Source organism: Diadema antillarum, unplaced genomic scaffold, assembly GCF_040938485.1.
Source record: "Diadema antillarum isolate AM-2024a unplaced genomic scaffold, OU_Dant_1.0 seq00000290_RagTag, whole genome shotgun sequence".
NCBI lineage: Eukaryota > Metazoa > Echinodermata > Echinoidea > Diadematoida > Diadematidae > Diadema > Diadema antillarum.
The window spans coordinates 468527-540615 of record NW_027271316.1 but is presented as its reverse complement, the minus strand read 5'-3'; the positions used below and the strand labels follow the sequence as shown (position 1 = coordinate 540615).

Sequence of the window (72089 nt, the reverse complement as noted above, 5' to 3'; positions counted from 1 at the left end):
CTGCATTGTTAGTTCCCATCTGAAACACGAATCTATACAAAGACCTTGTACATACCAACTTTTCCAGGTCATGTACGGTACATGGCATATGATACCATTTGCTGAACTATTTTACACTGTACATACATAATAATTATGCTAATTATCTCATCATGCTGATTATGATATTTAAGAACTTCCGTCGTTTGAAAGTACAAACCGTTGTTTTAAATGGATTCCTGCTCATAGAAAACCCTTGAACAGTCGTAGTATACCTTTGTTTTAGGGCTTTCTGCAGTGAAATTAACAGCATATTACATATCGCGCTAATTAGCTGAACATGCTAATGAGATAATAAAAATGATTGCTTAAGTTTGCCAAGGTATATTAACCAAGCTCAATTTACTTCAATACCGCTCTAAAACATGGATTAACCACAATAACAACACCTTGTGCTTAAGAACATTTTCAGGCCATATACATGGTACATATTGCCATCTACTTCAATATTTTACATATGCAAATTAGCTCATTATGCTAATTATGATATTTGAGACACTTGCATCATTTTAAATTGGAAATTGATGTTTTGAATGGATTCCTCGTTACAGAAGAAATGACGATTGCGCTGTACTGTGGGGGGGGGGGGGGGGGGGGGGGGGGGGGTCTCTGTATTCCCAGACAAAATGGCAGCCCGCTAAAGACCGAATATACGTGTTTTAACAGACAATGATTGCAATCTAAAAGTGGAATAACTTTGTTATCTGGGACTCAACAGACTTGCCAGATGAATTAAATTGTTGGTGATAATGTTCTTTATTCAGATAAAATGGTATGCAGCCACAAGTCACTAGCACCACATCCGAGAAAAATAAAATTTTATCTGAGGTACCGATAAAAAACAAAACAAAACAAAATGGAAATTTTGTTTTTTTGGCTGATTTTAAACTACAGGGTTTTACCTACCATTAGTTCGCATTTTAAGATGTTACGTTTACCAGAAAAGTGTGAAATATTAGATTATTTCTAGGCACTTTTTTGGCTTGTTTATTTTTGTCGCACAGCTTGACTGTTCGAAGCTGATTGGCCGATGACGTATTTCACTGAACTCCATTGCCCATTGATCCATTGCCCAAGTACAAGGTACAAAGCATGATCGATCGTAAACTCGGAGTCATAAATACTGCGTCAAGTTTCAAGTTTCAAGTTTATTTTCCAGATGTCATAAAAAAGAATGTGATTTCATGTAAGCATAACAAAATAAAGAGTTTGTTTGCAAAAACTGATAAGTCCATATTTGTCAAATGGAGATATTTGCCATTAAAGGTGAAGAAAAATAAAGAGAATAAAAAGAAAAGAATTGCTTCTTTTGACCTTTACTTTAAAAATGTACCTTTATATGTAGTGACCAATACATCATTTATAAGGTATTATTTTGTACTTTATGACAGAGACCGTACTTTAGTATCTTCAAAAATGGACTTATCGGTTTTTGCAAACTCTTCAAATATACATACGGAAAAAAACAATCATTAACAAAATAATGAACATAAAAATCAAAATTTGTGACTCAGGATAAGTGACGAGTGTGAAGGGGAACAGCAATAGGCCATTGACCTTTCGAGGCTGAACCCAAGGCTGTCTATTGAAGAGAGCACAAATAATAGTTAGCATGCATGCGCCCTACCCGCTCACCTGACGTAATCCCGGTACAATGCCGGGAACGTGTAGCTGAAGCTGGACAATACGTCTTTTCGCGAGTAGCTAAACGATCCTTTAAATAGTCTGCAAAGTTATAGGCATTGTGCCATTACTACTCTGGCGCACATTACTTGTTAATAACAACTAGACGTTCCTCCTTTCTTTACTTTGAATACGCGACAGTTCAAAGCACGAAAAATTGAGCACAAAACACCTTTGCTACAGACCCTAGAAAGTTGTAAGTGATGTCTTCATTTACACATAGTTTCTTTTGTGACGTTTAGATTGTTATACAGGGAATACAAGTTGCTATAAAGACCAAAAATACAAGTGTTTTGAAATACGGGGAGGTAAAAGAATCGTAACTGTCCCATCAGCGCACTCCCCGATTAAGATAGGGCATTCGATGAATTACTACTTCTTCGCAATGCTAAATCCCGCGTGTTTCCTTGTGACAATCGTGCTCATGTTTATCACGATTTAAGAATAAAAGGTGATAGAAAATAAAGAATTGTTTAAAGACGTAGCAGCAGAGGACAATTAGGCCTATGTAGGGTCGATAATATGCGATTAAGTTTTCACGAGCGCCAAAGGGGCCCTCTACGACAGTCACCTGCAGTGGCGGAGACTTCGTGTGATGAGAATGGGAGGGGGGGGGGGGGGTTGGGGAAACGTAAACACCGAAGACGAATTGCACCTTCGCGCGGGAAAAAAGCTCCCGAAGGTCTACATATAGGTACAGCCATGGCATTATATATATGTTTATATATATATATATATATATATATATATATATATATATATATGAGTATCTGAATATGAGAACGACCAAAGTCCATAGAAGACTATTTCGAGTAAACTTAAAAAAAAAAACTTCATATCTTTTTTGTTTGTCCAATAATATTCTATTTAACTGTGATGGGAAGGCAACATTGTATGTACAAATTAGAACATAATGTGGATTATGTTATTATGACAATTTGTGGGGAGGCCATTTTGTGTGGTGGACTTGGGTCGTTCTTTTATATACATGATATTCTGCTATAGAGATGAGAGGACGAGAGAGGGCGCTATAATATGAATGTAAGAATGACCCACGTCCTTCATTCTTACATTCATATAAGATTTAACTCATTTATTTTAGGCACTTCCGGGGGTAATTAGGATTTATCATTTATACACAATATGAGTCCATGCATAAGCTACAATTTCCCATGTCAAACTGAATTTGGCCAAAAATTGGACTTGGGTCGTTCTTATATTCAGGTCTTCATATATATCATTATTATTATTATTATTATTATTATATATATATATATATATATATATATATATATATTTTTTTTTTTTTTTTTGGGGGGGGGGGGAGGTACACAAGCGAGGGAGCGCAGCGATCGAGCGAAGAGAGAGGGTATACCCTCTCCTCGCTCGGGATATTCCCCTCCCACTCGAGGGAGTTGTGAAATTCTACATATTCAATCAACGATTATGTGCACACTATTTCTAAAGGATTCAATCAAAAAGTAAGACAGATTAGTATTCAGGGACAATGTGAATAGCTAACTCGTGGCATTTGTAACCTCTTGATTCGGGTGTGTGTCTTCATTAAGTACTACAAACATTTGAGTCTAACAGAAGAGGTGCACTGAGAAATTAAAATCAGCAAGTTTCCTAAAGGTCCTCTGACATCCATTACATGTAGACATCAGCCTAACTTCGTCACGAAATGGTGTGGATGTGTGTGTGTGTGTGTGTGTGTGTGTGTGTGTGTGTGTGTGTGCGTGTGCGCGTGTGAAACTTGTCTTGCTGTCAAGAGGTACCTAGTGCACCTGGTCATGGGAAAGTTTATACCATTGGATTTTCTTACGTTTCTATCAGCTGACTTTACTGTTTAAAACATGTTGCAAGGTCAGAAAAGAATATTGATGTTTGAGCTTATGCACAGTCATTCTCCGGTTACGTCTGTATTTTAGAAGCATACACTGGTTTTATATGACTTTAGGGTATCATTATGGTCGAACGCCTGTGGTAGACATGTTATGATCGGTGAATGTTATGCCGAAATCATTCCTGACCAATGGTGTCTGTTTATTTGTTTGATTGTTTCAAACCATTTTGCTCGAAAGATTGCGCTTTATCTTTATCCATTGCTCAACTATCGACAATTTTACTTCTTCCGTTTTTTTTTTTAACATGATCTCTGAAAAAAAAAAATCTAGAGCGTACTATTGAATTATACTCTACGTTTTACACTTTCAAAGCAACTATGGAACGCAATGTATTAGGCCTATCATCTCACAAATTATAGCTTAATTTGAGCAAAATATTCACATTTCTGTATTACAAGGTTCTTGCGTTGACACGAACACCGAGACGGACGCACCTATGTCAGTAGGTTTCAGTACTTTTCGAATTAGGTAGGGAATTGGAATGAGTATCTTCGGAACCTGGTGAACATCGGGACGGGTAGTAGGGGTCTGACTGTGAGTCTGAGCGCAAAATGCCAACCCCCAGTGATGGATGACAATATTTCGTATAATTTTTTTTTCAATGAGAAACAAAAACAAAAAACAAAAACAAAAACAAAAACGTGAAACGGATTAACCTACTCAATCTTTATTGTTCCTTTAACATTTTCGGAAAGAGGATTTTTTCTTCAACATGTTTCTGAATTTTGGGATCATAGAAAAATCGGAAGTTTTTTTTTTTTATTTTTGATGCAGTTTTCCTGGATCATGGTTTTTTTGTTTTGTTTTGTTTTTGTTTTTGTTTTTGTTTTAGTTTTTGTTTTTGTTTGTTTTGTTTTGTTTTGTTTTGTTTTTTTTTTTTTTGGGGGGGGGGGTAAAGTAGTGTGATTACATATGTCTTAGAAGTCCCCTTTCATTTCATAAAAAGACTCTGCGCGCTCTTCCCTTTCAACCCATATATTTAAAAGCCTTTGATATAAACATTCTCTCTGTAACATTTTTCCACTAAGTAAATGCTGTCATCCAAGACCAATTATTTTTTTTTGAAACCGCTTTGAAAGAGTATCTTTTTCAATTCAATTTCAATTTTCAATTCAATTCATTTATTTTCATACTTCTCATTTATGAACATTACAACAGAAACCAGACAAGTTCTTTTACCTTGTGAACAATGTGCAGAAAACAAACAATATACATGGTGATAACACAGTAATTACATGTAATGATAACTGGTCAAAATCGAAATCGAAATGGGGTTGATCAAAGAGAAGTATGACGGGACCTACATGAAAGCTAGCTTGTTTGGCTGTAAGCCCCGAGTAATCAGTGTTTGTGAAAAAGAAACGGAGAACGGATAGAAGATAAGACCAGAATGATGATGTAAGGTTGCCAAATTTTATGTAATAAAAAAGAAGAAGAAAAAGAAGAAGAAGAAAAACAAACAACTATACATTAATATGAACTTACTGTGACACATCATTATTATACAGCCTACTTTGGTATATATACTATGAACTATTGTTGCATTAAAACTTTCACCAGGATATGATCAGTAAGACACAAAAAGTAACATGTACAACTATTAAGCCATTTGGTGCCTGCCGTCAAGCTCTGCATAGAAGGTTAGAGAGGGGTAGAGGGAAAGAGGAAGAGAGGGAAACGAAGTAGAATGTGGAATTGCTAATGATGAATTCAGAGAGCCCGATGGCAAGACCCTAAATGGAATCTGCAACGTGTTGACAAAATGTTTGATTGGACAATAACATACCACAGTATTACATAAGACATTACGACTGTTCAGTGTCTGCAAAATATGCACTCAATAAAAACTCTTTTAATTTACGTTTAAAGGAATATAAGGACGAGCAGCTTGTTATTTCGGGGGAGAGGTCATTCCAGTATCTAGGTCCCGTATACATTATCGTTTTTTTAGCGAAAATTGTTCGAGTACGTGGAAGGTGAAATGCGTCACTTTGGCGGGTAGGATAATTATGAATCAAATAGTTTTTTCTGAACATGCTAGTAAAAACACTCGGTAACTCGTTGGCAGAAAATTTGTACATAAATATGCCGACGTTGTAACTGAAAAGATCTGATATTTTCAGTATTTTATTTTTCAAAAATAAATCATTCGTGTGGGACAAATATCCGACATGGTTGATATTTCTGATGGCACGTTTTTGAATACCGAACAGTATATCAAGAAGATTTCTAGTTGCATTCCCCCACACAAGAATACCATAATTAAGGTACGGAGTAATCAAAGTAGAATAAAGATTAAGCAGAATTTGACTTGGAAAAACACTCTTAAGTTTATTAAGAACACCCGTATTTTTAGAAAGAATATTACTTAAATAACTAACGTGGGATTTCCAAGATAAATCACTATCAATAAAAAGCCCTAAAAATTTTATACTACTGACTTGATTTAATTCAGTTTCATTAAACTTAATATGAAAAGGAAGGGTTTTAAGACTATTGCTAAAAAGCATACAATGAGTTTTATCAATATTAAGTGACAATTTGTTGGCGTATATCCAAGATTGCACAGATTTAAGTTCTTTATTCACTGTGTTAACAAGAGTATAAGGATCTCTGTGTGTAAAAAAACAGATTGGAGTCGTCAGCAAAACATATAAAGGAAAGAATTGGCGAGGAACTAGGAAGATCGTTAATATACAAAATGAACAATAGTGGGCCTAGTAAGGAACCCTGTGGAACACCACATGAAATTAACTTTAACTGAGAATCACGGCCATTTATACTCACAAATTGTTTTCTGTTTGATAAATAATCTCGAAACCAGTCCAAAGCCTTCCCACGTATACCATAATGTCGTAGCTTGTAAATCAAAATATCGTGGTCAATTGTGTCGAAGGCCTTCGAAAAATCAAGAAAAACTCCAATAGTGTGGGAGACATCATCTATAGCATGAGCAACTTTATGGATAAAAGTGAGTAAGTCATGGGTCGTACTGTGGTTTTTCCTAAAACCAAACTGGGAGTTACAGAAAACTTCACACTTTTCGAGAAATTTGTGTGTGCGCGTATATACCAACCTTTCAAGAAGTTTTGAAATGGATGTTAACAAAGATATAGGGCGATAATTTGTCACAGATTCTTTTTGTCCTTTTTTTAAAAATTGGTACTACTTTAGCTATTTTCATTTTTTGTGGAACTATGCCAGTAGATAACTATAGATTAAAAATGTGTGTTAATGGTATAACTATTTCATTAATGATGTTTTTAAGGAGAAAATTGGTGATTCCATCACATCCAGAGCTTTTCTTAGTGTTCAAGTTTTGCACGATATCTTTGATTTCTTCTTCAATGACAGGTTCAAAAAAAAGAGACTGCTGATTCTGGTCTTTTAGAAAGTAATAAAAATCAGTATTTGAATGCGGAATACTGCTGGCAAGATTAGGTCCTATGCTTACAAAGTATTCATTGAATACTTCTGCCACATCAGCTTCATCTTCAATGTACTTATCATTATTAATAATATGCCTAGGTGGTTCGATGTTATTTTTAGTGTTCAGCGCTTCATTTATCACCTTCCACGTACTCTTGATGTCATTTTTATGCTTGATAAATTGCTTTGAAAAATACGTTCGTTTGGCTAAACGTATGGATGATGTTAGAACGTTGCGATAATGCACATACCGAGACCGAGTTCGACTGTTTTTAATCTATTGTTGGACTACCGACAATTTACTGCTTGTTATTTTCTTTCTCCTGACCTCTGAAACAATATAGAGCTTACTGCTGCAGTATGTTGTATGTTTTCACTGTCAAAGCTGCTATGAAAAGCATTGTGTAAGTCCTATCAGCTCACATATCATAGCCAATTTAAGGAAACTATTTACATTTGTAACACCAGCTTCTTGTGTTTTTAATAGAGTAATAATGACACTGCAAGCGGATACATGTTTATGTGAGGATACTTTTTATTTCAGATCAAAACATGCACCGCACTCATGCAATCTCGTATACATTAATATTTTAAAGGGCATGCACCCTTTACCTGGCTGAAGACGCCTGGGCATACTTTATAACATACATCAGCAGATTTTAAGATAGTCAGTTGTTGACAGTCTTTACATAATAACATTAAAACCCTACAGAGGTCTGGACAGCAGTTCCTACATCCCCAGAAAGAGAAAAAATCAATCTCTTTATAAACAAACATTGCTAATTGTTCGTTGACGTTGACCGATTATAATGTACATGTCATAATTGATTCACTGAGTATAGGTACCTATAGTAATGAAGTCAGCGTTATTCATATCTGGATTATTAATACAGTAGTATAATACATTCTACTGACGAGAACAGCAATCTGATCAATGTTTGAGACGGACGCACCTATGTCAGTAGGAAGGTTTTGATGGTCCGAATCGGTTTCAGTACTTTTCGAATTAGGAAGAGTATTGGAATGAGTATCTTCGGAACCTGGTGAACATCGGGACGGGTACTAGGGGTCTTACTCCGAGTTTGAGCTCGAAAGGTTAAATCCAGTGATGGATGGAATATTTATAATAATAATAATAATAATTATAATTATAAATTATAATTTTACATGACCGTACATCACAAATCCAACAAAAAGTCGCAAGTCCTACTTTTCCACGAGAACTCAAAATAAGTGAAACGGGCTAACCTATTCAACCTTTATATTTTCTATAATATTTTCTGAAAGAGCAATTCTTCCTCTACATGTTTCTAAATTTTGGGATAGTAGAAAAATCGGAAATTGTGTTTTTATTTTTGGTGCAGTCTTCCTGGAACACTTTTTTTTGTGTGTGGAAAAGTGTGATTAGGTGTGTCTCAGAGGCCCCTTTTCACCTCATAAAAACAATTTGCACACTCTTCACGTTCAACCCTTATGCTTATAATTAAAAGAGTTCGCTATTAACGTTCTCTCTGTAACATCTTTTCTACTAAGTAACTGATATAATTCAAGACTATTGTTTTTCAAGACCGCTTAGTTTGAAAGAATACATTTTATTATTATCCATTGTTGGTCTATCGACAATTTACAACTTGATATTTTCTAATACCTTACCTCTGGAAAAAATAGAGAGCTTACTACAGAATTATGTTGTACTTTTTACACTGTCAAAGTTGCTAATGAAAAGCAATTTATAAGTCCCGTCAGCTCACATATCATAGCCAATTTACGCAAACTATTTTCATTTGTAACACCAGCTCCTTGTGTCTAGAGTAATAATGACACTGCAAGCGGATACACGTTCGTGTAAGGGTACTTTTTATTTCAGATCAAAGCATGCACTGCACCCATGCAATCTCGTATACATTCATATTTAAAGGGCATACACCCTTTACCTGACTGAGGACGCCAGGGCACTACTTATTACATACATAAGCAGATTTTAAGCCAGTTGTTGACAGTCTCCGCATAATGGCATCGAAACTCTACATGGTTTTGGACATCATAAGTTCCTATATCCCCAGCAAAAAAAAAAAAAATCAGTATCCTTATAACCAAGTACTGCTAATTGTTCGTTGACGTTGATCGATTATAGTGTACATATTATAATTGATTCACTGAGTATAGGTAGTTATAGTTATAAAATGAGCGTTATTCATGTCTGTGTATGAACAATAGTATAATACATTATACTGACGAGAACAGCGACCTGATCAATGTTTGAGAAAGACGCACCTATTAACAATGTCAGTAGGAAAGTTCTGATGGTCCGATTCGGTTTCATTACTTTTCGAATTAGGTAGGGCATTGGAACGAGTATCGTCGGAACCAGGTAAACATCGGGACGGGTAGTAAGGGTGTGACTCCGAGTCTGAGCGTAACTGGTCAACTCCAGTGATGGATGGCAATATCATTCGTATAAGTGACCGTGCATCACAAAACCAGCAAAAAGTGTTGGATGAAAAGTGTGATTTCCATTTCATAAAAAGTACTCTGCACACTCTTCACTTTCATCCCTAATAATTAAAAGCTGTTCATACAAACATTTTCTGTGTAACAGTTTTTTACAAAGAAAGTGATATCATCCAAGACCAATTATTTTTTTTTCTCAAAGCCGTTTTGTTTGAAAGAGTGCATTTTATCCTTATCCATTGTTGAACTGTCGATGATTTACTTCTTTCTAATTTTCTTTGCATGACATTTTTTTTTCAAGAATGATGCCTCTTTTTCTGAAAGTTAGAATTTGTAATGAATTGAAAGTTCTTATTGAGTAGTAAAATGTAAGTTTCATTTGATAACCCCTTCTTTGTGGTCGGTATGGAGCTTTAAATTATGGTTCTTTCCCCATCCATTGCACAAAGCAGCGCAGGTCGGTGAGATTAGGCTCAAGAATAAACATAAACTTTGAAGGCTATTTTCTCAGTAAACACTTATGTAGTGTGTACTTTCTTTTTTTTTTATCTATAGATGCAGGCCAGGAGCATCAATTCAACACTAAGACTCTGTCCTTTTAAAATCTGCCCTTAAATAAAAATCCATGTCTGGCGAACCTTTTGGTGGTTTTGTGATGCAGAGTCACACACGTTTGTAATGATCGGTGATACGACAGTGACGACTGCCGTTGAGTGTCGCATGTCCGGGGACTTATCTGAATGGCGCAGCGCCCTCTGTACTTGGTGTGGCGCTTCCCTTCTCGGCCGGGTTGGGCGTTGCGCGGATGACCTGATATGTATGGGTGTTCTGTTGGACGTCAATTAGTATTGTGATCCACTGTTGAGTATCGCCTCTGTTAAGCCCGATTTCTCCTCTCTTTCAGCCATTCATACCTTATTACCACAGCAGCAGTACGACGATTGAGATTACCACAGCAAAACTCAGTGTGGTGACTAGTGGGTTGTTAGCATTTGCAGCGATGCCATTGCTGGGGTTCTCTGTTTTCGCATAAGATGCTTGCACGTCTATGCTGTCGTTGATATTTTCGGTATGACTAAATGTGATTTCATTCGATGGATCTGTTAAAGGAAAGATCATGATCGTTGGATAAAGATAGAGTTGGTTGGTCGGTTGAGGCATATTTAACACTTCCATAAAATGAGATAACAAGAAGAAGATAGCATCACAAAAAAGATACATTTATGAAAGCATGAAAATTTCCACATTCATGAGAAATACAAGAAAACAAAATACAGTATAATTGGAAAGTATATGATCGCATAATATTAGACACGAAATAGTACTTCATGTCATTCTATTCCTTAATGTTACAATAATGGCTGTATTGCTACAAACTGTGTAGTTACATTAACTTTGCATGAAGTTTTAGGATGAGTGACTTGTTCTGCTGTTAACTGGAAGGTTTACACTAACAAAATGAACTGAAAATAGTGTTAAACTTTTGATCTTAATCCAAAATATTTACCTCCGAAACCCAGCTATCAACGCTACAGCCGTCGTCAGCGGAATAACCCGCTTTGGCCATGATTCAATTCAATTCAATTCATTTATTTTCATTCTTCTTTTTTTTTTCTTTCAACAAAAACATAACACAAGATAAATCAGGTATTATACATCATGAACAAAAAACATTTGCCTTTGCAATAAATAAATGATATCGATAAACATAAGAGGGCACACTGCCCCCCCCCCCAAAAAAAAAATAATAATACAAAGTCATGCTTCAGTTGAAAAAAAAAAGGAAAAAAGAATAGAGAGGCCCGCTAAAAAGTAAAGCTTGTAGATTGTGAACCACTCATAAAACTTATGAATTACTTATTTACAAACACTTGTGACAAATATGATATACGACAGGACGGAAAAAGCAGGAGAAACACAACAACATGACACAACATGACATGACACAACATGACATGATCACTTGACGGTCGATGAGGGCCGTAGCGTTGACAGCTTAAAGTTTCGGAGGTAAATTATTTTCTATTGAGATCAAACGTTTAACACCATTTTCAGTTGAATTTCCTACACAGATGAGCTTCTACTCTAAACTGACTTATGTCATGAAGTTCCCTTTCCATTGTCATACCACGAAGCACTGCCAACGAAACACGGGACGAAGTTTAAAACCGCTGACTTTAAGAAATATGACCAATAAAACCACATCCATCAGGCCAAGAGTAAATATATATAATAAGACTTTATCGTCATTCGTAAATGATATACATAGCGTATATGAAACAAAGTTACACTTTTAAAAAATGTTTCATGATTACATCTCAAAAAGATTACATCTCAAATTCAGCCAGCAGTCCAAGTAAGTGTTCTTATTGAAACATATTGCTCTTTTGCTCACAATTTTGATTATGTTATTATAGTTTAGGAATTTTCTGGCGATTTTCTGTCACATTTTAATGATTCCATTGTGTTATGGAAGGTTGATTAACAACATCAAGATCTTTTAAGCTCAGTTATCACAAATCATGCACAGACATATCGAACCCGCATGCCAGTCACTCAGTCAAGAAGAAAATTACAAAATTAATGCATCCTCAGATCATTCAATCAATATAATCAATCAAGCTGACAAAAAAAAAAAATCTCAGACTATCATAACATAATCAAAGCTTTAAGCAAAAGAGCAATTTGTTTGAATTGGAGCACTTATGTGGACTGCTGGTTGAATTTTCCATCTTCTTTCAATTTGGCGCAAGTCATTTTTCACACTCTGGACAAAGAGCGTCAGTGTTCAGCCAAGCGTGAACAAAAATTTGTTTTGTTGATTACACTTGATAGATGAGACTATTGGGCATCCATAAATATGGAAAAAAAAACCCTGAATTTTGAAATATAATTTAGACAATTTGTTTCAAAAGTGTAACTTTTTTTTATACACCCTGTATTGATAATTATACGACAGTCTTTTCTTAAAAGACTGTAAGCCAGTGCCAGTTGTACCTGTTCCATCGTCCCCAGTAGTCTCTGTTGTGACGTCATTATCGGTTTCTGCAGAATAAACACAGGAGGAGATTCGAAGCTAGTGTGAGAGTGTAGGCAAAGGATTCTACTACGAGTGACAACAATGAAACAAGCGCAGACGGAAGAGATACTAATATACAGCCAACACCTAAACAAAACAATTCAAAAAGAATATTTTGTCTGTATGAAATAACTTCCTATTTATAATAAGTGTTCTGATTTGGCGTAGGATGTACTTTTCATTACCTGATTACCTGAACGTGACTTGACTTCAAAACTTTAATGACATCGGGAATATCAATGTATTGAATATAAGGACTTAATCATCTTCATTATTTCACTGCGTGAAGTGCACAATGGTGTGGCACATCTTGGAGCAACCACATCCCCTTGTAACGCTTTAAAAATGAAGAAGATTTCTTACCTTAAATTTAGTGTATGTTTGTTTGTGAGGTCAATTTGAAATTTCATGAAATGTCATTCTTTGCGATTCTACGAGTTTTTTATTCATTATTACTTTGTTGTTGTTGGTAGAATGTATTATGTCAATAACATTAGCATTTTATGAGGGTGTTAACGTATGCTATAAGAATAAAGATAAGCTGTAATTAATAACTTTGTTTGTTTGTTTGTTTGTTTGTGTGTGTGTGTGTGTGTGTGTGTGTGTGTGTGTGTGTGTGTGCATGAGTCTGTGTGTACGTCACGACAATGCTCCTCTTGGGTTCCCTTTTCAACTCACGTAATGTGACTGACCGAGACAGGGACAAGGTATTTGGTGTTACATCCATTATCACTATTATGTCCATACATGAATATACAGATCTACAAATACTTAAGGACACACAAATGAGAACAAAAAAAAAACAACAACTGTATTTTCTTAGAAATCAAGTCTTAGAAATTCAAGGTAACTACTACAGACAACCAGAACTAACTACTATGATGATACGTTCATGTGTTAGTTGTTCGGTCATGATTTTGAATTGAATAAGCAAAGATGAGAAACAAAAAAATGACACATTTACCCTCATGCATTATGATAACAATGAAATAATAAGGAATTACAATGAAATAATAGTTACTATAATATAATAATAATATCACTATAGTGATAATATAATAATATTTCATTATTACAATAACTACAGTATTATAATTACAATATTATTGTATTATGATTATTATTTTTATTATATAATAAAAATAATAATGAAACATCAAGGAATCATTCCTCTACAACAATAAAAAAGCCAGAGTTATATCCTGCACCGTCGTAAGATTATGTATAATTTCCCAAGGGTGAAGAACGTATATTGATGCTACTTTACTATTAAGAAGTTTTCCATGCATAGAAGAGTATCTTCCTTACAACTATCGAGCATCAGTAATATACTGAAATCATGAATCGGGTCCCCCTTGTTGATATTTCATTTTCATGTGTACACATTATTCACGGCACCATACGCTTTTCAGACCCGAAGCAACGACAATAATTATTAAAAAAAAAATTCGTGAAAAATTCTGATGGTGTCATTTCCTCTGCCACGTTTGAAGGTAACAGTCATTGTTCAATCGTCAATGATGATACGATTATTTCACGAGGTTTTTCTTAAGAGTCCGAGAGTCAGGGCCACTCTTACCTGGTACGAAATGGGTAGAGTTACTGCTCTGGGTCTCTTCTGTCGTACCATAGTCGATTACTGCAACTTAAACACAGGATTAAGTACAATATGGTGTTAGGAGTGTAGAGCCAAGACTTCAAGGTTCATGATATACCATAATTGTTGGATATGTTGTCATTTCTGTGTCTGATAGTTTTCTTGGTACAACAATGATCCGCTGTGAGTGGTATCTTTTATTCCCGATATTACAAACAAAGTTTACTGCAGGTGCCTACGAATTCGGCACTTATTTCATTGTAACGAAATCTCGCTTCGGGGAATTCACGGAATATCGCTATCAATATGTGACCGTGCACCTCAAAACCAACATAAAGTCACACACACTGATTTTGCGTGAGGACTGAAAATAGGTGAAATGGGTCAACCTAGCCAAACTTGACTTTTTCATATTTTCTGAAAGAGCGGTTCTTCTTTTACATTATGTCAAAATTTGGTATCATAAAACGGGCAGGAAAGTGTGTTTTTTTAGCAGTTTATCTCGAACATTTTTGGTAGAATAGTGAAATTAGGTGTGTCTTTAGAATTCCTTTTTTCATTTCTGAAAAACCTTGTCCACACTCTTCAATTTCAACTCTAATAACTTTTGAAAGGATAGTGCTACTGCTTTCAAGGTTGGCATTCATTATGGACAGAATGTGTTTATGAGGCATGCTTAATTTCAGTTTAATCTGATAATCCCTTCATTGTTGTTACGCTGGTGGTTTACTTCCTGTTTTTTTGTCCCATTCATCGCACAGCCAGCACGGTTTGGTAAAGATTAAGCGCTTGAATAGACACTGGACACTTCAGAGCCTCTTTTCTCGGTTCACACTTTTCCTGAGTTTGTGCTTTCTTTCCAATATTTAGATAGGTTAGGAGAGTCCATTTGATTTGAGTTATACATCATTTTAAAGCTTAAAGGCCCCCTCACACCTGAGCGAATTGCCTGAAATATGACTTGCGATGGCTGGCGAAAGGCATTTTTGGAAAAATCGTTTTCAATGGTAATTGATAGTGAGTCATATTTACCCTTCGTGTTTGGGTTCGTACAGCTTCTGAACTAACAGTTGCGATTATTCAAATTCGCACGGGATTTTTGAACATGTTTAAAATTTCCCGACGAATTGAAAAATCGTCTGTCATTCGCATCTCTTATTTAGTCTGCGGTACTCATTCGTTTATCGTTCGTGTGCCATTGTCACGCATAGTCCCTCATCGCGCTTTTGCCAAGGTATACCGATCTCGAAAGAACTCTAAACGAAGCAACACGATGACTAAATATGACTTGCGCATAGAAACGAAGATACTATGACAAACGTATTTTCGCTTGACATCTTCTATGCGAAGGGAAACTAAGATTGACTTTTACTAAATTTGAAAGGCGATGCATACACGAAGGCAAGTCTAAGAGATACTATGACAAACTATGGATTGCGAAGTGATACGAATACGAGCGAATGACCTGACGAAAAAATTGGCGAATGCTGAGCTGCTCTATGTGACCAGCCACTCACCACGCAACTCATATATTTTTATAAACATTCCACCTGAAAGTTTCAAAGTATCTTCAGAAAAATGGAAGATGCAGCCCGCCTCAGAGTCCAGTATTTACTGGCAATGGCTCAGAATGACATTATACATCAGCAGCTTAACCTACACCAGTTCATCAGAGGCCGCTTCAGATGGAGACGAGGCTTCAGACGACGTCGTATCTGGAGAAGGGCGTGGCTGAACCCTGCCAGAAGAAGGGCTTTTGGAATCTACGACCAGCTGTTGGTTGAGCTCCGAAGAGAAGACCATTCGACTTTCAAGAAATTTCTCTGCATGTCCCCTGAACTCTACGATGAAATCCTGGAGAGGGTCAGAGGAAGAATCAGGAGGCAGTACACCTGGTACAGGGAGCCGCTGGAAGAAGGTCTCAAGTTGGCAGCTACTCTCCGTCATCTTGTGTCTGGCACCAAGTACTCCGACATGCAGTATGGGTGGAGGGTGCCTGAAAACGCCCTATCTGTAGTGGCCAGGGAAGTGTGTCAGGCCATATGTGACGAGTATGCAGATGAAGTCATGACAGCCCCTTCAACCCCTGATGGATGGAAACAACTTGCTGGAGGTGGATTCTACAAGCGGTGGAATTTTCCCCACTGTGTGGCAGCTATTGATGGCAAGCATGTGGCCATCAGAAAGCCTCCTCTGTCCGGCTCGCTATGCTGCAACTACAAGGGCTTTTTAATATAATCCTGTTGGCTATAGTTGACAGTGACTACAAATTGATCTGGTGCGATGTTGGTGGTAGGTATGATACAATAGGGGAAAGGGGGTAGGTCGAGTCAATTTAGGGGTACGTCAGATTTGTTATCACGTCACCTCCATTGTTAGTGTTTCAATATTTATTTTTTTGCTAAAATGATAGCAATTGGGGCAATTCATTTCAGTTTTTGCTTGATAACCTTTTCTTCTTCAAAAACGTGCTTTAAGAATGATTAATAATATTGGATATTTATTTCACACAAATGATCTTTTGTGTAGAAGCAAAAATCTGAAACTGATTGAGTGATTTTATTATTATTATTATTATTATCATTTTATTTGGCAGAAAACATGCAATACATAATCAATTACAAAGCTCAAAACAATCAATCAATACAATAACACAAAAATACCGTAACACTGAATGCACCTGACAGGGCTGCCACGCGTTGTACAAATTAACTAAATAACTGTAGTCCGCGGACCGCCCTAACCTATATCCCTTCCAGATGCATCCAGCGTTACAGATTTATGTGCCACTGATTATCATAAAATATTCATAACTGCACTTTTTAAAATCTCTTGCCAAAAAAAATACAAACTATGTAAAAATTTGTTTCATTATAACGTTGGTATTTTTATGTATAAATTGTCAATTGATGAGCTTCCTGACATTTTTGCACTTATGTTCATAAGAAATAACTCTTTACCTACCCAACTCGTCATCGTGATGACTATCACCTTCCACGTACTCGCACAATTTTTGCGGAAAAAAAAACACATTAATGTTTACAGTGCCAAAAATACTGGAATCTTCCGGCTGATTTTACTGTTTATCTTTGACGTCCTTTAAATGTAAATGTTGCGTAGATGATTTCTCTGGCCGCACTGAAATCTGGACTGACCTGGTCGCTTTTATACTCCCCGAGGAGCGCACACACACGTACGAGAACGCCTGATCTATATTCTTTTGTCTTCGTTTCCAATCGCACGCCATATCAAACCATTGCTCATTGTTCGTTCGTGTTATCGGGTCATATCAACCCTTCGCTCGCCTTCGGCCGCAATTTACTCAAAGAAGTGAACCGAAAAATCGCTATCCTTCGCATGTCATATTTATCCTTCGCTTACCGTTCGTTAATCATATTTGACTTTAGTTTATAATCGGATGATTTGAAGGCAATTTTATTTGAAATCGTTGAATTCGCGCGCATTTCGTGCGTTTTTCCCATTCGTCCCCCTTCGTCCCCCTACATTCGCTCAGGTGTGAGGGGGCTTTAAAGTCTGCTCTTTCAGAATATGGTCTTAACTAAAAATTCATGTTTGGCGACTTTTTGTTTGTTTTGAGGTGCAGGGTTACATATGTTAATTTATGGTGTAATCATAGAAGCTAGTGTGAGGGTGAAGGCAAATGATTCTAGTAAGACTGACAACAGTAAAACAATAGTAGACGGAAAAAAGATACTAATATACAGCCAACTACTAAACAAAGGAATTCAAAGGAAATGTTTTGTCTATATGGAATAATGTCCAATTTATAATGAGTGTTCTGATTTGGAGTAGGATGTAATTTCGATTACCTAATCGGAAAACGTGACTTGACTTCTAAATATTAATGACATCTGGAATATCAATGTATTGGATGTAACGATAAATAATCATTTTCTACATTTTATTTCGTGATATGTAATGATGTGGACCATGGTGTGGCATAGCTTGGAGCAACCATATTCCCTGTAACGCTTTAAAAATGAGGAAGATTTCTTTCCTTAAATCTAGCTTATGTTTGTGAGTTCAATTTGAAATTTCATGAAATGTCATTCTTGGCGACTTCTACGATTTTTTTCATTCATTTATTAATTTGTTGTTGTTGGTGGTAACATGTATTACGTCATTATCAATTAGCATTTTATGAGGGTCTTAACGTATACTATAAGAATGTAGATGAGCCGTAATTAATAATAACTTTGTGTGTATGTGTGTGTGTGTGTGTGTGTGTGTGTGTGTATGTGTGTGTGCATGAGTCTGTGTGTACGTCATGACAATGCTCCTCTCGGGTTCTTTTTTTAACTCACGTAATGTGACTGACCGAGACAGCAGCTGGGACAATGTATTTGTTGTTACATCATTTTTTCACTATTATGTCCATACAAAAATATAAAAACCTACAAACACTAACGGACAAACAAGTGAGAGCAGCTAGGGCAACAAAAGAGTTTTCTTAAAAATCAAGTTTTACAAATTCAAGGTAACTACTACAGACAGCCAGAATTAACTACCATGATGAGACGTTTATGTGTTAGTTGCTCGGTCATGACACTTTGAATCGAGTAAGCAAAGATGAGAAACAAAAAATGACGCATTTAAGTCATGCATTATGATAACAATGAAATAATAGTTATTATAATATAATAATATTATTGTCATATGATTATCACTATTAATATCTTAATTTTATTTTCATTATTATGATAATTACAATATGATAATTTCATTATTATCGTATATTATTATTGTATATTGACAATAAAAAGGAATTATTCCTCTACAACCATAAAGTAGCCAGGAAGTTATATCCTTCACCGTCGTAGGTTATGTGTAACCTCAACCCCTCCGCGATATAAATTCCCAAGGGAAAAGAAGGTATATTGATACCACTTTAGAAGTTCACAATGCATAGATTAGTTACATCTTCCTTACAAGACTATTGAGTCCCCCTCGATAATATTTGAAGAGTTTGTTCGCAAAAAACGATAAGTCCACGTTTGCCAAATTGAGATATCTGCGATTAAATGACAAGAAAAATAAAGAGAATAATAAAAACATTTTTGCTTCTTTTGACCATAACTTCAAAAGTGTACCTTTATAATATGTAGTGACCAATGTATCATTTAAAAGGTTTTTTTTAACTTTATGACAGAGACCCTACTTCAAAATCTTCAAAAACGAACTTTATCGGTTTTTGCGAACAAACTCTTCATTTCATTTTCATGTATGTACATTATTTACGGCACCATGTGCTTTTCAGACCCGAAGCAACAAAAAAAAAGATAATTTCTTGAAAAAATCCCGATGGTGTCATATCTTCTGCCACGTTTGAAGCTAATAGTCATTGTTCTATTGTCAATGATAATACGATGATTTCACGAGGCTTTTCTTTAATAATAGACTGATTGTCAGGGCAATTCTTACCTGTTGCGAAGTGGGTAGAGTTACTGCTCTGGGTCTCTTCTGTCGTGCCATAGCCGATTACTGCAAACACAGGAGAAAAATACAAATATTTAGTGCTAGGAGTGTAGAGCAAAGAGTGCTAATGAGACTTGCGTCATGGGAAGAAGAGTAAAGAGACAATCATGAAAACGTGTTACGAATATCAAGCTTCAAAATATACATTTTGTGGGAAATGTTGTCTGCTAGTTTTCTTGGTTTAACAATGATCGACTGTGAGTGGTATCATTTATTTCCTGATATTACAAAGAAAGTTTCCTGCAGCCGCCTACGAATTCGGCACTTGACACATTGTAACGAAAAATCGCTATCAGTTACCTATAGTGTAAACATAGAAGCTAGTGTGAGAGTGTAGGCATAGGATTCAACTAACACTGACAGCAATGAAACAAGAGCAGATGAAAAAGATACCAATATACAAACAACTTCTAAACAAAACAAATCAAAGGAAATATTTTGTCTTCACGGAATAATTTCCTAATTGTAATAAATGTTCTGATTTGGCGAAGTATGTGCGTTTTATTACCCGAACAGAATACGTTACTTGACTTGACAAAACATTAATGACATCGGGAATGTCAGTGTATCTGAAGTAAGGATATAATCATTTTCTATATTTCAGTGCATAATGCCATGATGTTTACCATGGTGTGGAACGGCTTGGAGCAGCCATATTCCGTGTAGCGCTTTAAAGATCAAGATTTCTTACCATAAACTTAATTTATGTTTCCTTTTGAGTTCAATTTCAAATTTCATGAAATGTCATTCTTGGCTACTTCTCCAATCTATTTATCTATTTTTCTTCTTGTTGTTACAAGCGTCTGAACGTATACTATAAGAATGTAGATGAGCTGCAAAATCACTAATGTGTATGTGTGTGTGTGTGTGCGTGTGTGTCTGTCTTGGGTCTGTGTCTACGTCATGACAAAATGCTCCTCTTGCGTTCGTTTTTTTAACTCACGTAATGTGACTGACCGAGACAGGGACAATGTATTTGGTGTTACATCCATTATCACTTTTATGTCTATACATGAATATATAGTATACAAAATTATATACTAACGGACATACATATGAAAAAAAATCCCATAATTTTCTTGTCAAATCTTATAAATTTAAATTGATTACTACAGACAATAACAGAATGAGCAACCATGATGATATGTTTATTCTTTAGTCGTTCGGCCATGACTTTAAATCGAATAAGCAAAGGTGAGAAACAAAAAATGACAAATTTACAGATATGCATTATTCCTCTACAACAATAAAGAAGCCGCTAAATTATATCCTACAGTGTAGTAAGAGTATGTGTAAGCCCAACCCTAAGCTGTCAATACATAGAAGAGTATCTTTCTTGCAGTTATTGAGCATTATTGATATACTGAAATCATGAATTGGGTCCCCCTTGTTAATATTTCATTTCCATGTGTAAAGGGTACATTATTCCTCCGTGTGCTTTTTAGACCCGAAACAACGACAAAAAACAAACAAACAAACAAATAATCTTTTGAAAAACGCAGATGTTGTAATTTTCTCTGACACTGAACAGTCAGTGTTCCATCGTCAATGATTGTGAATTATTTCACGAATCATTTCAAACACAACGCAACGCAAGCTATTAGTGTGATGAATGGAATCACGACTGAAAATTCCATTGTACCGTTCCATTTGGTTATTTATCGACCGGTTTTGACGGGTTTGTACGTTTGAGCAAAATATGCGAATTTGGCACGCCGTCGACTGCGAACATGGCACATGAGTTAAGAGCCTAATAGTCAGGGCCATTCTTACCTGGTGCGAAATGGGTAAAGCTCCGGGTCACTTCTGTCGTGCCATAGCCGCTTACTGCAGATTAAACACGGGATAAAAAAAAAAAAAGAATAGTGTCAGGAGTGTAGAGAAAAGAATTCTACTGAGACTGATGTCATCGGATGCAGAGTAAAGGGACAATCATGGAAACGTGTAATAAATAATCTCTTAAACTTCAACCTATACATTTTGTTGGAAACGCTGTCATAAAATTTATATGACTGAGTGTCCTTGGTACTACAATGATCCACTCTGTGTGGTATCTATTATTTCCTAATATTACAAAGAGAGTTAACTACAGCCGCCTATGAATTCGGTACTTAATACACATTGTTTCGCTGTGGGGAATTCACGAAATTCCGCTATCAGTTACTTATAGTGTAATCGTGGAAGCTATTGTGAGAGTATTAAGGCAAAGGATTCTACTAAGACTGAAAGCAATAAAACAAGCGTAGACCGAAAAGGATACTAATATGCAGCCAACATCCAGACAAAGCAGTTCAAAGACATTTTTTCTTCTTTATGGAATAATTTCTTAGATATGATAAGTCACTGTCTGATTTTTGTGTAGAATGTACTTTTCATAACCTGAAACGAAAAAAAGTGACTTGACCCCTTACCGTCGATGACATCGGAAGTGTTAATGTATCGAATATAAGGACATAATCATCTTCCATGTTTTGCGTGAATTGTAGTGCTCAGTACATGGTGTGGAACATCCCTTGAGAAGCCATATTATGTGTAACGCCTTAAATTGAGGAAGATTTTCTTACTTTCAATTCAGCTTATTTTTGTTTGTGAGTTCAATTTGAAATCTCACATTCTTGGGAACATGCATGGGTTTCTTTATTCTATTTTCTTTTTTGAGGAGGGGGGGGGTTAAATCGCACTCTCTGTCATGATCAATGACCACTTTATGAGCATTTTAACTTTCAGTTTAACGACGTAGATAAACTTTAAAAAGGAATATGTGGTTTGTGTGTGTGTATGCCTGTCTATGGCTTGGTTCATCTCCATCGACGTATAGTATACAGTGAAGACTCATGCGCGGAAAAGATGTGACAGATATCACAATTTAGTCTTTCACGTTGTCCTTGCATATTTGATCGTCTGACTTTTTGGTTGAAAAAATAAAAAAATATACCCCAATTAATAAAGAGAAAAGGCACCACATCGATTAGATCAGTTCTAAACATGCGACATCTCCCTCGTGTGGGAGGAGGTAGCTCCAGTCCTCCAACACCCTCCCCCGATCGTTTGCTGCGCTCCTTCGTTTGAGTGGCAACCTCCCAAATATTGAACATATCCCCTCTTAACATAAGATAATATTCCTGTGTATGGCAATGAACACTATAATGATGAATTAAAGCCATCAATCTTGTCTCCGTTGCTTATTTTTTAATTCGTGTGTGTACGCTTTTGAAATCCCCATTCGTTGTTGTTTGTTTGCTGGTTTTATTTTTGAAACGGAGCAACAACAGAAAAGAAAATTCATTTCTGGAACAAGGCAAGTGCCTAATTGTATCTCGCCCATTCACGTAGACGAAATTCATGTTCTTCTAACTCCCAGAAATTCATGGACCCGCCTTTGACCTTTGACCTCTTGGTGACCTTCAACTCCCCAAGGGACATTTACTATCCAAGTTTGGTCACGAACGGAGAAAGGGATCAAAAGTTTTGAGTAATAATCAAAACGCGCCGTAAAAACTTAACATTGAGCCCTAAAAGTTTGCTTTCCCCTGTCTGTAACCTTTGACTTTGATGTGACCCTAAACTCCCCAAGGAACATCTTCCATTCAAGTTTGATCACAAATGGAGATACATCAAAAGTTATGAGCAATAAAGGAAACGCGCTGTGAAAACGTAACATATTGGGCCCTATAAAATTCATTGACCTCTGCGTGTGACATTTGACCTTTAGGTGACCTTTATGATTTGTGAAATGTGTAACTTTGTTTTAAAACACTCTTCCCTCCCTGTTTGATTGAGATTGGAGTCCTCAGTAGAGAATTATTCAAGTTTTTGTAGCGTTACAGACAGACGACGAACGGACGGACGACGGACGGACAGACGCCGCAGGCGATCCCTTCAAGCCCCATGCCGGCACATGATGCTCTGCGTCCGGAGTTACGTCCAAAAGAGTCATTTTTCTTGCGGACTCTCACGGATCCCTTGCCGTCTCAAGATTTCTTTTTTTTTTTTTTACGAAAAAAAATACGGAAAATTGCAGGTGATACGGACAGATGCGATCAGATGCGGACACGTGCGGCCACTTGCGGATAGTCTTACGAATTGACATCTTATTGTTTTGTTTTGTTTTTTACTTGCGTAAACTTCCAAATACTTCTGAATACATGCGGAGAATTACGCATAGTAACAGAATGTTTTTAATAATTATGGAAAATTTGTTTTTCTCTGACGATCCCTGCTCCGTTAGTATATTTTGACAACAAGGTTATCACATATCGGACTGTCTTATATTGTACATTAGGGAAAATCTGAAGTTATGTCACGTACAACTTGTGAAGACCTTTCCTCTTTCCTGTAATTTGTTTTACAGCAATAGAGGAAAAATGAAATGTTGAACTGTAAGTTTGAATTAATTTTGTGCAACTCAAATATGTATATATGTGACCGTGCACCTCAAAACGAACATAAAGTCGCACACAATGATTTTGCGTGAGGACTGAAAATAAGTGAAATGGGTCAACCTAGCCGAACTTGACTTTTTCATATTTTATGAAAGAGCGGGTCTTCCTTTACATTATGCTATAATTTGGTATCATAAAACGGGCAGGAAAGTGTGATTTTTAGCAGTTTATCTCGAACATTCTTGGTAGAATAGTGTGATTAGGTGTGTCTTTAGAATCCCTTTTTCATTTCTGAAAAACCTTGTCCACACTCTTCACTTTCCACTCTAATAACTTCTGAAGGGATAGTGCTACTGCTTTGAAAAATGGCATTAATTATGGAAAGAATGTGTTAATGAGGCATATTTAATTTCAGTTTAATCCGACAATCCCTTCATTTTTGTTACCCTGGTGGTTTACTTCCTGTTTTTTGTCCCATTCATTGCACAGCCAGCACGGTTTGGTAAAGATTAAGCGCTTGAAAAGACACTGTACTTCAGAGCCTCTTTTCTCAGTTCACACTTTTCCTGAGTTTGTGCTTTCTTTCCAATATTCAGGTAGGTTAGAAGAGTCCATTTGATTTGAGTTATACATCATTTTAAAGCTTAAAGTCTGCTCTTTCAGAATATGGTATTAACTAAAAATTCATGTCTGGCGACCTTTTGTTTGCTTTGAGGTGCAGGGTCACATATCATCTGTACGGGTATCACCTAAGAATGACCATATTTTGCGGGAAAAAATTCATAAATAGCCATGCAGCCGTTCTGCCACTCCACCGCTCCGACTGAGTTGCAGTATTCCTTCAGATAGAATGCGCTTCCTCGGGTGGTGTACTAATAGCTTACCATGAGTCTCTATTCCCATGGGAGAGGACAATGGAAAACGCCAAGGGACGCAATTGTCCGCAGCATCCGTAACTGTTCGTAAATGTCCGTAAGCGGTCGTAAGTGTTTTAATACGTTAACTTGCGGTTTATTTTGGATATTTACGGCGGACGGGAATAAACGCAAATGGACGGGAGGTAAACTTATTTGCGGATGGTCAGCGTCTAAGCTACTGATTGTTACGTATAGTTACGGTTATTTGCGTAAGTCTGCTCCTGTGGAGTCCCTCCGCGAAATTTTGAACATTTCAAAATTTCGCAGGCTTGGCCCCGTCATTTTGCGTTTCTTTACGGAATAGTTACGGACAGTTACGTCTACATCAGACCCTGCGGATACATGCCTCCACGCTGTGTCCCCCTGCGTCCACTCATCCGTATCTATCCTCGGCGGACGTAACCCATCGTAAGGCACTGTGTGACTGGGGCATTAGTCTCCCCACACCTCCATTGGGCTCGACAAAAGACCGGATAGCGTCCTTCTAATAATTTTGAAGGCTGAAAGACTGTGTTTGTTCCTCAATCTCAACCGTATACACACTTTTTTACATTCAACTCTCAGTAAATTAAACCATGGTAATGCTACTATATTGAAACATGGTATTATTCATACATACAATGGGGTCATCCCACGAGACCGACACCCACGAGTCATACGGCCCACGAGTTCGACATTGAAAAAAGGTCCATGTGTCATACAGCTCACGAGACATACAGCCCGTGAGTTCGACACTAGGCAAATTATGGCCCATGTGTAGAGCCCATCATTATGTAAAAACAGCCCACGAGTTCGACATTACAACACGGGGATGAATTAATAGCATCAGATTGCTTGTTCCAACAAATTGAGAAATCATGCGGGATCGGTCGTTGCACAGGTTGGACCTTTGCACCAGTGGAGTCAGTTGCCTCAAGTTATGCGATTTTCGAAATATTTCGATTGTTGACTGTTTTAGATTTGCCCTGAAGACTCCTTTGTTTGAAGCTGATTTTCCAGTTTTATATCTTATTTCTGATAATTATTGTTCCATTCGTTTCGACTACATTTACTTCCGTGTACATGTGCTTATATTTTTTTTGTATTACATTCAGTGTAAGAATTGATACAAGAAGTTTATTGAAATGATACCATTTTAGGCAAAATTATTCAATGATAATCTACATCAAAATATACTGCCACCTTTAACAAGTTGGTCTGTTTCAAGTCGATAAAACACACAAAACATGCATCAAATTGCACCATTCACAACATCAAAATGCAAAAGTTCTCTCCGTGGGAGGGGGACAACCTCCTCCCACCCCCCCCCCCCCCCTCGCTCGCTCCGCTCGCTCGGGTTCGGTCGCGTTCACGCATTCAGTGTAATATAGGTTTTCTCGGTCAATTTCATACTTTTGTCATTCAAGTTCCTATTCCCAGCTTTCGATTTCACACATTCCACGTTCGCAGCACTGAATCAGCAATCAAATTCACAATCCCGTCATTCGAATGCACTATCTGATCATTTAAATTCACTATCGGAACATTCAAATTCACTATCCGAGCATTCAAATTTAAGAGAGGAGTACGCATTTCATCAATGAGCATTCAAATTCATGTCAAGCTGGCGACGGAACCTCTTGGTCATTAAAATTCCTGAATAGGCAACCATGTTCCAAATAACTGCATTAAATGTAAAAGAAGTCCTGAATTTAGTTAGTTTGGGGCCGTGTATGCATATGTTTTTCATTTGGCTCTGAATATATTGGAATTTATGATGAATATTATTTTGCAGTAGAAGTCCCACCTGTTCATTAAAAATTTTGAACTCGCGCTTAATAGCGAAAAGGAATATACAGGCACATGTCCCTCGGATTGGACACAAAATGGAGGTCCCATGTGTGCAGGGATGCCAAGTTCAAAAAAGTTTTATGAGTGAGATTTTCATGACTGGGCATCTCGGCATGCGAATGTGCGCGCGAGCGAGGGTGTGGGAGGGGTTTTTTCCCCCCTGTGGCCTCCCACGGTAGGGAGCTTTTTCAATTTTTATCTCTTAATGGTGCGCTCAGGTGCATAGGCCCTACTTAAGTGACTATTTTTTACTTATTTTGAAAGACAAAAGGGGAATAAACCTTCAATTGCAACTATCACTTTAATCTTTTGAGCTATGCTCATTATTATAGGCCCAAGTTGCAGACTTCGCCCGATGCGTGAGAAAAATGGTGTCATGCGTGAGATCATGAGATGGCCCCTAAATGCTTAAGTCTCACGCAGAATGCGTGAGACTTGGTAGCTCTGCGTGTGAGAGAGTCAGAACTCATGCACGTAAAAGATCCCACTTCAGTTATTCATCGCAAAGAGCAGGGTGTTTAAGGCTTACATCCAACTGGACCCCACATGGAAGACCAGCTATTGCAGCTGAATATGGGTTATCCGGCCATCTTCTTTGATGGAAAATGAAACAAACAAACAAACATTAAGCACTGTATAGGCCCACAGACGAGCATAATACGGAGGGTTAGTTGACACCTGCGAGGAAAAAAAATCGACTTTATTGAAAGTGATACATGAACACTTTATACGTCTTGTTTGTTGTGAGTGTCACTTTGTCTTAAATTTAGATTGAGGAATTGTTATTATGTGGTCGGTGTTGGGTTGTTGTCCGCATGCAGTATCACCAAGAAATATGATTAAAGATAATAAAAAGTTTTGGTACCTCAAAAGTTTCCTTGAATTTCCTTGTCTTAGTTTGTGTTTCAGGTTAAAGTACCTTTCATATAACTAACACTGTGAAACTTACTCGCCCCAAAGTGCTCTCATGTCTTAGTAATCATGCAATTAGCTGCGACCAGCAGCCCCATACGCATAGCGACCAGCAGTCCCATACGCATAGCGTAATCGGGCTTCGCATTGTAGCATTCAGGATCATGACAGATTTAGTATCGCAGGGTAAATGTCAACTTAAAATCCCAAAAATTCTTCAATTTGAAGGCTTACCAATTAAGTTGAAGTATTGAAAACAGGCTTCGAACAACGTTTGGTTCTGCCTATAGTCCCTTTCTGTTCGAATTGATGACTGAATGTGACTCGACAGGACCTTGGGAGAGCTACATACACTGAATACTACAGCCAGTGCATGCGAACACATCACATGCGCACAAATTTCAAATCCATGAACGGATAAGATGTTTGTGTGCGCATGCGCTGGCCATATTATTCAGTGTATGTAGCTCTCCCAAGGTCCTCTCCACCGATTCACATTCAAATTTCACCAAAAGCGTGCACCAGATCGCTGAATTCCAGGTGTAAAAATGCAAAATCTTTCTCGTGTGGGAGGGGGGATACCCCAACCTCCCTACTCGGTCGCTGAGATCCCTCTTACAGATATTCCAACTGCAGGTCCCTCCCTCACCCACCATCATTAAACGGAACCATACCCCTGGGGATAATTGCTTCGTTGACTTCAATCGAGAAAATTGAAAAATACACAAGCTACAGGAAAATATCCACTACATTATTGCATACGAAGAAATTACCATTTTATTGATTCTATTAGGGCATTATTCAGGGCGACGCTACTTCTACTGCCACTTCCCTCCCACTTTATATTTCATGCAAACGAGTGGGGGAGGCAAACATTCGATCCCTGTAAAGTGTGGAGGGGGGGGGGGGGCAGCCCCTTCCAAGCTTCTTCCCCAACCCCCCCAAGGCTGCGCCGGTCCGGTTATGGTGACTATCGCCGATCACCCCCCCCCCCCCCCCTCTCCTCTGTACGGATTTACGCTGTTGGATACAGTACCACACAGTATCTATGTGCTGACATTATGTTTGTCTGGTACATAATATGGTACCGACAAGTACCACAGATAGTGTTTGCTAGGGTTCAATCACACTTTTTTCACCAATTTGAAAGAAGATTTCGGCGAACACATTACACATGACTTTTATAAAGCTGGGAACGACAGCAACCGCCTCAAAATTACAATAACAACATCAACAACAACAAGATAATGAGTGAAATTAGACTGTTTGGTCATTACCCTCGACGCTGCATCTGACTCCAGCATCTTCTGAATGTCCACAGTTGTGGACTCCGATTCCACTGATGCCACAATCAACGATGCTCGTTTCTGTTCCAGTACATGACACGTCGTCAAGCCAAATATCACCGGTGCCTTGTCCAAAGGCGGCCTCGCTCAATGCGTTTTCAGCACCTCTATAACCAAGACTTGTGCAGACAACTTCAGCATCATCGAGACCCCAAAAGTCATCGCACACCGTTCCCCAGGCACCGTTCAGGTAAACTTCTACTCGGCCTTCCCTTGGTGTTTCGCCATCGACGAGACGAACTGTGTTTTTTTCAAGGACAAAGATGAAACATAAAAGTAACGATTGAGCACATTATGATTATTTCAAACACAAAAAAAGACACAACAATTGTGACCCGCTACAACAAAAGGATCCTAAAGTCCCTGACGGCTGAGCCGAGAAAATCAAGTTTAACGTTGCATCATCAAAATTGGCCAAAACAATCGGATTTCTGTTTTTGGCATAATATTGTAGTCTAATGTTTTATCTATCATCTGCCGAAATTTCGAAGCTAAATTATGAAAGGAAAGGCAACAAATTTGCGTTTTTCTGGACCATAATGTTCCGACTTTCAAGGTAACAGAAACATGTCCGAAGTTTTGGATTTAGCGCCGCAGCTAGACTCCTCCCCGAGCAACAAGGGAGTGATCTTATTGGTCAGTGCGTGGCATCCTGATTACTGATTGGGCGTGCATAGACCGCTGGCGCTAAGCTTGAATGAACATCCCGGAGGTCGCTAGGAGCGTGCCTTCTATTGTCAAGTAGTGAAAACTGTCTCTCCTCCCCTTGATCATGATAGCGCAGGAAAACTTTGGTGTTTTTCTCGAAACTCTGATGTCCTTTACCACTTCGCATGCGCTAATAAAATCATCGATATCTCCACAACCAGATGCTTTTATGATTTGTGCTATGAATGAAATTAAAGTAAAAGAGTAAGGGAATAATGTCATGCCATTTTCTGAAAATTGTCCTACCCCGACTTTTGGATCCTTTTGTTGTTGGTAGCAGGTCACAATTTATGTTTCATTTGTCAATACCTAGATTTATTTAAACTTCCTAAAGGAAATGTAACTTGGAAGGATCTGTCACCCTGAGGGGCAAATCTCAAGACACAGTAAGGAAAATTTGGTGTATGTTAAAAGCTACGCTAGAAATTACAACAGTAGTTTTGTTTTTTTGTTTTTTTTTTAAATTATGGTGTTATAAACTACAATAAGAACACACTATCATACGGGCATACCTCAATTTCGGTGCTCATTTCCACGAACAAGGAAGTGATACACCGATTGGAAGTTATATTGAGATACGCTCGTGTGGTCAAGTACTATAAATGTACCTAAACAATTTAGATATATTTCGACAAATTATTAAAAGAATGGGAATGGCGTACTTGTGCGTGCGTGTGTGGGAGTAAGTGGAATCAAGATTATTTTTCAAGTAATTTAAATTTATCTGTTCTATTTATTCAAGATGTTTTAAAGACCACTTGACGGTAAAATTTGACTTTTCAAATATGAACTTGGACCCATATTTGAATAATATTGAGGCAGTGTGTGCGTGTTGGTATGTTTACTTCATAAAATGTTTTCAGCATGAACGAAACAAGAGTTTAGCTCAGCTGTAAAACAAAATAAAAGGAAAAATGAGAAAAGGCAAATTGCATGGACTTATTTATATGAAGCAGTGGAAAATGTAGTAACCAGTTACTACAGAAATTTCAGTTTTATTGCAATCTTAATTTCATTCATACTTTATTTTCATCCAATTTGAAAGAAGAGATATGAACGATCACCGTGTGTTTGACTTTTATAATGCTGGGAACGACAGCAACCCCTTCAGAAACTACAATAACAACAACAGAGCAATGTGTTAGATTACAGTGTATGGCCATTACCCTCAACGCTGCATCTGGCTCCAGCATCTTCTGAATGTCTACAGTTGTGGACTCCGATTCCACTGATGCCACAATCAACGATGCTCGTTTCTGTTCCAGTACATGACACGTCGTCAAGCCAAATATCACCGGTGCCTTGTCCAAAGGCGGCTTCACTCAATGCGTTTTCAGCACCTCTATAACCAAGACTTGTGCAGACAACTTCAGCATCGTTGAGATCCCAAAAGTCATCGCATACCGTTCCCCAGGCACCGTTCGCGTAAATTTCTACTCGACCTTCCCTTGGTGTTTCGCCATCGATGAGACGAACTATTTATTCAAGAACAAATACGAAATATAAAAGTGACGATTGATTACATATGATTATTTCACACCACAAAAAAAAAGACAAAACAATTTCTGTTTCCTTTGTTAATCCCTAGATTTGTTTTAAATTTCCTAACAGATGTAATTTTGAACGATCTGTTAACCTGGCGGGAAAATCACAAGACACTGTAAAGAAAATTTGGTGAATCTTTAAAGCTACAAACATATGGTGTTATAAACTGATACATAATCACAATTTCATAGAGGCATACCTCAATTTCGATTCTCATTTCCATGAACAAGGAAGTAATATACGGAATGGAAGTTATATTGAAATACGTTCGTGCGGTCAAGAACTTTGCACCTACACAATGTAGATGTAGGCCTATTTAGACAAATTGTTAAAGAAAAAGGAATCATGTACTTTTGAGTGCGTTTGTGGGAGTAAGTCGAATCAAGGTTGTTTTTCAAGTGATTTAAATTTATCGGTTCTATTTATTGAAGATGTTTTAAAGAGCACTTGGTGGTAAAATTGACCATTTCAAATGTGAGCTGTGACCCTTATTTGAATAATGTGTGTGCGTGTTGGTGTATTTACTTCAAAAAATGTTTTCAACATGAACGAAACCAGAGTTTAGCTCGACTGCAAAATAAAATAAAAGAAAAAGTTGAGAAAAGGCATCTTGCATGGACTTATTTCCATGAAGCAGACGAAAATGTAGTAACCAGTTACTACGGAAATTTCAGTTTTATAGCAATTTTAATTTAATTCATACTCTATTTTCATATAATTTAAAAGAAGAGATGTGGACGATCAGCGTGCGTTTGGCTTCTATAATTCTGTGAACGACAGCAACCCCTTCAGAAACCACAATAACAACAACAAAGCAATGTGTAAGATTAAAGTGTCTTTCCTTTACCATCGATGCTGCACCGGACTCCAGCATCTTCTGAATGTTCGCAGTTGTGGACTCCGATTCCATTGTTACCACAATCAAATATGTTCCTTTCTGTTCCAGTGCATAACACGTTGTCAAGCCAAATATCACCGGTGCCTTGTCCAAAGGCGGCAGTGGTCAATGCGTCTTCAGCGCCTCTATAACCAAGACTTGTGCAAACAACTTCAGCATCATCGAGATCCCAAGAGTTATCGCACACCGTTCCCCAGGCATCGTTTGCGTAAATTTCTACTCGACCTTCCCTTGGTGTTTCGCCATCGACGATACGAACTATTCGTTCAAGGACTAAGACGAAATATAAAATTCACGAATGATCACATACGATTTTTTTTCTCTGCAAAAAAAGAAATGACACAAAAAACAACAATTCTTGTTTCTTTTGTATTTTCTATATTTGTTTTGAATATCCTAATGTAATTTGGAAGAATCTGTAACCTGATAAGTAACTCTGACCGACAAATTTGAAGACACTGACAGAGACCATACTTCAAAATCTTCAAAAATGGACTTATTGGTTTTTGCAAACAAACTCTTCATATCCACCAACAAGGAAGTTATATACGGACTGGAAGTTATATTGAGATACGCTCGTGGAGTCAAATTTTATGTACCCACACAATTTAGACAAATTTCGATGAATTGTTTATGTAGTGCAAAACAAAGGGAATCGCGTAAGTGCGCGTGCGTGTGTGAGTGTAAGTCGAATTTACAAGTTACTTAACAAGGTTATTATAGAAGGTATTGACATTTTTTATCTTATTCATTTGAAGTGTTTTAAGGATCAAATGACTTTAAAGTTGTCATGTCCAAATGATTATGAACTTTGACCCTTATTTCAATAACCAAGAAGGCTATGAAAAATGTTGTGCATGTGTGTGCGTGTGTGTGTACTTGACAAAATGCTTTTAACATGAGGAAACCCGGAGTCTCGCTCAACTACCAAAAACAAAAAGAAAAAAGAAAATATAAAAGTCATCTTGCATAAGCTTACATATATGAAGCGTTCGAAAATTTAGTTACCAATTTCTACGGAAATTTCAATTCTTTTTGCAATTTTATTTTTAATCGTATTTTATTTTTATCCCATTTGAAAGAAGTAATAGGTGATCACATTGCACTTGGATTTTATAAAGCTCGGAACGACAGCAACCGCCTCAAAAAAAAAAAAAAATCATCGGGATAATGTGTGATATTAGAGTGTCTGGTCATTACCCTCGATGCTGCATCTGACTCCAGCATCTTCTGAATGTCCGCAGTTGTGAACTCCGATTCCCCTGTTGCCACAATCAAAGATGCTCGTTTCTGTTCCAGTACATGACACGTCGTCAAGCAAAATATCACCGGTGCCTTGTCCAAAGGCGGCATTGGTCAATGCGTTTTCAGTGCCTCCATAACCAAGACCTCTGCAGACAACTTCAGCATCGTTGAGATCCCAATAGTCATCGCAAACCGTTCCCCAGGCACCGTTCGCGTAAACTTCTACCCGGCCTTCCCTTGGTGTTTCGCCATCGACGAGACGAACTATTTGTTCAAGGACAAAGACGAAATATAAAATTAACGAATTATCTCATCCTTTTTTTTACATAAAAAATACACAAATGTTTTTGCTTCCTTGCCAATTCTTAGATTTGTTCTGAATTTCTTAATGATGGTAATTTGGAAGGATCTGTCATTTCATTGGTAACTCTGACGGACATAATATCTTAAGACACTGTAAGGAAAATCTTTCAATCTGCCCTAAAAGTCAAAGCAGTACATTTTGAAAAGTATGGTGCTATTAAATCAAGGTAATCACCATGGATGCCTTAATTTCGACATTAAATTCACGAATGATTGCATAAGATTTTTTTACTGCCAAACAAGAAAGACACCAAAAAAGAAATGTATGTTTTCTTTTTTAATACCTTTATTTTCTTTATTTCTTAATGTAATTTGGTAGGATCTGTATCCTGATTATTAACTCTGACGGACATATTTCAAGATATTGGAAGGAAAACTTGGTTTAACTTTAAAGCTGCCCTAGAAATCAAGGCAGTTCTTTATGACAAGATATGGTGCTATTAACTCAAAGTAAAGACCTTCGTATAGGGATTCCTCAATTTCGATTTTCACATAAACGAACAAGGAAGTTTTATATACGGACTGGAAGTTTTATTGGGATACGTTTGTGTAGTCAAATCTTATGTACCCACACAATTTAGACAAATTCCGACAAAACTGTTAATGTAGTGCAAAACAAAGGAAATCGAGTAAGTGTGTGTGCGTGTGTCGTTGTAAGTCGATTTTACAAGTTACTTGACAAGGTAATTTTACACGGTATTTTAATTTATTTATCTTATTCATTGAAACTGTTTTAAGGGACATTTTACTTTAAAATTGTTGTGTTAAAATGATTAGGAACTTCGACCCTTATTTCAATAACCAAGAAGGCTATGAAATATCTTGTGTGTGTCTGTGTGCACTTGGCAGAATGCTTTCAACATGAAGAAAACCAGAGTTGAGCTCAATTGCTAAAAAAAGAGAAAATACAAAGGGCATTTTGCATGGGCTTAAGCGGGGTTCCCACTATCACGATTGGCGCCACGATTGTAATCGCGGTCTTAATCGTGCAGCAAGCGTAATGATCTTATCAGATTGTATCAGATCTTAAGGTCAATCGTGGCAATCGCGTTAATCGTAGGAAAATTTTGGACGGTTCAAAAATTTTCTACGATAAACACGATTAGTTTTTGATTGTGATCATCGCATCAGATCGTCTAGGATCGTATCCAAACGCAGGAAATCTCTTCTAATCGTGCTTCTTAATCGTGTTGATCGGGATCGACTTTTTCACTTCACTTCCGCTTATTATTATTATTGTTTTTTGCCCATTTGCCCTTATTTTACTCATGAATTAATTCATTTTGTATTCTGATAGGTGGTAGCCTGCATCTTTAGATTATTATTTCCAACCGGTAAATTGTATGACGGTGTGGGGTTTAATTGTCGTAATTTTTAAGGTACATTATCAAAATCATTTTCTTTTTTATTTCATAAAATGAAAGTTGTATTACAGATTTTTAGATGTTTTCTTACATTATGTTAATGATGTTCGCATTAATGAGTTGTTATTACCATTATACAGACACACAAAACAGGATATGAGATAACTTTTGTAACGAAAACAAAAAAATGAGCCAAAATAAAATGGCAATTGCATGTCTGCACGTATTGACTAACGTCAATACAAAGATGAGAATAATTTAATGAATCGTGCTTGAATGGGTACATATCAAAGGCAAATGGTTAATTTTTAAAAGTATATTACAGAGTATTTTTTTGGGGTGCAGTATCGTGTTGTTTGTGTATTGTACATAGTAATTAAGAGTTGTTGTTTCATCAGTCATCGTTTGACCCCTTTACATCTATTTTGACACTTTTCAATGCCTTTTTTTTTTTTTTTTTGGTAGAGCATAATCTTAGAGGGAAATGGTTATTTTCAACTCTCATTATTACTGCAAATGTAAAAATGACCATTGTCGTGGATGTGAGATCACCCGTATGATTATGACAACGAAGATCACTCTTATTATTTTTCACAGTTAGTTATAAAATTCAATAAGTGTAGCAATATACCCGTGCGAAATAATTTTGCGTAAAACCTCCTTTTTTTGTTGAAAAGTGACATCATTTTGATTAGGGAGTCACTTTTCTGTTATGTGTGTAACAGTTATGTTAAACATTTTGAAGTAAAACACTAAATCAAGCCGAATAAACCAAACTTTTAATAGCCCATGAGATTTTGAAATAAAAGGCATAATATGATACATACACTTTTCGAATATGAAATCGAACACATAAGCAATACTATCCATTCGGCCAACTTTCTTATATCGAGCGTATATAACACATAATACTATGTTACATAACATTCAAAATGATCCCATCCTCTTTCTTGGCTTCCATTTCATCATATAATTATTTTTATGCCTCCGCAACGAAGTGGCCGGAGGCATTATGTTTTCGGGTCGTCCGTCCGTCCGTCCGTCCGTCCGTCCGTCCGTCCGTACGTCCGTACGTCCGTCCGTCCCGTTTTGTTTTTGTCGATATCTCAAGAACCGTGAGGTGGTTTTACATCAAACTTGGTATGAGGGTATATCCTTGGGAGATAATACTTTGTGTGGATTTTAGGGTCACAGGGTCAAAGGTCAAAGGTCACAGGTTATTTTGTGAAAAAAAATTTTAATTTCATGTTTTTCTCCATATCTCGCAAATGGTTCAAGGTATCTTCATGGAACTCTATATGCTTGTACCGATGGGCAGTGATTATCTAGGGAAGTTGGGGGTCATGGGTCAAAGGTCAGGGGGTCAAAGGTCAAGGTCAACTCCTCAAAATATCACTACTTTCCTTATATTTATGCAATGAATGAAGGTTATTTTTTTTTAACTTGATGTATACATGTATTACCCAATATATATTCTGTGGGAAGTTTCTTGCCAAAAGGTCAAAGGTCAAGTGAAAGTGCTGAATTGCACTTTTTCCTCCATATCTCAAAAGTAACTCAAGGTATCATCATGAAACTTACATATTTACGCATGTTCAACCTAACAGTGATTCTCTTTGGAACTGTGAGGTCAAAGGTCAAAGGCCAGGTTTAGATAATGCTATTTTCCCATTTGATACTGAAATTATACTTTTTCTCAATACCTTGAAATATTACTCAATGCACAAACTTATAAAAGGGTCAAAAGTCAAGTAAAAATCATCAGTTCCCCAAATACTTGCACTCTGACATTTTAATCATTCATCCAATTCAACCTAGTTCTAGGAAAGTGAACATTAAGCACATTTGTGTCAAACCTGTCATTTTGATATTTTGCCAATTGAAACTGTCATCACACATTGTCAAGACATTGTACTATAGACCTATTAGGAGAACCATGCATTATGGCGGAGGCATATCAGTCGCCGTAGCGATATATCTAGTTCTTCATGTATTGGAGAGAAAGGTCATTTTGTCTTGCTGTGTTGTTTTTTTTTTTTTCTGGGGAAGAGGGGTAATCATCTGATCTTATGTATTTGGGTTCGTTATTTCATTCTTTTTTTGTGAGGGGGGAGGGTGAGCATGTCGATTTAATAATCTATTAATTTCTTTGCGTTTAATTTTAGACGAGGGAATATCTGAGGTTATGGCTGGCCTGGGTGCTGCTTTCTCTCTGATAACATAATCGTCATTAGCAATACTGCAAAGGTTACGTTGTCATCATCATCAGCCTGCCAAGTCTTCCCATCATCAATGGTTGTGGATAAAATTGATAGGCCTAATCACTCTGCATAATTTAAGGGAAACAATGAAATCCATCGTCAGCCGGACTATAATATTCCCATTCGGGTCCAATCGCGACTTAAATGGGGGTCGTTTCTGATCCCGATTGTAAAAGATATCGTATCTTATCTCAGCAGCCCGTATTGGTTCGCGGTATTCGTCTTGGAACGTATCAGTAGGTTGCTGCACGTACCAGATCGGGGATCCTGATCGTAATGGTCATGTGAGATCGGTACCAATCGTGAACTCAATCAGGACAATCCTGTCGGATCGTATTTGAACGGCAGACAAGATCGTGACAGATCGTATCGCTTGAAATAGACCAATCGTGACCATATCGCATCCAAGCGTACCAACACGTATTGACTCGCATAACCTCGTATCCAAACGTGAAATTTCAGACGAGTTCAACAAATTTTCCACGATCAGTTACGAATGTCCAATCGTGGCGTTCGCAATGGATCGCACGAAAGTGGGAACCACGCTTTACATATATGAAGCGTTGCAAATTTAATCACTAATCTTTAATGGAAATTTCAATTCTCATTGCAATTTTCTTTTCAATTATACTTTATTTTCATCCAATTTGAAATAAAAAAATGATAGGCGACCACATTCCACTTGGCTTTTATAAAGCACTTAACGACTGCAACAGCCTCAAAAACAACATTGACAACAACATCATCACGATAATGTGTGAGATTAGAGTGTATGGTCATTACCATCGATGCATCTGACTCCAGCATCTTGATAATGTGAGCAGTCGTTGACTCCGATTCCATTGTTGCCACAATCAAAAATGCTCGTTTCGGTTCCAGTGCATGACATGTCGTCAAGCCAAATATTACCGGTGCCTTGTCCAAAGGCGGCATTCCTCAATGCATCTTTAGCGCCTCCATAACCAAGACTTGTGCAGACAACTTCAGCATCGTTGAGATCCCAAGAATCATCGCACACCGTTCCCCAAGCGCCGTTCGCGTAAACTTCTACTCGACCTTCCCTTAGTGTTACGCCATCGACGAGACGAACTATTTATTCAAGAACAAAGATGAAACAAAAAAGTAACGAATGATTACATACTATTATTTCACAGCACAAAAAGGACACAAAGGTTTTTGTTTCTTTTTTTTTTTCAATTCCAAGATTTGTTTTCAATTTCTTCACGAAGGTATTTTGGAAGGATCTGTCACCTGAGTGGTAACTCTGACAGACATATATCAAGACACTGTAAGGAAAAATTGGTGTAACTTTAAAGGCAGTACCTTTTGAAAAGTATGGTGTTATTAACTCAAAAGTGATCACATCTTCAAATAGGGATGCCTCAATTTCAATTCTCATATCTACGAACAATGAAGTGATATACGGACTGGAAGTGATATTGAGATACGTTTGAGTAGTCGAGTTTTATGTACCCACACAATTTAGACATATTTCGACAAATTGTGTAATGCAAAATAAAGGGAATCGCATAAGTCTCTTATCAAGGTTATCTTACAAGGTATTGACATTTATTTATCTTATTTATTTGAAATGTTTCAAGGGTTATTTGACATTAAAATTGGCCTGTTCAAATAATTATGAACTTTGACCCTTATTTTAATAACCAAGAAGGCTATGAATAATCTTGTGCGTGTGTGTGAGTGTTGATGTGTTTACTTGAAAAAAATGTTTTCAACATGAACGAAAAAGGGGTTTAGCTCAACTTCAGTATAAGAGAAAAGGGGGATCATGAATGGTATGCTGCATAGGCTTACTTAGTATGAAGCGGTTGAAAATCTAGTTACCAATTACTACTGAAATTTCAATTCTATTATTTTGCAAGTTTATTTTCAATCATACTTGATTTTAATCCAATTTGAAAGAAGAGATAGGCGATCACATTGCACCTGGCTTTTTTTTTAAATCTGGGAACGACAGCAACCACCTCAATAACAGTAACGACAACAAGTTGATTTTATTTTCTAATTCTACTAATATTGATCATGTTTCTGTCACGGGCTGTGGTGTAGACAAGCGAGTACAAGGAATAGATTATGCACAGGGTCCAAAATGGGCGTGTAAACTCATAACATCACACGTTGGTGATAACTTTGTACATGTATGTAAAAACGCAACCCCCTATCTGCGACTCATTATATGATTTATTATATTAAAGCCCGGTCACACAGCGCTTTACGGCTTAATAACGGCCAAAACACGTCAAAAAGTGGTCTCCCGTGAAGCACACGATGTTGTTCGCGTTGATGTCGAGTTTAAAACGAGCTACGGTCCATTTATAGACGTGGTAGGACGCAGGGAAAAATCGGAACGGCGTCGGACGCGGTAAAAAGTTTTGAACTGCTCAAAATTTTATTCAGCGGACAACCACGGGCGGCACACGTGGTAAAGACGTTCAACACACGTTCAATACACGTGATGATCCGTGTTCCGGCAGTGATTAAAACTAGGGGAGACGCGGTAAGAAGCGAAAGCTTTGCCGTATGTCATGGGCAGAGCACGGTCATCTGACGCGTGTTACGCGTTGGTATCACTTGAAATAGCGTGTTTAGCGGCTTATCACTGACAAATTGATTTTTCCGCGTACATACACTTGGCTGGACGTGGTTAGCCGTGCTTAGGCAGTGCTTCAGCAGTGGAACAGCTGCCAACGGCCATACCTCGTACAAAGCACGGCCAAATCAAAATTGACCAAAAAATTACAACTTACGACCACGTCCACCAGATTTTCACAACTTTTTGTTCGTGATTTAGACGTGGAGTGCTGTGTGACCGTGGCTTTATGTAGGATGCAACACTGAGTCATTGTTGCTCTGTCTGCATTGACTGAAGCAGGGAGGTTTAAGAGGAACGAGCCACAACCGTCTTATTTCCTTCGCTATAGATATTCGATGCCGCCACTCGAAAATATTTGAAGCATGTGCCAAACCAGATCTGCCGCGCAAATAGGAGGACAATTGACTCGTTTCTTATTGCATAATCACCAGCCAATTTCTAGGGAAGATATGTTTTTGTGATGGTAATTACTTTTCGCCATCCCTCCTTATAAAAGATAGATGGTAGAATAATGGTATTAAAAAGACACGGGGATGTGCGAATAGAAATTGCGCAAAAATGATGAAATAAAGTGAAAATTACTCGACTGGGCATGCCTGGGCACTAATCTGATATATCTATCAATAAAGAATTATACTTGAATGTTATTCCATGTCAGATTAATTTGTAGGAATTAAGTGTAAAAGGGATAAAACCAGCTTTCCAGGATGGTACAGTTATAAACACTTTCACATGATACATCTCTTCGGCCAATTTCTGGACGGGATTGACTTTTGTTTCATATACTTTATCAATGATTATGTTTCATTTTCATTTAGTAGATATGTGACCGTGCACCTCAAAACGAACATAAAGTCGCACACACTGACTTTGCGTGAGGACTGAAAATGAGTGAAATGGGTCAACCGAGCCGATGTTGACTTTTTCATATTTTCTGAAAGAGCAATTCTTCTTCTACATTACGTTAAAATTTGGTATCATAAAACGGACAGGAAAGTGTGCTTTTTAGCCGGTTTTCTGGAACATTATTTGGCAGAATAGTGTGATTAATTGTGTCTTTACAGTCCCGTTTTTATTTCTTAAAAACCTTGTACACACTCTTCACTTTCAAGTCCTATACCTTTTGAAAGGATGGCGCTACTGCTTTGAAAGTTGGCATTAATTAAGGACAGAATGTGTTGATAAGGTATGATCAATTTCAATTTCATCTAATAATTCCTTCATTGTTGTTACTCCGGTGGTTTACGTCCTGTTTTTTGTCCCATTCATTGCACAGCCAGCATGGTTTGGTAAAGATTAAGCGCTTGAATAGACACTGTACTTCAGAGCCTCTTTTCTCAGTTCACAGTTTTCCTGAGTGTGTGCCTTCTTTCCAATATTTAGATCGGTTAGGAGAGTCCATTTGATTTGAGTTATGCATCATTTTAAAGCTAAAATTCTGCTCTTTCAGAATATGCTCTTAACTAGAAATTCATGTCTGGTGACTTTTTGTTTGTTTTGTGGTGCAGGGTCACATATATATATATACAGTATATCTTCTTCTTCTTTTTTTCATGTGATTGATGTTTATTTGAAATATAATGAGCTGGGTAACCTTTATGAGAAGTTGGCATGGCACGAAGTGTTAAAACCTACCTGACGGGTAACAGGTGCCACATTATAGATTGAGAGGCAAATAGAAAGCAATTTGTTTTTTGAAGTGTTTAATTCGCAGTGAGTTGACATTGGCAAAAGGGTACAGGATTGTGTTTTTGTCGGGTAGTACATGAAGAAAGGTGTTTACATTTGGAGTTTGAATCTGAGGTAGTGTTGAGAATGCCGTGTATCCGAAAACATCCTGTTAACACAGAAAAGGACAAAGTTCCTTTTTCTTTGATATTAGGGAGTTTTCGCTACACGACGGGAAGACAAAGAGTACGCGAAAGCAATCAGCTGTGACAATCCCCGCACTCGGACTTCCGTCCCCATATCTAAACAGTTTCGCTTTCCTGTAGGACGGAGGCGAGGGGACAAGATCGCTGATTGGCTGGCTGGCTGGCAGGTTCATCCCTACCAAGCATCGGGACCGAACGCTATTTTGGCCGAGTACCGTACTCGTTTTCCCCAGGACGGGACTTTCCTCGGATTGATCATGCGCAAAGCAAATTTTGCACACGGCACTCTCAACTATCGGCTGCGTCGTGCTTGCGAAAACTCCCTAATTGCATAGGAGGGCGAAGCCCTTTAGGCAGCATTATTGAATGGCTCTCGAGAAAAGTCGGGGATAGCTTGATCGATGTAAATGATTCGAGGGATCCGCTTTCCAAGCAGCTTAGAAGAAGGAAATGTGTTTGCACTGAAAGTGAGCATGAAATTGATAGAAGAGCAAGGAGATGTGTTCCTTCAAGAATGTGAAAAGGTTAAATGTGATTATGACGCGCATTTGAATGATGAAAAAAAAAATGACTGTTACTTTTAAAAATCCGATAATAGTCCCACATTGTCATCAACAGAACATGAGATCTGTAATTCAACGGCCAAACCGTCTTTTTCTCGGGGATTTGCAAATAAAAGTAATTCATGAAGATTTGACCAAGGGAATCATACTAGTCCTCCACACTCATAAGTCAAGTGTTTGTATCACTTCAAAACACTTGAAACACAGAAAAAAAGAGCACGAAATATCAACTCCTAAAACAGTGAGAATAGCTACAAATTCTATATTTCTATTGGTACACGTCCGTTGTTGTTTTTTTGTGTGCAGTAGTGAACACAGCTGGACCAATTCGAATTTTTATAATCTGTAGAAAAAATATTTTTCTTCTGCAGTTTTGATGTTTTAAAGTTGAATATTACTGCTTCAAGTTGGTAATTAGAGATATTAGACACATGGTCTTTCCTCCAGAACAGAGAATTGAGTGTATCGAATCAAATATTTGCGAATAATAGTTACATTTTATCTCATTGGAAGTTCGTATACACCTAATTAGTTATTATCATTTTTTTTTAAGTGTAGGACATGTTAGATGAACATCGCCGACCTTTGCGTTGGAAAGATTATAAGGGTAAAGGTTTCCAGTTTACTGAGTATTTCACTTTTCCTGATTGTTTGTAGAAGATTGCAAGTGAGTGAAAGCTCTTTTTCTTCGTCAAGATTATCACCGTTCTATTAAACCCCTTGGTACGTCCCATTAATTTTGGTTAAGGCTCGATGGATAGTTAGGTGGATAGAATTACATACCGATAAAGCAGTCATATGATAATTATGTGCATTCAAGTAATTCTGGAAAATTTAGTGTTTTCATCGTTTTAATGGTATGTATGAAATTGAATTTGAAGATGTACTTTTTTTTCCAAATTACCCGCTAAGTTGGAATTTGATACTTAATAAAGAATAACGCAATACACGATATTGAATAATTTGATTCCCGTTAACTTCTTCCTTGTTTGAATAGGGAAAAATATGGCTCAAGCTGTCCTTTTTTATAAAAGTGAACCGGAACAATAGAGCATTTTTCTTTTTTTTTTTCTCTCTTTTTTTTTTGCCTGAGAGTGTCAATGTTCTGGAAATAATTTTTAAATAAGAAAAACATATGGCTTTATTTTTTGCAACTGTTTTCATGACAAAAGTGTTATATGATGTTACATATCCAAGAAATGATTTTTGAAATAAAATTTAATACTGTTTCTAGGTAAACAGGTCATTTTAAGCTGTAAGTACCAAAAAGTTATTTCCCCAAAGGCGACATTTTGTGCATTATGTGAGAAAAAATAAAAAGTACAGATTAATTGAAAAGGAAATAGCCAAAACCAAAAAAAAAACATTTGATACGCATAAGGCAGAGTGGGGACAAAATCCCCAAAACATTATTCTTATAGATAATTAACTGAAGTTGTTTGTTGAGAGAGTATTATTTAATAGTGGAAGGGGATGTGGGATAGGGCAGGGTCTGTTCCCCTTTTCCCCCGCCTCCAGACCTTCCCCCACCTTCCTCTTTCCGCTTCCCTACTCCGTTGGTCTTTTCTTCCTCATCGCTGTCTTATACCCCCTTTTCAGTTCTCTCTCTTTCTCTTGACATTGCGTTTATTATCCTCATCTATACTAATGAACCGACTTTCCTGTTTTATTATCCCAAAGATTGTATTCTGGTTTCCAGACCCTTTGCCAACTGGACTCCGCGGCGACGAAGTCGCCGCCCTGGGAAGAATTCGCCGCCTTTGCCGAAGGCAAACCACCTAAAACTAATCCAGTTTTCGACGTTCAGGGCTCAATATCTTGGGTAGCAAACCATTACGAGTAGAGGGTCTGGAAGCCAGACTACAAAGATTGCAGCGCGGAGCACGCCACCCCCCAGCCCAATAGAGAGGCAGGACACTTGGCACCTTCAGCCCAGAGCTGGCTGCATACTACTGTACAGGGAAAGCAACGGAGAGTGCATCAATGAGCTACTTTCTAGTTTAATAATGTCTTCGTTCATTTTGTTTTCTTATCAAATTGTACCGTTTGTTTTGTGTGTTTTTATTTTACTATCTTTTTATTTTTTGTGGTGATTTTTATTTTTCCCACTAAAGGTTTTTTTCTTTTTTTCTGCCCCTCTTTTTGTTGTTGTTGTTGTATATAGGATTCTAAATTGTGACGATGTCAATGTACTTGTATAGCCTAAGAAATGGATCAGACGTTTTGTATTTCTGCTGTCATTGACTGTTGCCAAGGATGTTTGTTTGTTTGTTTGTTTGTTTTATGTCGAGATATGTCATGCAACCTGTGAAAAAAAGCGAATGTTTTGTTCTGATCAATAAAATCCAGAAATCCAAAGAACAACCCAACAACAACAACAACAACGACAACAGGACAATGTGTGAGATTTGAGTGTCTGGCCATTACCATCGGTGCATCTGATTCCGACATCTTGATCATGTGAGCAGTCGTTGACTCCGATTCCATTGTTGTCACAATCAAAGATGCTCGTTTCTGTTCCAGTGCATGACACGTCGTCAAGCCAAATATTACCGGTGCCTTGACCAAAGGCGGCATTCCTCAATGCATCTTTAGCGCCTCCATATCCAAGACTTGTGCAGACAACTTCAGCATCATCGAGATCCCAAGAGTCATCGCACACCGTTCCCCAGGCACCGTTCGCGTAAACTTCTACCCGACCTTCCCTTGGTGTTTCGCCATCGACTACACGAACTATTTGTTTAAGAACAAAAGACGAAACATAAAAGTCACGAATGATCACATACCAATTTTTCACATAAAGAAAATACACAAATATTTCTGTAACCTTTGTGAATTCCTACATTTGCTTGGAATTTCCTTTCAAATGTAATTTCGAAGATCTGTGACCTGATAGCAACTCTGACGGACACATTTCTAGACACTTTACGGAAAATTTGGTGTAACTTAAAAGTTGCTCTAGAAATCAAGGCAGTCCTTTTCGAAAAAAAAAAAAAAAACTTCAAAAGTAATTTCACAGGCCCTTACATCGGCATACCTTAATTTCGAATAAGATTGGAACTAACATACAGACTGGAAGTTGTATTGCGATACGTTTGTGTAGTCAAGTTATATGTTCCTACACAATTTAGTATATCGACGAATTGTTTCTGTAATGCAAAACAAACGAAATTGCGTACATGGTTGTGCGTGTGTGAGCGTAAGTCGATTTTACAAGTTACATAACACGATTATTTTACAAGGTATTTAGATTTATTTATTTTGGTCATTTGAAGTGTTTTAGGGGTCGTTTGACGTAAAAATTAGCCCGTTGAAATAGAAACTTTGACCCTTACTTGCATAATCAAAATGGCTATGAATAATCGTGCGCGTGTGTGTGCGTGTTGTGTTTTAAAATACGTGACAAATTGTTTTTCAAGTGAACGAAGCTCGAGTCAGGCTCAACTTATATATATGTCTGTATGAGGGTGTATATACATATAATATTATAAACATATATATATATATATATATATGTATATATTATATATATATATTATATATATCAGGAATCTTGAGTGGGCTTCCTTATATGAAACGATGAGAAATTTAGCTACCAGTTATTACGTAAATTTCAATCCTATTTAAGATTTCAATTTCAATCATAATTTATTATCATCCCATTTGAAAGAAGAGAATGGCGATCACATTGCGCTTGGCTTTTATAAAACTGGGAACGACAGCATCCGCCCAACAAAAACAAAACAAAACAACAACAACAACAACAACAACAACAACAACAACAACAACAACAACAATAACATTAGGACAATGTGTGAGATTAGAGTGTCTGGTCATTACCCTCGATGTTGCATCTGACTCCAGCATCTTCTGAATGTCCGCAGGTGTTGACTCCGATTCCATTGTTGCCACAATCAAAGATGCGCGTTTCTGTTCCAGTGCATGCCACGTCGTCAAGCCAAATATTACCAGTGCCTTGTCCAAAGGCGGCATTGCTCAATGCGTCTTCAGCGCCTTCATAACCCATACTTGTGCAGACAACTTCAGCATCGTTGAGATCCCAAGAGTCATCGCACACCGTTCCCCAGGCACCGTTCACGTAAACTTCTACTCGACCTTCCCTTTGTGTTTCGCCATCGACTAGACGAACTATTTGTTTAAGGACAAAAACAAAACATAGAAGTCACGAAAGATCACATACAAATTTTTCACATAAAAGAAGCAAACACACAAATGTTTTTTTTTCCTTTGTTATTCCATCACTGATATGACTCTACAGGGCATTCAATCTTTAGGCACTCATCCAGACACAGTCCGAACCAGCAGATAGAAGCTCTGGAGGAAACGACTTCACACCATCCAACCCCATGGCCTCAACATCCAGGAGGGAAATGACTAACCATCTTTATTTATGTTATCATATATTACATGTTTTTATTCTATTTGTTATTTTTCATCTCATTTTTGTTCTTTCTTTGCGCTTTTTCCAATTGCAGACCTTTTTCTTTTTTTCAGAATTGATTCTTTCCTCTGGTCAGCGTCACTTTATACAGCTTTTTTCCACCTACACATACACACACTTGGTTTTGTTTGTTTATACATATTTGTGCTTATTATGCCTATGCCTGCTTATCAACACACAGTGTATACAATTTTCTCTCTCTCTCTCGGATGTTGTGTTCCCCCTTTTCATATGTGCTTTATTTCATTTTTTAATGAATATCTTTATCATTATTGTTATCATATTTATCATTATTATCATTACTCTGTGCGTATATGTACTTTGATATGTTTGATTACTTCCAATTTGTTGCCCACTCTTGGTACACCTTTTCAGGGCTCATGTTTGCTCAGCCACCCCCCCCCCCCCTTTCCCTATCTTGCTGTTGCTACTTCACTCTTTTCCTTTCTTTATCCCTCTGTTGTTCCTTATCTTCTTTGATGTTGCCTCCCTATTCATTCTGTTCCTTCAATGGTTGCCCCCATGGTCCTCGAGATTATCACTGACCCTCCTCTGCCTTTCGTCTGCCCTAATCCCCCTTCCTTTACCTGTTGGGCTCCTTGCCCGTGACCTCCCACCCTCTCCTTTGCTTTCCTTGTTCTGTGTACCCAGCCTGTCCCTGACTGTTCTTGTTGTGTGAAGTCCCTATATGTGATTGCTTTCCCTGCCTGTTTGTCATTTTGCCTCTGACGAACATTCTGCTAGGATCGAAAGCTCAGGGCCCTTTTGACTCCTTTGTCAATTCCTAGATTTGTTCTGAATTTCTTAACAAATGTATTTTGGAAGGATCTGTAAACTGATAAGTAACTCTGACGGACAAATCTCAAGACACTGTAAGAGAAATTTGGTATAACTTTAAAGATGCACTAGAAATCAACCCAGTAGTTTTTGAAAAATATGGTGTTATTAACCAAAAATCAATTACACACTTACATCGGCATACCCCAATTTCGATTCATTTCCATGAATAAGGAAGTGATATTCAAACTTGCAGTTGTGTTGAGATACGTTCGTGTAGTCAAGATTTATGTTCCTACACAATTTAGATATGAAGAGTTTGTATGCAAAAACCGATAAGTCCATATTTGCCAAATGGAGATATTTGCCATTAAAGGTCAAGAAAAATAAAGAGAATAATAAGAAAAAATTTGCTTCTTTTGACCATAAATTTAGAAATGTACCTTTTTATGTAGTGACCAATATATCATTTAAAAGGAATTATTTTGCACTTTATGACACAGACCATACTTCAAAATATTCAAAAAACGGACTTATCGGTTTTTGCGAACAAACTCTTCATATATCGACGAATTGTTTCTGTAATACAAAACGAACGAAATCGCGGACATGTCTGTGCGTTTGTGAGAGTTAGTCTATTTTACAAGTTATTTAGATTAATTTTTCTTTACAACTTTGAAGTGTTGTAAGGGTCAGTTGACGTGAAAATTGGCCTGTTGAAATATGAACTTTGACAATTATTTGCATAATAAAGATGCGCGTGTGTTTGCGCGTGTGGTTGTGTTTACTTGACAAACAGTTTTCAAAACGAATGAAGCTGGAGTTCAATATAGGTTCAATATATATATATATATATATATATATATAAAGAGAGAGAGAGAGAGAAGGCATCTTGCGTGGGTTTCCTATATGAAGCGATGGAAAATTTAGCTACCAATTACTTCGGAAGTATTAATTCTATTTGCAATTTTAATTTCAATCACCCTTTACTTTCATTCAATTTGAAAGAAGAGATAGGCGATCACACTTCGCATGCCTCTTATAAAACTAGGAACGACAGCAACCGCCTAGAACAACAACAAATACAACAGGATAATGTGTGAGAATTAACTGTCTGGTAATTACCATCGATGCTACATCTGACTCCAGCATCTTCTGAATGTCGGCAGTTGTGGACTCCGATTCCATTGTTGCCACAATCAAAGATGCTCGTTTCTGTTCCAACGCATAACACGTTGTCAAGCCAAATATTACCAGTGCCTTGTCCAAAGACGGCCTTGCTCAATGCGTCTTTAGCGCCTCCATATCCAAGACTTGCGCAGACAACTTCAGCATCATCGAGATCCCAAGAGTCATCGCACACCGTTCCCCAAGCACCGTTCGCGTAAACTTCTACTCGACCTTCCCTTTGTGTTTCGCCATCGACGAGACGAACTATTTGTTCAAGGACAAAAGACGAAACATTAAAGTCAAGAATGATCACATACAATTTTTTTTTCACAAGAAAAAAGACGCAAATGTTTCTGTTCTCTTTGTCAAATCCTAGATTTGTTCTGAATGTCTTAGAAAATGTCATTTGAAAGGATCTATCACCTAGTTAGTAACTCTGATGGACAAATCTCAAGACACTGTAAGGAAAATTGGGTGCAACTTTAAAGCTGCACTGGTTAACAAGGCAGTACTTTTTTTAAAAATATGGTGTTATTAAATCCAAAGGTAATCACACCCTCATACAGAAGCACTTAATTTCGCTGATTTTTGCTGATTCAAAACTGTAGGGTTTTGTCTACCATTAGCTGAATATTCACGTTGTTAGCCACAAAAGGGTGAAATGTTCAATTATGTAGTTATAGGCATTTTTTTCCAGTCCTCCATTTTCTTTACACAACTCTAGCGAAGGCTTTGCGCGGAGAGTTCAGAACGTCCGCCACTTAGCAACTGCTCACTGGCAATAACGTATTGTAACGAAATTTTGGTATGGAGAGGGCGATTGGTAAGCTGAGGATACTTGGCTTCCGTTCCTCGCTTACTCTCCTCAAAATCCGTTATGTGGTTAGTAAGCGTGCCTACGGTTTAGCCAGTGTACTGGAAATTATGTAATTAATTGTAAGGTATTGCGGAACAAGAAGTATTAGAGTCACAAGTCACAAAGACCACAGGAGGCATCATATGGAGTTTGTCCAATTTATTTGTGAAGAAAGTTATTTCCACCACGAACATTACAACGAACAAAACTTATTGATCTACATGCTGAAACTCCTAAACGAAAAGACTCTTCAACTAGGCATAAACAAGTCTATTTATACTGAGGTCACCTGTTAGCGGCCGCGAGAGTGGCCTTGCTGGGAGAGAGCAATCTGACCTTGCGGCCAGCTGTCGCCGTCCATCATTATGAGGACGAGGGCGTGGCCTTACGTGTCCCTGTCCTCACGCGACCCTGTCCTTAGCTGGGGTCGCATGCGGACGCGTCCCTTCGTTACGTAAGAGCGAGGTCGCATGCGGACGGGTCCTTTCGTTACGTAAGAGCGAGGTCGCATGCGGACGGGTCCTTTCGTTACGTAAGAGCGAGGTCGCATGCGGCGTCCTTGCTTTTTACGACACGAGGCCACTGCTCGCGGACGCGGAAGCTGCAGGGTCAGAGAAATCTCGAGGGAAGGTGAGACGAAAGTGCAAGCGAGCAGAAATGAAAAGAAAGCGTGGGGGAGAAATAATAGTCAGCAGAAAACGAGAAGCAGGGCTACAGGCAGTTGAGACAAGTAAAATTTACGAGAGGACATTTCGAGGAGAAAGTAAAGTAGCAAGGATCGCACGATGACAGAGGCCGATCGTCGAGCAAGTACGAAAAGAACAAGGATAGAGCGAGGACGAGAAGCAGACATGACATAGAACCTCAGTTTACTTTCAACATTAATTTAAATGTAAATCGATACAACAATACATAAAAATGAATGCATAAAAATGGAATATACAGAACATATTATGTAAATGCTATATCATGAATTATGTCTCAACAGGATTCGTAACACCATCCCCCTCCTTCGAAAATATTGCTGCCCACAGCAATGAAGTTGTAAGAAAATTCAAACGAAAGGAACTGCTGTATACACTGTATACATCGCAGTGATAGAGATGGAATAAATACATTTAGCAGGATGAAAGAGAACTTGGAGAAGTCGAAAGAGGAGAAAGTAATGAGGAAACGGGGAGCTAAATAAAGCCCGAACAGTCAAAATGAAATCTCGAGAGCGAACCAAGATAGGTGCCGACAGTGAGGATGTAAAGACGAGTAGATAAGGGAAGGCAAGGGAAACAAAGTAGGAGAACCAGATAGGCACAATAGTAATATGGGAAAATCGATTCTAATTAACAACTTAAAGCAACTTTGATAACAGGCTTACTGTATGTACTAACAACGCCTAAAAAAATAGCATGAAAATCACCACGAATTTGGAAGGGTATTATCATCGTTGCGGCAAATCAAACAGTCGTCACAAGAGCACGTAACTCACAATAGTAACTGTACTGAACAAGTCCATCATTGTGCACAAAGCTCGAGAAAAAAAAAACGAACCTACGAAACAAATCCAGCTATTTACATAGTGGTATTTACATCGGAAGAGTTACGAAGGCGAAGGAATGAATTGCTACAGGTGCTCACCGACAAGATTTGAGAAATACCACACTCAAGGATACATCCTTCCTTACGTAACACGCACTAAAAAAACGAGATAAATGGTAGGCGGTCCAGTTGGTCGATAGACCCCCGACCAGGAGATGATTAGTATCCAAAATGAGCCCCATGGCCGAGTTGTTCGTACCATTCCCTTTTTTTTTCTTTTTTTTTTGTAGGAGGAAGATTTTTTTTCTCCTTTTTTAATCTTTTTTTTTTAGGTTAATAAAAAAAAAAACGTATCCCAAACAACGAAAATTAACACTTTAAAAAGAATGACGCAAAAAAACATGAGTGTTTTCCAAATGCAGAAACATAATATACACAAACAATATCATTACCTTGCTCGTGGTTCGAAATGCGCAAATGAAATCAAATCAAAACAAATTAAATCAAAATGTACGTATAGAAAGCACCAGTGGAAAAAAACAACAATAAAACAAAGAAATGAAAGAAATCGAGAAGCCCGAGGTACTCCTCAGAAAAGATCGACGATGAATTACAAGAAAAAAAGACGGAGAAGTGAAAAAGTGAAACGAGGGAGAGTGTAAACAAGAGAAAAGCCAGACGAAGGAATCAGTGAATAAAGGACCAGGGGTGTGACAGGCCAGAGAGAAAGAAAACAAAAGAAGGAAGTAGATGGATATAAGAAATTCAAGAGCGAGTAATGGCGCTACCATAATTAAAGGAACGAATGCATGAAAGGAGAAAAAAAAATCTCTGTACAAGTAATGATACATCATGAAAATGTGTAAACGATAAAACTTCACAATAAATACTTAAGGGCATATTTTGTCTAAAACACAAAAATAACTGCATGATAAATTGTAACTTCATGACTGAGGAAAAAAAAGTATAATGCGTATTATTTAAGCAAATTATGCAACGAAATAAAGGAAGCAAGAAGAGAGGAAGAAGGAAAAACAGAGAGAAGAGGAATAAGACAAGAGAAAAATAAAGTAGAAAGTTCTAGTATGTCACAATTGAATATAAATCCATACATCGTGAGTTTGCGAACGCATCATACATGTCATCAGAGAGACACGAGAGTGCGCCATATTGGACACAAAGGTAAATTAAAACTCCAAGGAAAGTAGTGCCTATCGATTTACAAGCGACAGAAAAGTATACACTTCATCAAAGCATGATTCCAAATAAATGAATTGAACACCATACACGTACATTTTCTTTTCAGTGTCCCTTTTGGTCACACTCAGTTCATTGTCCAAAAGGAGGCAATAATTGCGTCACGCCATGACAATTTGGTAATTTCGAATTAACAGAGAGGGAGAAGAAAAATCAGATGGTTGTACACAATGTTCGCGATACAAGGGTCCCGTTTCAAATGATGAAACATCAGGGAGGCAACATGAATTCAGTGAAGGAAGTTTATTGCCCCCATCCAGCCGAGAAAACGCAGTCTTCAGCAAATCTTAGCGTCAGCACTTACCCCAAGTCGGGTTTTTTTTTTCTTGGGGGGGGGGGGGGGTTACAATTTGAGACGATTTGGCATCCTTGAGGCGCGAGCTGATCGGCGAGGGGGAAGAGCGTCCTTGATGCTAGTTTGTGTCCCAGCCTGTCGTTTATTGTTTAGGGAAAGGCCGACAACAACTTTTCGGGACAGTTCCCGCGCCCAAGAGGGAATAGTTGTGCTTACGAATGGCTTTAACCGGTCATGGTGCAACACTTTCCGCTTTCCTTTTGGTTGGGACTGAATTTCGAAGATGATATCGCTGAATTTCCGCGTTACCACACAAGGCCCAATCCAGTTCGCGGCTTTTAACTTCGGGGAAAACCCTTTTTGTCTCGTAGTGTCTAGATAGTAGACAAAATCTCCAACACTGTAGGTATTAACTGAAAGCCTGGCATCGTAGTCTCGCTTCTGCCTGGCTGAAGTCGCCGATAGGTGTTCTCGGGCCAGGCGGCTTGCCTCCCCCATGGTCGTTACGAGGTCGACCGCGAAGTCGTCATAGTTGCCGTGTTCGGCATCCGGCCGATCAATGCCTAGTGCAGTCTCAATTGGCGTTCGCACCTCACGTCCCAACATGAGAAAATTGGGGGAAAACCCCGTACTTTCATGGATGCTGCTACGATAAGCCGCAGTAAGAAGTGTTAAGTTTTCGTCCCAATTTAACTGTCGTTTATCCACAAATGATGCAATCATATTCGCGAGAGTTTGATTAAATCGCTCTATCATTCCGTTGGCAGACGGGTGATAAGGGGTGGTTCTTGTTTTATTTATTTCAAGCAATTTGCATACGTCCTGAAATAAATGTGACTCAAATGTCTTGCCCTGGTCGGAGTGGATCTCGAAAGGCGTTCCAAACCGTGAGACGAACTCGCGTACGACCACGTCGGCTACAGTTCGAGCTGATTGGTCTGGAATGCCATATGCCTCGATCCACTTTGTGAATGTATCTCCGATGACAAGGACATACCTATTCCCTTTAATACTAGTCGGGAACGGCCCCATAATGTCAATCGCCACTCGGTCCATTGGCGCTCCCGAAATGTACTCAGTGAGAGGCGCCTTCGGTTTCGTTGTTGGACGCTTTCGCGCCCCACATTTAGCACAGTTAGCAATAAACAAACGCACATGTTGTTTCATATTATACCAATAAAAACTTCTCTGGATGCGGCTATAGGTTTTCTTAACCCCGAGATGACCTGACATCACCGCAGCATGATTAGACCTAACAACGTCGTCTCGAAGTTCGGCGGGAACCACAAGCTGTAATGTCGACGTCAATTTGCTATTCGTATCGTGACGCTTATATAGTAATCCATCAATGATGATCAGCTGCGTCCATGATAGCCACAAATTCCGTTCAACAGCCAGTCGACGACGATCCCAATGTCGGAGTCGTCCCGTTGCATAGCGATCAACACCTCACGGCTTACATTGTTGAATACGACTCCCTGCTGCCCGGAAACAGTACCGGCGAGGGCACCTGTGTCAGAGGTGCAGGGCAGGTTATCAGCTTCAGCAACGTCGGCTGCGTGGTGACGACGAATCCTTCCGACTCGAGATACGAACTCCGAAAACCTTATGGGTGGGGGCCATCGGATCTTTTTCACAAACTCTCTCACATCACAGATTGAAAACACAAAACATGATCCCATAGCGCTAACTACAAGTAATCCAAAGAGATAGCACATTATAGTAAACAAATCACAATGCGAACAACAACATCCGATCACGACAACGAGACATGATATAATCCACATAAATGTCCCGACATCAAACAGCAACCCCGTTTGGTGGTTATCACAGTTATCGGCAGTTACATTATCCAAACAAGATAGGTCAATATGTGACCGTGCACCTCAAAACGAACATAAAGTCGCACACACTGATTTTGCGTGAGGACTGAAAATAAGTGAAATGGGTCAACCTAGCCGAACTTGACTTTTTCATATTTTCTGATAGAGCGGGTGTTCTTTTACATTATGATAAAATTTGGTATCATGAAACGGGCAGGAAAGTGTGTTTTTCAGCGGTTTATCTCGAACATTTTTGGTAGAATAGTGTGATTAGGTGTGTCTTTAGAATCCTTTTTTCATTTCTGAAAAACCTTGTCCACACTCTTCACTTTCAACTCTAATAACTTTTGAAAGGATAGTGCTACTGCTTTGAAAGTTGGCATTGATTATGGACGGAATGTGTTAATGAGGCATGATTAATTTCACTTTAATCTGATAATCCCTTCATTGATGTTACTCTGGTGGTTTACTTCCTGTTTTTTTTTTTCCCATTCATTGCACAGCCAGCACGGTTTGGTAAAGATTAAGCGCTTGAATAGACACTGTACTTCAGAGCCTCTTTTCTCAGTCCACACTTTTCCTGAGTTTGTGCTTTCATTCCAATATTTAGATAGGTTAGGAGAGTCCATTTGATTTGAGTTATACATCATTTTAAAGCTTAAAGTCTGTTCTTTCAGAATATGGTTTTAACTAAAAATTAATGTCTGGCGACTTTTTGTTTGTTTTGAGGTGCAGGGTCACATATAGTAGATGGCGGCTCCACAGCATTAATACCATGAGAAATTTTAGACGACGATCGAACATTATTCACGGAAAGAGGGACGACGTCGTCTTCTTCGAAGAAATCCGACCACGCGATATGCCGTTTTCGACACAAGGAACATCCACCGCAAGGGAGCTCCTCCAATATGCTGTCCCTGTCGTAACAGTCGCAGCTATCCGGGACACATGGTAGTCGTGACATTGCGTCCGCGTTATTATGCCTTTTCCCTTCTCGATGTTCGATATCGAAATTGAATTGCGATAAAATCTCTAGCCAGCGGGCCATCTGGTCGGTGGGTTCACGAAAAGACATTATCCATCGAAGGGATGAATGATCCGTGCGAATGAGAAATTTCCTCCCTAAAAGATAATGGCGGAAATGGCGCACAAATGAGACGACTGCTAGAAGTTCGCGACGCGTCGTGCAGTATCTCCGTTGCGTCCTCGTTAACGACCGGCTAGCGAAGGCGATTGGGCGTTCTACCTCACACTGGGCGATGTCGTCCCATTGTATTTGCGACAACACGGCGCCTATTCCTGATGCTGAGGCGTCCGTATCAAGAATGTATGCCCCGTGATCATTCGGATAAGCCATGACGCTGTCACTCGTGAGCGCAATTTTCAATTGATTAAATGCATCTTCGCATCTGTCATTCCATTCAAATTCGCTTGATTTTTCCAACAGCTTGTTCAGGGGAGCGGCGATTGTCGCGAATCCACGAATGAATCGGCGGTAATAAGAACACAGTCCTAGGAAAGATCTTACTTCACTCACTGATGCTGGTGTAGGCCAGATTCGTAGCCGATCAACCTTTTCGGGGTCAGGCTTGATGCCGACCTCGCTCACGATGTGGCCCAGGTACGCGACTTCGGATCGAAACATGTGACACTTGCTTGGTTTTAATTTAAGGCCGGCATTTCCAAGACGATAAAGTACTTCATCCAAACGCTGAATGTGTTCCTCAAATGTTGAGCTCATCACAATTATGTCGTCCAAATAGAGAATTAGGGTACGCCACTGGAGTCCCTTCATAACGAGCTCCATAGCCCGCTCAAAGGTGCTGGGGGCATTACATAGACCAAAAGGCATAGTTACATATTCATAATGGCCACTCCGGGTACTGAAGGCAGTTTTCGGCCTGTCTTCCTCCTTTATCTCGACCTGCCAGTACCCGGATTGAAGATCGAGGGTTGAAAATATTTTTGCGCCTCCCAAGCAATCAAGACAGTCCTCAATCCGGGGGAGGGGGTAGGCATCCTTCCGGGTAACTTCATTTAGCTTTCGGTAGTCAACACAAGGCCGTGTTGTCCCATCGCGCTTTTTGACGTATACCAAAGGGCTCGACCAGGCACTGGTTGACTCCTTAATGATGCCAGCCTTTAGTTGAGTTTCAATTATTTTGTCTTCTTCGTCCACGAAGGCACGAGGTGGACGTCGCGGACGCTGCTTTATGGGCATGGCGTCCCCTGTGTCAATGGAATGTTGAACGATAGAAGTACGTCCGAGATCAGTAGGTGAATTTGCAAATATTGATTTGTGCTTCTCAAACAATTTGAAAAGTTTGTCTTTGTCATGCAAATCAACATGTTCACACGAACGATCGTATAAACTCAATAAATCATCCGACCATTCGCTCGTCGGGCTTTCACTATTTAGAGCTGTACTCGTTTTCACATTACTAATACCAACATTAACGCGTCCCTGGGTATTGTCCTCACGATCATAAAATTCATGAAATTCATCAATACTATCCGCGGTGGCTATCCGCGTGCCCTCGTGCAAATTAATTTCGTTGTCCGTCAAATTAACGACGCGTATGGGAATATCGATGTCATCCCGGGTAACATCCACGAGGCATGTCGCGACATTGAGGTTGTGTCTATCACTTGCCTTCGGAATGGGCTCAATTATCGCGAGCGACGTTTGAAAACAATGTAATTCATCGATAACCCCCGGGACAATGAACTCTGATTTGGGGGGAATTGTTACGTCATGTTTAACATATACAGCATGATTACCACTGCCATTTGCGAGTTCTATTGGGTACAAACGGTCATTAATTCGAAGTCCATGACGAGCTTCCAACACACAGTCAAAATGATGCAAAAAGTCGAAGCCCAACAGGCCATCATCATACACATCAACTACATATGCATCGATCGAGTCGATCGAGGCCGAGGTCGATCACGGGGCTGTCCCTGGTATTGGCGGGAGTCATTATTTCCTTGTCGAAATTGGGTTCGTATTTCCTCAGATAGCTGCGTGATTCGGGTCTCGAGGGTCGACATTAGGTTAACTAATTTCTCCTCCGAGACCGATGTCGACCCCGATGACGACACTGAACGTATTCCACCGCGAGATGTGTTTCTGACGGCCTCCTCGCGCAGGTGGTGGTATCTTTCGGCTATATCCCTAGCCTCCTGCAGAGTCGTTGGCTCCTGCATACCAATCGTCATCGACATCGAGTTGTCCCCTAGCCCTCGCAAAAAGTGCCGTGTGGCAATCATCTCCATGGTCGCAGCATCCGCGGTTGGATAGCCAAAGGTTGTCAGCCGTCGGATGTCCGCCGCGTAATCGGAAATTGTCTCCTTTGGCCCAAGCCGACGTGATTCGAGTTGCGAAACAAAAGCCGTTGGGGTCTTTCGTGCAGCGAACCGGCTCTCCAGTGCTGCGATGAGCTTGTCGAGGTCGTTGACTACCTCCGCGCTCAGCTGTTGAAATGCAAAGTCCGCAGCGTCTCCGCGAAGACACGCCAACAGGCGAAAGCGCTGTTCCCTCTCGTCCCACTGACATGCTTGAGCTAGGCTGCGAAACGAGAAGATGAAACCCTCCCACGGTCTGCCTTGTCCATCGTAATGTTCTTGCGGGGGGAGGCTAACAGTCACACGCGTGGAAGCCGTCCGGGTCCCTTGCTTGTCAGTCTCTCTGGCGTGATGCCGGTCGTGTTCGAACTCGTGTTCGTAGTCGTGCGGTAGGTGTTTGTTGGCTTCTTCCAACTCGCTCTCGAGACGCTTGATTTCCTGCTCCATCTCCGCTTTCCTAAGTTTCCTCCGAGCCATAGTTCGAGTCTCAGAAATTTGATTTAAAATTGAAAATTAATAGAGGCACGTGTTGAAGTTCAAGGAATCCCACCGCTGCCACCAGTGTAACGAAATTTTGGTATGGAGAGGGCGATTGGTAAGCTGAGGATACTTGGCTTCCGTTCCTCGCTTACTCTCCTCAAAATCCGTTATGTGGTTAGTAAGCGTGCCTACGGTTTAGCCAGTGTACTGGAAATTATGTAATTAATTGTAAGGTATTGCGGAACAAGAAGTATTAGAGTCACAAGTCACAAAGACCACAGGAGGCATCATATGGAGTTTGTCCAATTTATTTGTGAAGAAAGTTATTTCCACCACGAACATTACAACGAACAAAACTTATTGATCTACATGCTGAAACTCCTAAACGAAAAGACTCTTCAACTAGGCATAAACAAGTCTATTTATACTGAGGTCACCTGTTAGCGGCCGCGAGAGTGGCCTTGCTGGGAGAGAGCAATCTGACCTTGCGGCCAGCTGTCGCCATCCATCATTATGAGGACGAGGGCGTGGCCTTACGTGTCCCTGTCCTCACGCGACCCTGTCCTTAGCTGGGGTCGCATGCGGACGCGTCCCTTCGTTACGTAAGAGCGAGGTCGCATGCGGACGGGTCCTTTCGTTACGTAAGAGCGAGGTCGCATGCGGCGTCCTTGCTTTTTACGACACGAGGCCACTGCTCGCGGACGCGGAAGCTGCAGGGTCAGAGAAATCTCGAGGGAAGGTGAGACGAAAGTGCAAGCGAGCAGAAATGAAAAGAAAGCGTGGGGGAGAAATAATAGTCAGCAGAAAACGAGAAGCAGGGCTACAGGCAGTTGAGACAAGTAAAATTTACGAGAGGACATTTCGAGGAGAAAGTAAAGTAGCAAGGATCGCACGATGACAGAGGCCGATCGTCGAGCAAGTACGAAAAGAACAAGGATAGAGCGAGGACGAGAAGCAGACATGACATAGAACCTCAGTTTACTTTCAACATTAATTTAAATGTAAATCGATACAACAATACATAAAAATGAATGAATAAAAATGGAATATACAGAACATATTATGTAAATGCTATATCATGAATCATGTCTCAACAGGATTCGTAACAGTATTTCAATGAAGTCGTTCATTGCCCAAGTAAAAGTTTGAAAGCATGAACGATCGTAAACTCGGAGCTATAAATCTTATTGCCTCCATCCAAGAGAGCCATAGACTTCGGCGTGGTTGAAACCATGGACCTAAACAGGCAGTATGCGCCCCGCCTGCTGACCGAACGCAATCCCGGTACCATTCCGGGAGCGTGCAGCTGATGCTGCACAATAGTATGTCTTTTCACTAGTATCTAAACGATTCTTAATCAGCATCGATATTGTGCCATTACCACACTCGCGCTCATCACTTATTTAGAACAACTTGTCTTTCTTTTCTATCGTAACACATTTTAGAATGAAAGAGGATGGATAATTTGATAAACTGATTTTAGACGTCACGCTAACCAAGGATTCTGCTGAACCCTGTTATCATTATTATTATTTATTATTTCCCATTGTTAAGTTATCTTACCGACATCTTTAGTGTCTAATGTGACATTATAACGTTTGGAGTTTGTGTTAGATTCCGCAAAAAAAAAAATACATATAATATATTCATTTGACATTTTTAAAAAAGAAAAAAATTGTGACATGTTTACACAACGGAGAAGCATTTTTTTTTCTTTTTTTCTTGCTGCAGCCTATAAGTATAGGGTTTCCCACCCTATTTCATCAGAATTGCATTCGATTTAAAGATGCGGTCATTCAAGTTCGAGTGAATTTGAATGATCGCCGAGACCGACATTCAAAATTGTAACTAGTTCATTCAATCTAATTATATCAGCATGAGATTTCATGAGTTTCTCACACAAGGGTGTAAATTCACATCAGCACCGCTGTGGAGAGCGTTGAAATTCAAATTCTCGATAAAGCAAACAATTAGAAAGTATGGGCAGTCTTTTTGGTTGTTGCTTTTATTTTTTATAGTTACTCAGCTCTCTGAATCTGCAAACTTAACGGTCCAGTTAACCTTTGAGAGCAGTGATTTACAAAAAAAATAAAGATATCACATTTGATGCATATGTACAGGCCTATTGTATCACAAAACGTCCTATACCACATACAATTTTTCGCACCAAAGCCTAAAATATAAGGAGATATCAGCATTGTTCTCAATAAACCGTAACTGTATACGGTTTAGTCTGGAAGCATTCTTATTATAACTATTGTTCACATTTTTTGACTTTAACTATACTTAACATCGATTATACGGATTCAAAATTTTACAGTGGTTGTTTCTATCCCTAACTCACATTTTTGAACTATTTTGAAACACTAATTCTAGGTTTTTGCTTCTTCTGCAATTGGTAAATTGTGCTTTTAATATACCTTTAAATATGGTCTTCGACTCATAATATACAGCTAATAACTCGCCTAACCGCACTTTCAAACACATACATACAAACTTTATTCATACACGATTTTAGCCACTGGTAAACATTGCAGAGTGCGCGTGAACATCTCGAATACGGACAGAACTAGTGGATGAAGCATGGCCTTGACAACCACGAAAACTTGCGATAATTATAACCCTTTTGTAAAGAGGTCTATCTACAGTTGATCAGATTGCGGCAACTTATGATATAGACACGGAGAACTAAGGAATGGAATCAAAATGGATCAATATGGATTTGGACGTATAGGACATCTAAGACATTAAAAAATGTTACATCCATACTGTTGGGGATGCATTGAAAGTGACAGAAAGGTAGTCAGGAAAGAAATACATCCAATACAATTACGATAATCAAACGAGACTTTGAAATGAAAATGAAATTGTATCATCCAATAGTATGACAGTGAGAAAAAAGAAAAAAAAAAGGCGCGTAGAAGTTGTGTATGTTGATTGGATTCAAATGTTCAAAGTTTGAAGTTGTGGTCCTATAAATGAAATTGAAACGTCTGTCCAGCTGGCGCGAAATTATAAAATGCCAACTTTGAGTCGTTAGATTGAATGAATTTCTCTCTAAATTAAATGAAACAAAATCTAAAAGAAAGACGTGAAATGAAATTGAATACTCAAAGAATTAAAATGAACCGGGAGAGTAAAGCAGTGACCAAATCGCTTGAATTTGAACGGCTTTTCATTAATTCGAATGCAAATATGATGAAACTGGGCGGGAAAATATATATCAGCCTGTTGCAGACGAAGAATACAAGTAATTAAAGCCAGCTTAAGAGATTTAAACAAAAATATCCAGCCAAACAGTAAGATGTTACGAGATGTGTATTAAGGAGATTATCAACAGGATATACAGTACATTAATTGGTTTCTCCTTTTCATATCATGAAGCTGTAATCTCCACTCTTCAAAACCTTGTGAAAGATATTTTCACAAGATTCACAATGGACAAAAATTCACTATTTTGTAGACACGGGAGCAAATGCAAGAATACGTAGTGTGAGGATATCTAAAAAAGTTCGAGCCAAACTAAAAGCCTAAATTACAGAGGACTGATATAGACATGACTATGATAGACGGAGAAACCAGACCACTTGAAGGGAAGAGCAACATGAGCATCAAAGTTGGTATTGTCCCCGGCACCATACCATTTGGATAGAACCACAAGCAATAATTGGAATGGATATGTTAAAGATATGCGAGTATACCATTGAACCAAGATAAAAAAGGATTAGGATTGGAGATGAAATTATACCGATAGATTCATAACAGCGTGGATACCCAATCGTATACACAGTGCGTGTAACAGACACGATATGAATCAAAGCAGGAGAAAAGATCGTTGTTCTAGAGAGACTGGAGGAAATACCAGCCACATTATCGAACGGTATGATTATGTAGCCGAATGAGAAATTCGTGGAGAAATATCCACTTGTAGTGGCTAGACTACAGATAGGCACAGACAGAGACACAGTCCCAATAAGAATAGCAGTGTCGCTGAAGAGACAAAGAAAATATACAAGAATACAAAAGTAGCAACATGTCAGGAAGTAGATGAAGTACTGACAAATGACAGAAATGCAAAGGTCTTAGTGAATTCGACAAACATTACGCTTCTGTGCTGCCAAAACATCGCTATCGGTACTATTAGAAAAAAATAATTTGTTTTATGAATACAGGAGTAACCCTACGGATAAAAATAGACAAAAATATGTGACTTATAAAAACACGCTTATTAATTTATTGCGTTTACAAAAGAGACAAGTTTATGTTAACCAGATAATGAAATATAAAAATGATATTAAGAATACTTGGAAAACAATAAAAGATGTTATGAATACATTTAAAGGACAAGTTCACCTTCATAAACATAAGGATTGAGAGAATGTAGCAATATTAGTAGAACACATCATTGAAAGTTTGAGGAAAATCAGACAATCCGTTCAAAAGTTATGAATTTTTGAAGTTTTTGTGCAGTACCCGCTGGATGAGAAGACTACTGCAGTGTATGAATAACTTAGATGTCACATGCGTACAACAATATAAGGAAAATATAAAGAGAATTTCACAAAATTCCATCTTTTGAAAAAAGTACACATTCCCCTGACTCGTTACCGATAAATGTTATGGGTAATATTATTCCCCCTGCCTTTAGAAAGAGGCAAGTCAATTGCTCTTTTATTATGCGAAAAAAGTGAAATTATGTTGAATTTTCTTTTATATTTTCTTTATACTGTTGTACGCATATGACTCACAAGCTGTAGTAGTCTCCTCATCCAGCGGTTCCAACACAAAAATTTTAAAAATTCATAACTTTTGCATCGATTGTCCAATTTTCCTCAAACTTTCACTGATGTGTTCTACTAATATTGTTGCATTTTCTCAATCCTTATGTTTATGAAGGTGAACTTGTCCTTTAATGATGTATCTAGTATTTCAGAAGTACGATGGGGTAATACTTCAAGCAATGTACCTGCTGGCATGGCCGAAATTTTTAATGATTTTTTTGCATCGATTGGGCAAAATTTATCAAAAAGTATCCCTTCATCTAATAAAGAGTTTTATGATTTTTTAGATATACCTAATCCTAAAACTATATTTTTGGACCCTACGTATAATGAAGAAGTTATTGATATTATTTATAATTTGAAAGAAGGGAAAAGCCCAAGTTGTAATGGAATCGATAATTATTTGTAGAAAAATATAATTCTTCAAATAATAGATACTTTAGTATATATTATTAATTTATCACTTATTACTGGGCTTGTACCAAGTCAGATGAAGATTGCCAAAGTTATACCTATATATAAGAAAGGGGAGAAGAATGATGTCATTAATTACAGACCAATATCGTTATTAACTTCAATCTCTAAAATCTTGGAAAGAATAGTATATATCCGAACTGCAAATATTTTTAATATGAGTAATATATTTACGAATTTTCAATTTGGATTCAGAGAAAATCACAACACCACCCACGCTTTACTTACCTTTGTGGAAAAGATTACACATGCACTTGATACATTTTCGCATACAATAGGCATCTTCCTGGACTTTTCCAGGGCTTTTGATACGATTAATCACGGTATACTTCTTTCTAAGTTATCCCATTATGGTATTCGCGGAAAAGCCTTGCAATGGTTTACGAGTTATTTATCTGACAGATTTCAATATGTACATGTGAACAGTTTTGATTCTTCTATGAAGAAAATAGAATGTGGTGTTCCGCAAGGAAGTTTGTTAGGCCCACTGTTATTCATAGTTTACATTAATGATTTTTATAGATCTTCAGATAAACTCTCTTTCATATCATTCGAGAATGATTCCAATCTTTTTTATTCCCTCCCTAATCCTAATATTTTAATTAGTACAGTGAATTATGAATTGAAGAATGTTTCACAATGGATATATGCAAATGAATTGTCATTGAATATTGAGAAGACAAAGTATATGTTTTTCAATAATTCTTTAGACAGATTACCAGGTAATGATATATTTGACACTACTCCCCTAGAAGAGGTTTGGTCTATTAAATTCTTAGGTGTTTGTGTTGATAATAAGTTATCATGGAAGTTTCACATAAACAATATTTGTAATGTAATTGCACGTTACATAGGCATAATGAATAGATTGAAATATTATCTTCCTTCTTTGGCTTTGATTACGCTTTATTCAAGTTTGGTATTGCCGTACTTGAATTACGGAATTCTTGCTTGGGGGAATAAATTATTCGACATTGTTAGATAAACTTTTTCTTCTGCAAAAAGATGGCGCTCAGAATCGTTTTTAACCTTCATATCCGAGCACATACTGACAAGCTTTTCCTTGAACACTAAATTCTGAAAATAAAAGAGTTGTATTTGTTTTAACTTGGTCAATTTATGTTTAATTACAATTGCAACCATCTACCCAAAAAAGTTTATTCTTAATTTCACTGTAACAGCCACGTACATAATTATCCCACGAGACAATCTAAAGAATTTCATCTTCCCCTAGTTAGAACTGTACACACTCAAAATACATTTGTTTATACCGGACCCAGATTTTGGAATAGCTTAGATAATGATCTAAAAGAATCTGTGAAGTTAATTACATTTAAGTATAAACTCAAAAAAATTACAGTATTTGTTTTCCAAATATACCAGTTAATTCTGTTCAATGAAAAAAACCCGTCATGTTTCACTTTTCCTTGAGATTTTGTAGTGTCCACAGACCTTTTCCATCCCTCTCCATTTCCCTCTCCTTTACCTTCTCTATTCTTCCCTGCTCCTTTTTCCTCGTTCTTCGTTGTCCAGTATCTGTCTGAGTGCTTTTCCTCAAATTCTGTTATTTCTGTGTATTGTGTTATTGTTGTTGTTGTCGTCGTTATGTTTTTTGTGGCCGATTGCATATCTTCCTTTCCGTTCAATTTTCCTGGCACACCTGGCCCCATAGTGTCTGTGCCACAAATGTGATATGTTACATACTAGTTTATACGTTTGCATTCTAAAATCCTAGTAAGTATTGTTCATAGTATCAGCATCATATATCAATGAGTAAAACGTGCAATAGTATATGTGACCCTGCACCTCAAAACAAACAAAAAGTCGCCAGACATGAATTTTTAGTTAAGACCATATTCTGAAAGAGCAGACTTTAAGCTTTAAAATGATGTATAACTCAAATCATATGGACTCTCTTAACCTATCTAAATATTGGAAAGAAAGCACAAACTCAGGAAAAATGTGAACTGAGAAAAAGAGGCTCTGAAGTACAGTGTCTATTCAAGCGCTTAATCTTTACCAAACCGTGCTGGCTGTGCGATGAATGAAAAAAAAAAAACAGGAAGTAAACCACCAGAGTAACAACAATGAAGGGATTATCAGATTGAACTGAAATCAAGCATGCCTCATAAACACATTCTGTCCATAATCAATGCCAACTTTCAAAGCAGTAGCACTATCTTTTCAAAAGTTATTAGACTTGAAAGGGAAGAGTGTGGACAAGGTTTTTCAGAAATGAAAAAGGGATTCTAAAGACATACCTAATCACACTATTCTACCAAAAATGTTCGAGATAAACTGCTAAAAAAACACACTTTCCTCTCCGTCTTATGATACCAAATTTACCATAATGTAAAAGAAGACCCGCTCTTTCAGAAAATATGAAAAAGTCAAGTTCGGCTAGGTTGACCCATTTCACTTATTTTCAGGCCTCACGCAAAATCAGTGTGTGCGATTTTATGTTCGTTTTGAGGTGCACGGTCACATATAGAAGAATTTAAAATGAATATGTCTTATTGGTATAACAAATTGGTGCTGTTGTTGTTTCGTTCCAGTGTTCCACGTCTTTCAAGTTTGGCTTTTTTTTTTTGAGTGGAACACTGTTTTCAATCATTGTGATTATTCACTATTTTTGTTGCCATGGCAAAGTGCTTTGTTTCTTTTTTACGACATCATTCGTGTATAATATACTTTATATTGTATTGAAAAAAATCCTTTATCAGACGAGTGCAAGAGAAATGAAAAAAAACTGTATCGCTTTGGATTATGTCAACTTTTTCTTTTCTTTTCTTTGTGATGATGGAAATAAATAAACAATTGAATTGAATTGAATTAGTTTCTGTGCGGCTGGTAAGGTCAGACACCTCGGCTGGGTGTCAGCATAGTCGCCGTTTTGTGTGTTGTGTCATTATTAATTGTTAAATGTCGGTGGAAACCTTTTAATGGTCAGGTGCTTCATCTTGTCCCCCTCCCCCACCACTCAATATTTTCGGTCCTTTCTTCTTTTCCCCAACTCCTTCTTTACTATTACACACTTATTCTCCCTTTCATCTACTTATCATCTTAACCCTACAGGGGAAATGGGGGGGGGGGGGGGGGGGGGAGGGGAGGGGGAGAGGTTAAGTGGATATATGTATTTATATATATATATATATATATATATATATATATATATATATATATATTTATGGGTGAACATTTTCAACGATGTACAATTGCCAATTTTCGCACCTTATGACACTCTTTCCCTTAGAACACACCAGGATGATCTAAGAAACCAGTTTCTTTCATGTCATCTCAAAGCCTGGTAAATTTCGTTTTAGGAAATGTATGGGTTCGTTTATTTTTGACGAATATTCTGCATTTGACAAGGACTTAAAGCGTAAAAATACGGTAAAAACGCTATTTCACAATATTTTTTTGTTTTTCAAACGAATGATATGCCTTTTTGAGGTACGTGACATCTATTATCTGACCGTGTTCTGAATCTGAAATAGCATGGTAATGTACCACAAAGTTATAAGAACTCTATGAGCAAGTATACAACTACAGAGAACAACTGAAATATCAAAATCCTAAACAGACGAACGTACGTGATGCTGCTATCTCCATGATCTCTATCGCTGCTGCAAATTCTACTATGTTGTCCCAACTGTTAAGTTTATTGGCAACTTATTCATTTCAACCACATATCAGCAACCCAACAAGAATTTCTAGTACTCTTATTGATAACATATTTGCAAATGTTATAAACACAGAATTTACAAATGGTATATTTTATTATGATATATCCGATCATTTACCTATTTTTACCAGCAATAATAGTTTTTTTTTACAAAAAAACAACAACATTGTGACAATAAAAAATCTCAAATGTATTATAAGGATACAGAAAGTAACATTAATTCTTTAATAGTTGATCTAGCGCAGGAAGAATGAGGCGATACACTTGATGAAAGCATTGCTGATATTGCTTTTGAAAAATTTATCAGCAGGCTATTGTATTATTACCAAAAGAATATTCCTTTGGTCAAACGGAAACCTTTAAAGAAAAATAGACAGCCCTTGATTACCAAAGGTATTATGCGGTCGATATCAACCCGTAACAAGTTATATAAGCATGCAATTTAGAATCAAAGTAATTATTAATTCATGAAATATCGGAGATATAGAAATCAATTAACATCAGTAATAAGATTGTCCCGAAAAATGTATTATTCAACTAATATAGAAAAAATAAGGATAATCTTTTTTCATTGTGGAAAACTGTCAATGGTCTTATTGGAAAGACGGTAAAAGGAACTACCAACTCTGTCATCATTGACAATGAGGAAATTACTTATTTTACCATAATTGCCAACTCATTTAATGATTATTCTATAACTATTGGTCCTAGTTCAGCATCTAACATTATTTAGATATTCATGTAATATGCATTACTGATTATTTACCCGATCCTTATGAAAGTTCATTATTTCTCACGCCTACCAATGATCACGAAATAATCAATGTTGTCCAAAATCTGAAAACAACTAAATCGAGTGGGCATGATGGTCTTAGTGTTCATTTATTGAAACAAATATTTATTTATTTTTGTTTTTACTTTGCAAACCCCCTAACTCATGTATTTAACTCTTTATGTGCCACGTTCGCAAGTCCGGCTCAGTCGATGGGGTGCCAACTTCGCATATTCTGCTTAACAAACAAAGCCGCCAAAACCGATCGATAAATTGCTAATCACTGCTAATCCCGCGGCACAATGAAAGCGTTTTTCGTGCTTTTGTTCCTCTCACGTACGGCTTGCATTCTACGTGGTGATTGACTATCAAGCGGTGTTCCCAACTAGATTTGCTCGTACATTTTAATTTTCTGTCACGGTTTTATGTGCAAAAGTCATGCCTTTACAGTAATGTAGCAACTGGTCATTCGAAAGAGAAATTGGAAATAGATTCGTCATAAAATTGATATCGAAACAAAGTTTGGCATTCCTCTTTAACTTTGCCTACTATTATGCCCATCTTAATAGAAATTTGAAGAGGTTATATAAATTAGAAAAACAGAATTCTTTCTCAAAGCATGACTACCTTCGTGTCTCGGAATAACGTGGCACGCAGGGGTTTTTCACCACGGCACATAAAGAGTTAATATGTTTCTTTCAACAGGCATTTTTACGAACTCTTTCAAACTTGCAAAAGTTATTCCTACTTATAAAAAAGATGATTCTAAATGATTGAGCAATTGAAGAGTTTGTTTGCCAAAAACCGATAAGTCCATATTTGCTAAATGGAGATATTTGCGATTGAAGGTCCAGAAAAATAAAGAGAATAATAAGAAAATTTTTGCTTCTTTTGACCACAACTTTAAAAATGTACCTTTATATGTAGTGACAAATATATCATTTAAAAGGTATTATTTTGTACTTTATGACAGAGACCGTACTTCAAAATCTTCAAAAATGGACTTATCAGTTTTTGCAAACCAACTCTTCAATTATAGACCAATATCATTATTACCAAATATATCCAAAGTTCTTGAAAAATTGTGTATAAAAAGTTACATCGATTTTTACAAACCAATAATGTATTGATACCCAATCAATTTGGATTTAGAAGCGGATATTTAACTGATTATGCAATTGCTCACATGTGTGATAAAATAATTGAAGCTTTTGCTGATATGGAGCATGTAAGGTATATACATGGATTTGTCGAAAGCATTCGACACCATCGACCATAAAATATTGATTCATAAACTTAATACGTATGGAATACGAGGTCACGCTCTGCTCTGGTTTATAAAGTATTTGCAAAACCGTCAACAGTATGTTAATTTTCAGTCTTATGAATCACAGGAACTTGATATTAAATATGACCGTGCATCACAAAACGAACAAAAAGTCGCACGCAGTGATTTTGTGTGAGGACTGAAAATACGTGAAATAGGTCAACTTAGTAAGTCTTGAGTTTTTCATATTTTCTGAAAGAGCAAGTCTTCTTCTACATTATGTTAAAGTTTGGGATCATAAAACAAACAGGAAACTGTGATTTTAGCAGTTGTTCTAAAACACTTTATTGTAGAAGAGTGTTATCAGATGTTTCTAAAAGAGTCCCCTTTCCCCGCACATACTCTCCACTTTTAACTCTAATAACTTTTAAAAGGATAACGCTACTGCTTTGAAAGTTATCATTAGTCATGGACAAACTGTGTTGACAAAGCATGCCTAATTTCAGCCTAATCTGGTAATCCCTTCATTATCACTGCTCCGGTGGTTAACACCCTGTAGCTGTTTTTTTTTTTTTTTTTTTTTTTTTTTTTTTTTTTGGGGGGGGTCCCATTCATAGCACAGCTAGCGCGGCTTGGAACAGATTTAAGCGCTTGAATAGACCCTTTACTTCACAGCCTCTTTTCTCAGTTCTTACTTTTCAGAGTGTATGCTTTCTTTCCAACATTTAGATAGATTAGGAGAGTCCATTTGAATTGAGTTATACATCATTTTAAGGCTTAGAGTCTGCTCTTTTAGAATTTGCTCCTACCTAAAAATCCATGTCTGGCGACTTTTTGTTTGTTTTGTGGTGCAGGGTCACAAATGTGGGGTACCTCAAGGCTCCATTTTAGGGCCTCTGTTGTTTAATATTTATGTAAATGATATCATAAATTCTTCTCCATCTTTGAATTTTATACATTTTGCTGATGATACATCCATTATTACATCAGATCATGATATAGGGACCCTTGTTAATCGTTTGAATACTGAAGTATTAAATATATTGTATTGGTTTATATCAAACAAGTTATCTTTGAATGTAAACAAGACAAATTTCGTTCACTGTAGAAAACCCTACTCACAGGATTTTAACGTCAATATATCAATTGATGGGTTTTCTCTTTGCGAGAAGCAGGCTATTCGATTTTTAGGCATTACAAACGAATCTCATTTGACATGGAACGAACATATATCCTGTCTACAAAGGACTCTATCAAGAAATATTGGCGTACTCTGGAAGTTGAAAAATCTTTTATCGGAACGATCCCTGATTATCTTATATTATTCTTTAATTTTGCCTCATATATTGTATTCCAATATTGTATGGGGAAATTGCAATATTACTGAACTGAATTCATTGTATTTACTCCAAAAGCGTGCCACTCGCATCATTACTAATTCTACGTATTTATCTCATACAGATTCTTTATTTCATCGATTGCATACTTTGAGGCTTCATGACATCCATATTTTACAAACAGTTATATTTATATACAAGTACCCAACAAATGAACTTCCCTCTTTATTTCATAATATATTTCACTTAAATTCGAATAAACACACATATCCAACTCGCCGTTCGACAGACTTTCACCTTGTGAACCCCAAAACTGTTTTAGCTCAGAAATCAATTAGACATTACGGTCCCGATGTCTGGAGCTACCTACCTGATCAATTAAAGCAGTGTAATTCACCTTTTTCCTTTTAGGCTGGACATACGCTAGACCTAGGTCTCAGCAGGAAAGTCGACAATATTGTATCGAATGTGAAACGTGTTACACCTCTGCCCTCTGACCACTCCGTCGTCATCACCACTCTCAACATTAAAGGCCCAGTGAACCCTAGGAAGCAGACCACCTCCAGAAATCTACGGTCTATGGACCTCTGCTCCTTTAAAAATGACATTGTAGCATCACTTTCCCAGATCAGAGAGCCAGCGTGTCCCTCCGAGGCTGTCTGGCAGCTCAACTCGCGTGTAACAAAACTTCTTGGTATTAAAATGCTCGCTCAGCTCAAGACTAGATCAGAAACAGTGCGGCCGAATAATCCTTGGTACACGGCAGAAGTGAAGGAGGCTAAGAGGCGCAGACGCCGCGCAGAGCGCCGCATGATCAAGTCTGGTCTTTGCATTGACAGAGAGCTGTATCGGCAAGAGTGTGAGTCCTACTACAGCCACCTTGCCGACGCTAGGTCAAGGCACCTAAGACAGGAGATTGCTGCCGCAGACACCAAACAACTTTTCAACATCATCAAAAGACGCACATTCGGGCTCTGCTCTTCCTGACCAATCTTGTACTGGCTAATCGGTTCGCTGAGTTTTTCGACAATAAGATCGGCACCATTGCTTCTTCATTCCCAGTGTCTCCTGAAATCTGTTTCTGTAATTCTTCTCACATAAATGTAAACACCGAGTGCGTATTTTCTCAGTTTGCTTTAATCACTGAGTGGCAAGTGAAACGTCTCATCAATTCTCTTCCGTCCAAGTCAAGCTCTCTAGATCCTCTTCCCACATGGCTACTAAAAGAGTGTCTAGATGAATTTCTTCCTGCAATAACTCACATTCTGAATT

The 72089-nt window shown here is 38.0% G+C and overlaps 1 protein-coding gene across 1 annotated transcript; it reads right to left on the bottom strand.

The window, feature by feature from the left end:
• Nucleotides 1–28979: 28979 nt before the first annotated feature.
• On the bottom strand, nt 28980–50132 carry LOC139730084 (scavenger receptor cysteine-rich domain-containing protein DMBT1-like). Its single transcript, XM_071640993.1, has 9 exons — nt 50105–50132; nt 48868–49176; nt 46344–46652; nt 44931–45236; nt 38236–38541; nt 35849–35851; nt 33420–33728; nt 30943–31251; nt 28980–29308 (listed from the first exon to the last, which is right to left on the bottom strand). Exons 1-9 carry the CDS (start codon nt 50130–50132, stop codon nt 28980–28982), a joined length of 2208 nt encoding a protein of 735 aa, XP_071497094.1.
• Between the last annotated feature and the right edge of the window lie 21957 nt (nt 50133–72089).

Bases quoted from the DNA above. Each gene is read 5' to 3' on its own strand.
- LOC139730084 (XM_071640993.1), bottom strand. From the start codon at position 50,132: ATGATGGACGGCGACAGCTGGCCGCAAG. The intron at 46,653-48,867 runs GTAATTACCAGA...TTAAACAAATAG, and splicing joins AGTCAGATGTAGCATCGATG to TTCGTCTAGTCGATGGCGAA. The intron at 38,542-44,930 runs GTAATGGCCAGA...TTGAATAAATAG, and splicing joins CGGAATCAGATGCACCGATG to TTCGTCTCGTCGATGGCGTA.